This window comes from Erpetoichthys calabaricus, chromosome 2 (genome assembly GCF_900747795.2).
Source record: "Erpetoichthys calabaricus chromosome 2, fErpCal1.3, whole genome shotgun sequence".
In the NCBI taxonomy this organism is placed as follows: Eukaryota; Metazoa; Chordata; class Cladistia; order Polypteriformes; family Polypteridae; genus Erpetoichthys; species Erpetoichthys calabaricus.
Window position 1 is genome coordinate 40,486,793 of NC_041395.2, and position 57,613 is coordinate 40,544,405.

The window sequence follows — 57,613 nt, forward strand, 5'->3', positions numbered from 1 at the left end:
ATAATCAAAGGGAATACACAAATCCAAAACAATATTTACAGTGAAAGCAACAATGTACTGTGTATATATGTAGTTTTTTTTTTTATATATTTTTTTGTGTAACAGCTAACTTCTAGACAAATCAAGTCAAATAGTATTGTCAAGTTTAAAATGATTGTCAAAATCAAAACAAAATGCAAAAATTGATAGTCAGATATACACAGTAAAAATGTCTTTACCAAACTAGGAATTCCAATGACCTAACCAAAAAGGTTTTGAAAGGAAAAGACAAGATTTTTAATATTTAGCCCAAAATGAGTATACCAGGTAATGCACATTGCCATCTTTTATAGAGACAGAGCAGTGACATTTTGTATTAATCTAGAAATGGGGTTATTTCTTTAAATTCCATCTAATCCATGCATGCACATAATGGTGGTGTGCCAATATTAAAAGAAATAAACAGCAAAACAACTTAGGTTCATTACAACTAGTGCTTCAATTTTAAGTATGTTCTCTTGTTATTTGTTTACTACTAATAACTCAGATTGTAAGAATTAGTGTTTGCTGGGATAAAGACATCTGCTAAACATGATGATATTTTACAACAATTTGTACACATGGCATAACATTCAGGTGTGTTTGTTGACTAACTGAACTGATATGAAAGTTGGAGCATTTCTCAGTTTTTAAATACTTCACCTGAAAGTCACTTATTACAGTTTTGTTCATTAAGTATTTTTGTAGCAATGAGTCACATTCAAAAATAACAATGAAGACAGAATGCAATTACATATGTTAGTAGACTACATTAGGGTGGCATGGTGGCACAGTGGGTAGCACTGCTGCCTCGCAGTTAAGAGACCTGGGTTCGCTTCCTGGGTCCTCCCTGTGTGGAGTTTACATGTTCTCGCCGTGTCTGCGTGGGTTTCCTCCGGGTGCTCCGATTTCCTCCCACAGTCCAAAGACATGCAGGTTAGGTGCATTGGCAATCCTAAATTGTCCCTAGTGTGTGCTTGGTGTGTGTGTGTGTGCATGCCCTGCGGTGGGCTGGCGGCCTGCCCAAGTTTGTTCCTGCCTTGCGCCCTGTGTTGGCTGGGATTGGCTCCAGCAGACCCCCGTGACCCTGTAGTTAGGATATAGTAGGTTGGATAATGGATGGATGGATGGATAGACTACATTAAATATGGGCTTCTTAACAGTACTTTACAATGGCGTTAAAAATGGAGCACAAAGTAGGCTTGTGGTGGCTCAGTAACTTTTATCAACAGCAGAATTGAATTCAGATGATCTAAAGATGACACTGATTAATGTGTGTTGGTGTTGGAGGGTGTTGTGATTAATTGTTGTTCAATTTTTTTAAACTTACAATTTTTGAAATTATACCCAATAGAGCAGTATACAAAAATTAGCAATTGAAAAATAACTATAAACACAAAATGACCAATACTAACATAAAATCAGTGTCAATATTGCCTGTAGAAAAGAGAAAAGCAACTGAAGTAAGTTTCTCATCTAGCTATTAATATTAAATAAAATCCAGTAATTCATTAAAATTTCATAAATACGAAAGAACTTGGAAAGAAACTGATTTATTGTATAACGGAAATACCAAAGGTGACAATTATCTTAAAGATTTGCTTTCCAGTTTGAAGATACACAGAAGAAAAGTGGCCCTTTGGGCACTGATAAACCATAATGTCAGTTTAGTCAGTTATATGTTAAACCAGGGGTAGGCAACGTCGGTCCTGGAGTGCCACAGTATGTGCAGGTTTTTGTTCCAACCCAGTTCCTTAACGAGAACTCAATTATTGCTGATGAAGCACATATTGCTTAAGTGACATTTTAATGCTTCATTTTAGTGGTCTCGCTTGTTAAGGTTCTCCAACCTTAATTGCTTATTTCAATCTTAAACTGCTGCATTCAGTGTTTTAATTGCTCCTTATTAGCAATAAGATGTAAAAGACAAAGCAGCCAGCAGTTCTCCAGCTAGCTTTTTTCCAATTACATCTGTGTGTGTTCATCATGCATGGTTTGATTTAATAAAACACTTAATAGAAAAATGTGACAGACTGAAAATGATCTGTTTTAGGCTTCAAATCATTTGGATGATATCCTTGATAAGGAAAAAAATCTACGATATAAAAGCCTTACATTGCACAGACTAACAAGCCATAAAATTAAATAAGGTCTGAGATTGGCAATGATTGGTTTCTAATTAAGCAATTGGGTTGGAATGAAAACCTGTAGCCACTGCGGCTCACCAGGACCGACATTGCCTACCCCTGTTTTACATCTTATTGCTAATAAGGAGCAATTAAAACACTGAATGCAGCAGTTTAAGATTGAAATAAGCAATTAAGGTTGGAGAACCTTAACAAGCGAGACCACTAAAATGAAGCATTAAAATGTCACTTAAGCAATATGTGCTTCATCAGCAATAATTGAGTTCTCGTTAAGGAACTGGGTTGGAACAAAAACCTGCACATACTGTGGCACTCCAGGACCGACGTTGCCTACCCCTGTGTTAAACCACTAAGTGACTCTTTCAGCATGCATTAACTGTAATCCTGCCCTGTGTTTACTTTTTGCTGCACAATCAGCCTGCTCGTTCAGAGTAGAAATTGTGTAACACAGTGCAGACCTTATTGTATTTCTGATATTCTGACTTCAGAACAACTACAGTTTCCTTTCTAATACAATGCTATGTTTATATCTCTTAGAGGAGCTGCACCTTTATTGTGTAATTAATTAGTTCAAACACAGTTTAGCCACAGATTAATAACACCAATTCATTATAATGATAATGTAGCACTGGGGGCCTGTATGTAGTGCAGGGTGGCATTGGACTCCAATGTTGCAGCAAAAGCCTGCAGACTTTAAACAGGACATTTTACATTGTTCTATTGTGACTATAAGTAGCAGAAGTAGTTGATATGTCAATATTGGTCGTATTGACTTCTGATCAATTTATGCTGTAAATGTTTAATAAAGATTGGGGTGCCCACCATCACGCATGTGCCCATGTGAAATTAGTTATAGTGCTGTTCTGAAATAACCATCCAGGAAAATATTCATGAATAAGTGCTACTTATTCTTCAAGCGAGAGTACCTTATGCTACAGTAATCTCCAGATAATATTACTTTAGTCATGTCAGTAGTATATAGGCTTACTTAATTGCTTTCCACTTTGATTTGTTTCTAAACATGATTTTTTTTGTACTCTTACGGTAAACTCACCTAAAGCAGCAAGAGGAAGGGTGCTGCTGTATGAGCTGCTGGTATATGCACATCCTTTCTTTGTTGCTAAATTGGTGATACTGGCTGTTGAAAGATGAGTAAAATATAGTAAAGTCTGATTAAATATATGAATTCAACATGAGAAATGCTGTAGGATTCAACCACATTGATTCATGTGAGCAAACAAAAGTTATATTTTGTTACCTAGTGTAACTAGCAAGCAAAGACCAGAAAATACAGAAACATTTCAGGAAAATGTAAAAGGAAGAGCAGGGGATTGAAGCCAAAGTATCAAACAAAAAACAGAGCTTACATCAAAAACAAAAAACAAAAATAACAGTTTAGAAATCATTTCAAATTGTTCTAATTCTAGCTAATGACTGCGGTGGGTTGTCACCCTACCCAGGATTGTTTCCTGCCTTGTGCCCTGTGTTGGCTGGTATTGGCTCCAGCAGACCCCCGTGACCCTGCGTTCGGATTCAGTGGGTTGGAAAATGGATGGACGGATGGATGTAGCTAATGATCCTTTATCTAACTACCAAACCAAATGAGAGTTTATACTGTTTTTGATTTTATTTGTCTTAGTCTTCTGTGTAGGTCTGCTCAGTCACCACCCTTGCAAGGTACACATTTCTGCATCATCTACAAATGTTGATGACTATGATGTTTCCTTGACTGCCAATGCCATCCCAACCTTCAATAGGGATACTATCCACACATAGACTTCATCTAACATGACTGTGCCCATTGCTTTCCCCAAACATAGTCATCTATATCCAAGGCTGCTGTCTCTCAAATCTACACATTAGCACCTCACAGGGGTTGACCTTCTGTCAACATTCAGGTATACAAGCATTCATAGGGTGTGACATCAGGGCCGAATAATCCATTAGATGACATAGGTGGCCACCTTGGGCATCTTCATCTGAGGGGTGCTATTTATGAAAGTTTAAGGGGTGTGTGCACCGGACACCTAGGGAGACCCTGGGGGAGTTGTAGAAGAATGATAACAACATCTGCAGTATCTACACAAAGTGATGTTGTTTGGGTTTCTGAAGGTATGTGTGTTGTAGACACTGAGGGGACCCCATCCTCAATCATAGAACTCTGATGATACTGACTTTATGAAAGTAAAAGTGCACACGATCAGTACACCAAGGAGTGTGCACCCCTTACAAGTCCACAGTACATGCATAAAGTAGTGCTGTTTGTGCTATTGAAGGGGTATGCACTCTGGACAGAGGGGACCCCCCACCCACCAAGGTTATTGTAGTTTATTAATACTGACTACCCACTAAGAACAATGAGGGGCAACCCACCTGAAGCTCCAAATGGGCTTCAACTGGCACTGGTGACATCTACCAAATGTTCTTTGCCGATTGGTCAAGAACACCTGGCAACAGTACTGAGATATTACTTAACACTTAACTGCTTACAAACATGTATTCTTTCAGATGAAAGAAACACAATAATAAATTATTTTATTTGTTTCCCTACAAAAGACCCTCTTAATATTGTAAGGAAATGAGCCGAATCAAAAGGTCAAATCAAAGAATTGAGTACCAGCTCCGAGCTAATTAGAATTAAAAACATGTGTCTAACAAAATTTCCTACAGTCTAAAATTATTCATTAATTTATCTTTATATGTATTTTATATCAGAAAGACAAATGGCAACACAGTTTAATAGCAAATGTTAAAATGGTACAGTATTATTTCATATTGCTCCTTTTTAGAAGTACATTAACTGTTTTACACAATTGAGATTTTATCCATCCATCCATCCATTTTCCAACCCGCTGAATCCGAACACAGGGTCACGGGGTATGCTGGAGCCAATCCAAGCCAACACAGGGCACAAGGCAGGAATCAATCCCGGGCAGGGTGCCAACCCACCGCAGGACACACACAAACACACCCACACACCAAGCACACACTAGGGCCAATTTAGAATCGCCAATCCACCTAACCTGCATGTCTTTGGACTGTGGGAGGAAACCGGAGCGCCCGGAGGAAACCCACGCAGACACGGGGAGAACATGCAAACTCCACGCAGGGAGGACCCGGGAAGCGAACCCAGGTCCCCAGATCTTCCAACTGCGAGGCAGCAGCGCTACCCACTGTGCCACCGTGCCGCCCTGAGATTTTATTCTTCTATTAATTTTTAACTCAGTTTTTCCGTTACCAACTTCACAGAGAGCCAAAACCTTTCCCAGCAGCAAGGGCTAGAAGACATGAACCGCTATGTCGATATACCCACTCACTAAATTGGATGAATTATAAAATTATAACTGAATGAATTTAAGTATTTTTTTATTTCGGTTGGAAGATGCAAGAGAAAAGTTTATAATAGCAAAAAAAGGAACACAAACTAGATTACTGATATATGTCAGACTACAGATCAAAACCCAGTATATATGTGTGTCATAATGGCAGATTCTCCGAAGCCTCAATGGACTTTAAGGGTGCCCACTCATTTCATATATTCGATCAATTTGAGGAACCTTTGGTCTCAGCCTTGAGATCTAACATAAAAGATCAATAATGTCAATGGTGGGCAGCATTTTGGTGCAGTAGTTAGAGCTGCCTTGGCACTCTCAGCTCCTTGCACATTCTCCCATTACACGCATAAGTTTTTTCTACACTCATATGAAAGCTGTGCTTGTCAGGTTTATAAAAAATTTCTTATGGCCCCTTGAGTAAGTGAATGTGAGTGTGTTGTCACTGCAGTGGACTGGCACCCAAGTTCAGGGTTAGTACTTCTCTTCTGGCAGATGCTTCTGGGATGGGCTCTGTTCCTTTCAACCATGAGCAGGATTAAATGGATTTAAGAATAGGTGGATGGATGGAATGCCAAAAACTTTCAGAAATCATCACAACCAACTGTTTTAAATCATCCTTATTTATATGATGTTACACTGTCAACTAAACATCTTTGTCCTTTTTTGTTTTCTCCTTATACAATTTCTTGTACAGGAATTTGTTAGTTTTCACATACCCCTTGGGGTCAGAGCACAGGGTCAGCCATTGTACAGCGCCCCTGGAGCAATTACAGGTTAAGGGTCTTGCTCAAGGGCCCAGCAGAGTAGGATCTCTTTTAGGCAGAGACGGGGATTCGAACCAGCAACCTCCTGGATACCAGCACAGATCCTTAGCCTTAGAGCCACCACTCTGCCTGTCAACTGAAAACTAAACATCTTTGTCCTTAAAGCTGTCTTTATGCTCTTCGTTTCAATGGTGCTGCTGCAATCTTTTTTGCTGAGATTTTAAGTGCTTCATCATATCTGGATCAGATCCTTTAATTAAAATCGTTATTTTTGATGCCTTTGTAAGGTGAGCTGTATAGTGCTTTTCATATATTAATTCATCAGTTTCACTTTTATTTAATAACAGCATATTACACAATTAACACAACTGCTATCCGTTTTCTGAAACTCACTTTTTCACTGCTGAATCTTTGAAAGTCACAATCCATCCTGGTTGCAAAGCATACAATGCAGGATGTCTGCATGCAAGCCCTTCCATTGCAAGGCACAATCAGCCTTTATTTTGTTTCAAAATGAACCACTACAAAAAAAATCAATTTACAATATAAAATTACAAGGATGGTAATAAAGCAAACACATTATAAATCAAAATAATAAGAATGAAGGAAAAATTATTAAGAATTCTACAGTACTTGGTAAATTAATACAGTCAGTTCAACTTAGTACTGAATAAAAGGAGAGTGACAGGCAGAAGGGACTTTTAGTTGAAATGTGTAATAGCTAATAAATATTGGGACAGAAAAGCTGTGTTTTTAAATCTTAATTTAACATAACCTAACACCTTCAAGTCATTTTAATCCAATTGCAGTCAATATACAGAAGAATGTGTAAAGAATAAGGAGCTCACTTCAAACATCAGCATAAAACCAACAAACCTTAAGTATTGAAATATATGTTTTGCTAGACAAATAATATAAAATGAACAGATATATAAATAGATCGTCCCTAATGTGAAATTAGGATTTTCGTGAGTGTGATGTGAGAACTACTGATAAGTAGTCCTTAAGATGACTTGGAAAATGTAGGAAATATCCAACAATTGTGGCACCCTTTGTAGGTTCGGAGAAAGGGGAACAGGTGCTATATGACCAAACACCGCAGTCTAGCATGAGAGTTGAGCTCCTTTGGTAAGTCCACACATGCAGATCCCTGGGACTAAACTTGCACTTTACTAACAAACAGTAAGTGAAGAAATTCAGAAGGCAATTTACATGTAACAGCCTGGACAGGAGCACCAGTTGTTTCAGATCAGGATTATCTTCCCATGCCAACTAATACATTAAGTGCGTTTACAGACGGTACAGGGGCAGCACGGTGGCACAGTGGGTAGCGCTGCTGCCTCGCAGTTGGGGGACCTGGGTTCGCTTCCCGGGTCCTCCCTACGTGGAGTTTGCATGTTCTCCCCGTATCTGCGTGGGTTTCCTCTCACAGTCCAAAGACATGCAGGTTAGGTGGATTGGCGATTCTAAATTGGCCTTGGTGTTTGTGTGTGTCCTGCGGTGGGTTGGTTCCTGCCTTGCTGGCTGGGATTGGCTCCAGCAGACCCCCGTGACCCTGTGTTCAGATTCAGCGGGTGGGATAATGGATGGACATACGGTACATAACCTGCATAGGCGAGCAACTTGGTTAAGGCAGAAATCTGGTTTGTTAAAAATTCGCGTTTATCTTCTGGAGTTCTTCTTTGGCAAAACGCTCCAATGAGATTAAACGGCCCAAAAGAAATTAAACATCATTATTGCCCTCTGTGAAAGCGAAAACGAGCAAGAAATCTGTGATCATTTTCATGTTTTCATACATAATGTTATTCCTTCATGTGCAGTGAAGTAAATTAACGTCTATCCCATTATACGTCATTGACCGGAACCCCCGAAGATTCGCGGTATGGCTGCAGTGTCACCCGATCACACGGTTTCAACATACGGTATGTGTAAGCAAATAACTGGATTAAAACGAATTTGATACTTTATTAATATGTTTCTGTTATCTGATTACACGCATCACACTGCGCTTGGCTGTGCGATTGACCTCTGCAAAGAAGCGTCATAGCGGTAAGTGTGCTTCTTGCCTTACCCAGTGCTGCTGCGAGAATAATACCGCAAGTATTTTTACTACAATAAAATAAGTATTGCGTTCAGCTACTATTAACTTTATAAAGTAATCGGACTGCTTAACGCACGTTACTTGTAACGTGTTGCCCATTTACAATGCTGCTGAGCATACCACACTGTACAATCAGTTCATCAACATAAATTTTGAGATTTCTGTAATGTTTAGACAAATTGTTTCAACCAGCAAAAAGAATAATGCGATCGCCTCAGCATTTGTCTGAGGAAACGTATGTTGTGGACGCTTTCATCAGGCGTGTGCGAACCTAAGCAGGAGAACAGAGTACAACGAGCAAGGGAAGACTACAAAATTCCTTAACTGCCCCTCGACTAAGGGTTTACATGGCCAAACAATCGGGTTACTCGCAGAGAAGTCTACGTTTGTTAACCAAGTGTCCATCCATCCATCCATTTTCCAACCCGCTGAATCCGAACACAGGGTCACGGGGGTCTGCTGGAGCCAATCCCAGCCAACACAGGGCACAAGGCAGGAACCAATCCTGGGCAGGGTGCCAACCCACTGCAGGACACACACAAACACACCCACACACCAAGCACACACTAGGGCCAATTTAGAATCGCCAATCCACCTAACCGGCATGTCTTTGGACTGTGGGAGGAAACCGGAGCGCCCGGAGGAAACCCACGCAGACACGGGGAGAACATGCAAACTCCACGCAGGGAGGACCGGGGAAGTGAACCCAGGTCCCCAGATCTCCCAACTGCGAGGCAGCAGCGCTACCCACTGCGCCACCGTGCCGCCCTAACCAAGTGTCTCAGAGACAAATAACCCGATTTGTCTAACCGGAATAAGGTTTACGTGACATTTGAATAACGGCACGAAAACACTTTCCTGTGTGGGAATTATCTCACCTCTGTATTCCTGTTTTGGACACCCGTTTGTGATTTTCTTTTTTAGACAGATTGTTTCATCAGCCGTAGGTTGATTCCTATAACACAGTGTCCGATTTTATTAATAGTAGGGTAGGGGCAGCTGTGACTGTAATGTCATTTGCTGAGTGAAATGTAAATGTCTATGAAACTGTCAGGATATTAACGTTAAATGAAGGAGGTTGTATAATATTTCACTGTCATTGGAGGGGAAGAAAAACAGGTGGTTTCACAGGATACAGGGGCGTGGAAATGCAAATAGATATTTGTAGTCTTTACAAATCGCGGACAATTTCAAGAAAAACAGGCCAAAATGAACAGTCACACTCAAATAATTTTTTCATGCATGGCTGATTATTAAAATAGCCCAGATATGCGTGAAGCTGCCCGATCTGGCAAGTATGGTACCATTCATCTTTTTATTGGCTACTGGCAAAACAACTGAAAAGGTGCAGTAACACCACCTACTGAACTGGAGTGAAAAATGGCTCCAGAGAGAGAACGTAATATCTACTATATATATATATATATATATATATATATATATATATATATATATATATATATATATAAACACTACCAGTACAATTATTTAAATAAACTACTGATCATCAGTTTTCAAAACCCGCTATATACCGAGCAGGGTGGCAGGCATCCGAGCAACCATTGAAACTTAAATTGCATTATACAACCCAATAGGTTTTAGGTATTTAACTATTTTTTTACTGTTCTCTTGCGATCCTTGCCCATACCCAAGCAAACTATCCAAGCAAAGATAAGGTAAAGAGGTTCAATAAAAATCGCGCTTATTCACTGTGGCAGCCAGGTATTGTGGAATAGGGATCCAGGAGTCGGCTAAAGCACTTTGAAAGGGAGGGGCAGCAAAAGGGAAAAGAAACACTAACCGGGATCAGTCTTAGGCATATTGGCATGCACAGACATTGTGCGGAGATCATTTCAAGTAAAGGGAAACATTCGGCTCCGCCCCAGAGGACAGTCTCTGTCGTTTCGATAAGCTTACATAAAATGTTACAACAGCACACTTCGTTTTTTACCAGGCAACTGATGACATGTTACGTAGTTAGTGCGGGAGGGACGTGCCTTCAGTTTTTAACAATGCATCAGCTCTCCCACTAATTCTAGATTTTATCTTAACTTAAATAGGAGTTTTGTGTGATGCTTTATTAAAATATTTAAACGTGTACATATTTATATTTTCATGTTTCTGTGAAAAGGGCCTGCGAATTGGGAGTAGGCGGGTCAAGGAAGTGGTGGTGGTTGGTCAGTGCGTGGCACTTGGCAATCACCCGAACCTCCCAGCCCCAAATTTGAGGCAGATCTGTTTCAGTGCGTTTGGAGACACTGAATACAGAATTTAAGTTTCCTTAAATGTGAATTTCATGAGAAGCACTTTATTAAGCGTCTCCTGGCCACTGGACCATATTGGGCTATGATCATGGCTGCCAGCCTGCCTCACATAGACCCTTCCTTGTCTTGGATCAGCTTGTGGAAGTGGGGGTTAGTACTGTATAGCAGTCAGATTGCCAGTTACACTGGATGATTAGAGTGAGATGGAGTTGGGTGATGCATGGGTGTGCAGGCTGAGGGAATGGAGCAGCAGGGAGTGCATGTCACAGTAGAAGATCTGGTGGTGCAGTGGATGCTACATTGAAGAAACCAACAATTCTTTTCAGAGCCACACCAGCAGCCTGGTATAAGGTGGCTGGATCCATTGCTCCATCTTTAGTGCCCCCTGCGTCGTTAAAAGTGCGATAGAACTGACTGATGATCCTGATACAGGGGATTAGTTTAACACTAATGTTGGTGAAATTCTTGACTGCACTCACAGCGTTCCGCTTCAGGTTGGACAGACTGGTTTACTTTGGACCACTTCAGTGTCCTGCTGGATGAACTCTGTGTTACGCTTGAGAGCAGGGCAGAGTAGTGGCCATGGATCCAGACCCGAGATGGACATATTTTCCATGAAGCCACAGACTGCAGTGGGGCTGGGGATGCCAGAAGAAACCAGCTTTACAAGCAGTCCATGAACAGTGTGAACGAAGGGATTGCAGATCCGAAACTATGAGTAGCACTTTATTACATTTCTCCTGATTGCTGAGGTGAATTGGCCTGTGAGTGTGGTCGATGGTGACCCATGGACAGACCCTGGCCTTGGGTCAGCACGTGGAACCTGGGGAAAGGGTGGCAGCTAGTTTGCCTCTGACTCCAAGTGAGTATGGTTCAGATACCTGGTGACGTGCTGGAGGCAACACTGAAGAAACCAATGGTGCTTTTCAGGCCCATACCAGTGACCAGGCATAAGATGACTGAATCCATTCCTCCGTTTCTCGTACCTCTGAGTTGTTACGATATGTTAATTCTTAATTACAGGGGCAAGGCGGTTTGTACTACTACCTCACAGCTCCATAAATACCTTCCTTGATGAAGACTATACAGTATAGCCAAAATACCTTTGTGAGGTTTACATGTTCTCCTAGGAATAAAGTGGATAATCCAATTTTTCACAACCACATCTCAAGGACTTCTTTGGTTAATTAGCAAGTCCAGCTTAGCCCCATTTAAGTCATTTCAGATTGTTGCGTGTGTGTATTTGGCATGTCATGGGATGAGCTGGCACTCTGCCCATGTGTTATGAACTAGACAGTCCCAAAGCTATAAAGTCCCAAATAATAACTCAAAATACCCACAAAATCAGCCAACCATGGCTAGTCAAACAAAAGGGGCAACAAACAATCTTTATAAATAAATTTTTTTTTTCAAAATCACAGTAGGGAATGCCTGAAAAAGCAAATAAGTCCCAATCACAAATCTAGAACACAAATTCAAAAGTGGAGCATAAGGTCAAAAGCCCAATAATTCACAAAAAAATCATAAGCAATAAACACAGGAGATCTCACCACCAGAAGCACATTCAATGAACCCCATGGGACTGTGGGTTTTCCTGAGCCTCTGCTGTATTGATAGGCGGGTAGCCCCACCTCTTGGGAAACCACTCACAAAATACTTTGAACGTAACAGAACACACTTCACTGTAAAACTAAATAATCCAAACTGACAACATAAAAATGAGCAACTTTGGGAAAAATGAGACAATTGCATCCCTGCAGAAACACATCATCAGGGTTGTTTCATGCTGCTGGAATAGGTACCTACTCCTTGTGACCCTACACCCAACTTGCCACAGGCTGGATGGTTTTAATTAAACGAGGTGATTTTCTTCAACACTTAAAGAATTCTTTTAATGGAAGTGGAGGACTATCATCACGCCATGGCAAACTATGTCACAATAATCTCTATGCGTCCGTACACCATTCTAATGTATATTTGGGCACAGACGAGGCCACGAATCTCCGCAGACCCAGCGCCCTCTGTTGGAGTCTCACGTCTGGATGTGGGCTGTGAGGACAGTTTGTACGTCATTTTTTTCTTTTACAGCCCTTATTCTTTGAATGTTGGGTTACTTTGCGATTCCAAATTGTAGCGTGTGTCAGCCAGACCTGTGTTTTCTAAACGGTGCACAGGGCTGCCGAGATGGGTCTGATCCCCGCCACACGATGCTGGATTAAGTGGATTTAAAAACGTCACATCGTAACTTGCGCAGCGTCTGGCGGTTCCCACACTAGGCCCGCCGAGCTTCCTCCTTCCGTGCAGATGTCGTCCCACCCGTCATCTGGGAGGGGAGATGAAGTTACGTCGCCACTGCCAGCCCGAGGCGTCACTTCAAGGAAGAAACAAACAATCATCTCCTAATGCGGAAATATCGCTGGAGTGGAGCTTGCCAGTCGCGGACCGGCCTACTCAGTATTGTGTTTGTTTTTTAAGTAATTTGTCCTGAATAAAACAATCTGAGACGCTGCGGCAGCGATCGGACAGCCTGCGTGACCTGACAGGACGGCGGAGTGACCCGATAACTCCTGGATGAGCAGTGTGGGTGTCACTGGCCCCGATTCGCCGCCTCTTTGTCGTCTGCGAACCCCACGAAGAATGTTTCAGAGAGGCAGACAGTTTGGGGAAAGCGTGTGAGACGCGCGCCACCGATGTCACGGCTCGCTGAAGGCGCGTGAACTGCGGACAGGAAGAACAACAGGTTGGCAGACGCGTCCCGACATGTTGCTCGGAAAGTGAACGGCTGCTGAAGTCGGCGCCTCAAGTTCCCAGGGGAGTGTGAACAGGGCCGGGGCCATGGCGTCCGGAGCCCCACCGTTCGCCGTCGTCATGTTTTTCACGTTTTTGTCGCAGCAAGAAGGTGAGTAGGAGCCGCAGTCACGGGGAGGATGGGAGGTACACCTGCCGTCAGAAGTATGCACAGGAAAGAATGAAGGAATCGAAACCAGCGGCCTTCTCTGAAACCCAAAGAAGGCGCACAGGGGTTAGGCGACAACACAGTGTTACTTCTTCAGGTGCAGACGTCTGATTTTTGTCGGGAACTTTTTCTTTGAGGTCGACATCCGCCATGGAATGAAGTTGTTATGAATGTGTGCCCGCCACTTTTGTCTGTGAGACATTTTCTCATTTGCTGCCAAACCTTGCATGTTTGGACAGCACATCTGGAAATGCCTGATGCAGTATCAACACTTTATCTTGTTGCAATGCTGACTTTTGCTGTGATGTAAGATTTGCAGGTTAAACAATTAGATGTGATCTAACCTCACCTGTTTAAACATGGTTGACCCTTGCCCAGTTTTATTACCTCTTCCCAGCTGTTTCTGTTTCAGTTAGTTGCTTGGTTCACACTACACGTGATGTCATTGATCATTAACACTTGTTTGTGATATTTGCTCTATCAAGCACTGGGCTATATAGTTACCAGAAAATCACATTTTTAAATTGAGAAAGTGGTCTGTTACTATGTTGGTTTCTTTCTTTTTTTAAGACATTCAAATATCTCATTGTGTTCCTTCACTTTTTGCAGCACTAGGGTGTTGTATCTTGTTAGGCATTATGGATGTAGTGAGACGTGAAGCAAAATTACAATTTTGTTGGCTAACTAGAAAGATTACAATATGCAAGGTTTTGAGGCAAATCAGGCCCCTTCTTCAGGCAAAATGAAGGGGCCTGAGTTGCATCAAAAGCTTGCATATTGTAATCTTTCTAGTTAGCCAATAAAAGGTGTCATTATTCTGAACTTTCCACTACATTCACTTTTTGCAAAAGGAATGTTGCCAACTCTAAAATAAACTGTTTTATATTGATACACTAATCCAAAAGACATTAAGTCAAATATGTTTGTGAACCATCTAAAAGCCCTAAGACTTTTGCACTTTTGTATATTTAGGTTTTTGTTAAAAACAAAAGTAGCACACAGAAGCAAATGTATAATTTGCATGAAAACCATTATTTATCAGAAGAAAAAGAAGTTGTGTATTTCATCCATGACTATCACTAGTAGGCTGTTCAACAGCCTCAAAATAATCGGGCCATAGTCTGACAGGGTCTTATAATGATGACCTCAAGACACTGCAGCATACTAAAAGTGCCTTGATCAGGTTGTCTTCAAGTACATTATTAGTTGAAAAGGCCCATATTTTTGTGTTGTTTTGTCAGAACATGTGGCCAGCTTGATGTTTTATGGACCATTTATATAAGTGAATTGATGTTTGTGAAAGTGGTAATAGGAAAGCTCTCATGTCATGTGGGAAAGGTAGGGGAATCTATTAGGAACAATACAATAGACGTACTGATTGATGTAGTGTCTGGTCATTATAGTACTTATGTCAACTGTTTCCAAAATCTATAGTGTTGACACCTACCATGAATTGCCCAGTAGCATGTTAAATTACGGGGCTGTATGCTTTCAGAGTTTGGGCTGTACTTATGGTGCCAATGTAGGCTGTGTCGGGATTGCTGTGGATTGTAGTAGGGGTGGGCGGTATGACCAAAATTCTATATCACGGTATTTTTCTAAATTATCCCGGTTTCACGGTATTCTACGGTATTTTTTTCCCATGCATGAGTGGATGTTAACCACATTTTCCACTGCAATTACTGGCTAAGAATAACCTATTCCACTGTCAAGAGCATTGTACATTGTACAAAAAAAAACTTTAAATGTGCACACAAGTATTAATACAGGTTTGCATGGCCCCATTAAGTGATAGTTTTCAAGGGGGTGGCACTAATGAAGAGTAGGAATCACATTGCATGACAGATGCAGTCAAAATATAGAACCTTTTTATTGAACAAATTTTGCAAAAACTTAAACTATAATTTTGACAACATATTTTCAACCATACAAAGAGGCATTTAGACTTATAAAATATCCAGAAGTGCTTGTCAAAAGTTGTATTGCACTGAACATGTCTTAGAAAAGGAATAAATAGTAAATATTTTTTTGTAAACCAACTACACTTTTTTAATGTTAACGATCTCTGTCCACTGACAAGTTAAAGTGACTTTTTAAACAACTTTACCATAATTAAACTGCATAATATTTAAACTAATAAATAATAACAATAAAATAAATAATAGTATTATTACTGATAGTTGCACTATTACTTCAAGGCTTCAAGCCCAGGTGCATTACACAGTAGTCACCAAATTAAAATAAAACAAAACAAGTGCAACTTGGTGATGACATCTTTACCAACTGAACCATCATTTAGGCAAACTGCAGTAATATGGACCTCGCTTCAAGCTAAGCTATATACATAAATAATAAAACTAACTTGCATTTATAATGCTATTTGTGGTATAGCCCTACGGAATCGTATTAGGGCCACAGTGAAGAAAACAAATACGGACACAGGGAAGAAAAAAACAAACTATGTGTCGAGAATAAAGTTGACATTTCCACTTTATTCTCATAGTTTATTTTATAATTAAAGTAGAATGTTGTAAACTAAACTTCATCCTAAAATCAATGTTTAATTTACTAGATTTTCTCAAACCCCGTCATAAGTTAATGCAGCACATTAAATGCTTTGTGTTAAGTGTTCCCCGACACAGTTGTTATTCATTACACTTCTTAAACTGACTTCCTCCGCACTAAGAGGAGACGGCGATCACCGCACAGAATCCATTCATTTCATGATATTCCAGCTCTCTGCAAATTTATAATGCTAAAATAAATACTTGATATCATTTTCATGATGAAATGCATTAAAGCAGATATTAAACATGCATGGTGGTGAGGCGGTAGTGCTGCTCCCTCACAGTAAGGGGTCCCCAGGTGTATGTTCAGTGTAGAGAACTTTATGGCAGGTGTGACGAGGCTCCAAAAAACTGGATGTATGAATGGGTATCGCACAGGTTTAAACTTAAATATTTTGTAAATGTTGGGTTTGTGATCTGATGGTCGGAGACACGAACACAGAATTCAATGGATGTTCTTCTGAGCGGGCTTTTATTTCACGCGTGCTGTCTCTATCTGACGTACCAAACCCCCAGTTCCTATCCTTCCTTTTTCTTTCTCCACATAACCAATCACCACACGATAAATGTCTTTGTGAAATTAAAACTAGTTATAAACTTGGACTATAACCCATGGAGTGTTCAGAACTTTAAAAATATCTTCGTTATACATGTTTAATTATGCCATCCATTCAGGGTTGCGCCTATCCCTGAGCGAGTCGCCAGCACATCGCAGGGTGAATACAAGCAAAACATACACTAGCAGGGTCAATATAGCATAACAAAACCCCACATCCTACATGACTTTGAAAGGAAACTGAAGCGCCGAGTAAACCCACCAGAAAAACATGCAAATGCAAGGCAGGGTACACCCGAGATACCCTTGTTGCGAGGCAGCAGTGCAACCTCCATGCCGCCGTGCCCCCACATGATTAATACATGCTTTAATGCATTTCATCATGAAAATTATATCAAGTATTTATCTTAGCATTCTAAATGTTCAGAGAGCAGGAATATCATGAAGTGAATGTATTCTGTGCGGCTATCGCTGCCAGCGCCTCCTCAGTACAAGAGGAAGTCAGTACAAGAGGAAGTCAGTTTAAGAAGCACGTACCGATTTAACATGGCTCGGGGAACACTTAACACAAAGCATGTAATGTGCTATATAACTTATGACGGGGTTTGAGAAAATCTAGTAAATTAAATATTCAGTTTATGATGAAATTTAGTTTACGATGTTCTACTTTAATGACAAATTACCAGAATAAAGTCAACATGTCGACTTTAATCTTGACATAAACGGTGAGAATAAAGTAGAAATGTCGAGAATAAAGTCAACATGTCGAATTTATTCTTGTCATAAATGTTGAGATTAAGTTGGAAATGTCGAGAATAAAGTCAACATGTCATCACACTATTACACTTTACCCAGGTATCTTACACAGTATTGAAAACAAATAAAACAAGTACAACTTGGTTTGCAGTATTACCCAGTAGTATAGAAACAGTATTTACACATTTGAACATAATGGTCCACATCCGACTTTTTAAAACCAAAGTATCTCCAGGCAACAGACGTGACTCCTTTATTTCGGCAAAAGTTCTTCTGTGTCATCATGTTCAACTTTATCGTCAGCTACAGCTTCAGTTTCGGAATGTTCTCTGTCAATTTTCACCGTGCAATTCCTACACTACCACTACCTATTTAGCAGTGTAGCAGTGAAAAAGAGCCCCTGCGCAACATCTCTGTGTTTAGCGGTGTAGCAGTGAAAAAGGTCCCCACTTGAACAGTTTCCCGCAGCGCCACGTTCCAAACATCGTTTAGGCAATTTAAACCGGTGTTGCGGTATAAGAAAAATCCATAACATAACAAAAATAAAAAACAGTTTTTGGTATGAACCGGTATACCGCCCAGCACTAGATTGTAGTCAAAGTATCATCAGAAATAAGTTCTGCTCTTACCTTGTGGCTGATGACAACAGGATTCACACATGGAGGCGAGGTAGAAAGTGGTGCAAGTAAGCCAACATTCATCAGTGACACATCAGCAGTTGTAGTGGTATAGGGCACAATTTTGCTATGATAGCCAATAACTTCTGTTTCTTTGAGAGTCATTTTTATTGTCTTACAGTATATAAAGTATGTCCTGTCACCCATTTTGTGGAAGTCAAACTAGTACCATTCTTCAACATGACAGTAGATGGTCATACACAGCTCTTGTCTCATTGGATTTACCAATTCTATGGTAAATCATGAGGAGCATCAAGAAAGGCCAACTGTAGTTCTCAATACAGATTTTGCAAACCATTGTCTTTCTGAAGGAGTAGTTGCGCTGCACTTAGTTCTTAGCTGGGTGTGTCACAGGGCACAATTCACCTTCAGTGTAACTTAATAGCACCATCCACAGCCCTTGGATTCATCAGCTGTGCCTGTTTATAATAGTTCTCCTACACAGCCCAGTTTTGCATCAATAAATAATCCCTTTATTCCAAGTTTGTCAGTATTTTTTGCACGTTGCACCACTGTTTATGGGTCCAACTTTTTTCGCATATGCATTTCTTTTAAGGTTTTAGAGTTGCTGAAAGATATATTTTTATTGCCTGTACTCCTCTTATAACAGCTATTATCTTATTTTAACTTCTAGGTGAAAGAGATAGTAAACGAGCTGCTTCTTTGCAATTTTGACTGCTTAAAAAATTTGATAGAAATGACAAGTTCCTAAACAAAATTATAAGTTTACAGGTACTGCCTTAAGCATCATAAACAAAAGAACACAAAAGTAAAGAGAATGAAGTGATTTATTTAGTGGTGAAATTTGTGAATGCTTCAGAATCGTCATGAATTTTTAAAACTTATTTATGTCCAGAATATGCTGGTAGCGTAGGGTACAAGGCAGAAACCAGCCCCAGATGAGTGCCATTGGTTTATCATGATGCACATTGTCTCTCTTACACACAGAAATACCACCATCACATTAAGTTGTACTGGGACAGTTTAAAGTCATCAGTTAGCTTAACACAACTATCTTTTGAATGTGTGAAGTATTCGGAGTATCTTTTTGTATCCTTACAGACCAGACAGTTGGTGGTGGGTGACTTGGCTGGGAATAATTTGTTCGGGTGTGGCTGCACAGTAGAATTGTGCACCACCACTCCAGAGTCTGCTAAATCTTCCTGAAAAATGTTTTTTATTATTTGCCTTTCTAGCAATCCAATGAGCAATTCTTTCAGAAAGTTTTCTTGGTCTTCTGGTCCTCAACTTGACCTCCATTGTTCCTGTTAACTGCCATTTTTAAAATAACATTACAAACTGAGTAAATGGCTACCTGAAAACACTTTGCTGTCTTCTTGCAGCCTTCTCTTGCTTTATGAGCATCAATTGTTTTATTTTTTTTCAGAGTGCTAGGTAGTTGCTTAGAGGAGCCCATGGCTGCTGATTGTTGGGACAAGTTTTGAGGAGTCAGAGAATTTATACAGCTTTGCAACTTGCATCACCTGGGGTTTCCTAACAATGACTGTGAACTATCATAGCCCTTATGAGAAATTGGTGTGCCCACATCTTTGCAAGGTGCTCCTTTCCTTTTTTCACTGTACAGTTGTACAAAACAAAAACAATACACTAATGTTGCATAAAATGCTCAAAAGAAATGTGTCATCTTTAACTTTATGCCTTTTGGTGATCAGTTCATCTTCTTCTTCTTCTCACTTAACTATTCACAGTAACAGACATTTTAAGCAAGAGTGCCCAGACTTTTGCTTGCCACTGTATGCCTGCTAATTGCGATACATTGCACTGTAATGTCATTTGTAAAGTTTTATTATAAAATAAATTGCCGATTATTAGATACAAGTGGAATCAACTGTCCAATTAAACAGGTTCTTCTAGTGTAAGTAACTCAACTCTGTTGTCAACTGGCCTTATTTCAATTATAATATTAGTGGTGTTTATAGTGTCACATAGTTTTATGTTGACATTACTTCTGTTTTTATGTGTATTTAGTTTAAATTGTCTGTTTAGTGGGTTATAATGTTTACTTTTAATTTAACTAAACATATACTTACTAGTTATAGGTATGCATCAGTGCTCTAATCCTGTACTCGGTGAATTGAATAGAAATCCTTAAAATAAAAACTATACAAACAGAAACTGAGACATATGGTGGGTTCCATGACCAAGCTCCAAAACCCTGTAGTACTGATGTCTTAGTGCATAATAGATGGAAGTCAAATTATGATTAGTTTTAGTGACCATTTTACAATGAATATGTCTGTGGAAATAGACCGCATTGGTGTCTGTCACAGAGCACTCGGACTCCAGTTAAATTTTTGTCCAAGAGTGTTGCTGTGTGAAGTTGGCAGTGCTTCCTCATTGGATTCTGGTATCTTTCCAAATTTGAAAGACATGCTGTTAGTTTGATTGTTAACTATAAACTGGCACAGTGTGAGGGAAAGACGGTGCTCTGTTATGGTCGACATCTCATTCAAGACTGATATGTGGAATCCATTATTGCTTGAGCAGATGCTGGCTACCCATAACCCTTGAGCGTATGAAGGTCTGCACAGAAAAATGATTAAAGCATGGGTTTTTAGGATTTTGATGCTGGTTTTATAAATGCAGAGAAAACCATCTTTAGCCCTTTCATCTTAGTTGTGAGTATCCGTCTGGAAAGATGATGCCTACTCTTCATTTTGTTTAAATCATCTGTCTGAATATTTTTAAACTTACAACTAAGAGCAATCCCTAAATGATAAAAATATGAAATGAATAAATAAAAATGCTTTATCAATTCGAGTACAGTATAAGTTACCCACAATAGCAGCAATACAAGTCAACCTGTTTCATAGGCAGAGCAAACCGAATGAATTCTGAATAAAATTAGAAAGGTAAACAAAATTTTTCTCCTTGGCTGGTTTTTGGTTCTGTAGTTTTGTGCTAACCTACAATAGACCAAGCAAAATTTATTGTGCTTGTAGCAGAGTTATATAAATACTTATCACAGGACTACCACAAACACTTGCCAAGATGGCTTTGTTCTAGGGGAAAGCAGATATAAGTTTGAAAGAAAAGAAGTGGCACAATACTGCTTACAGTCATGCCAGATTCTTCATTGTTCTTTGATCAGTGAAATATATTCACCTTCAGGTACTGTACTTATGTAAAAAAAATGACAGGAGTTTGATTACACGTTTTAGAAGTTTGTCTTGACCCTGTCTTTTTTTCTTTTTTAAAGGTAACATTGTTTGCTAAAAGGTGTTTCTTTATTTTTGAAAGGCATGTCTGTGGTGTTTATTGGCTACTGCCATGTTACAGTTGCTGTTCTAGCAAAGGTTTGCTATGTTTTTGTGTGCATATTACAGAATATAACATTCCCACCTTTAATGTAGTAGTTAGTTGTTGATGTTTAGGGTGGGGCACACTTTTAAGATATTGCTGTTCTCTAGAGTTTCCTTTTTGGCAAAGGCAATTTGCTCTCATCTTTTTCAGATGTAACAAGTATAAGAAATAAACTTTTCATTTTACTATTATAGTTAAAAGACCTGAATAGATTAAAAATCTGTATAGTAATGATTCTTTTTGACATTTTTGCTGTACTGCAGTTATTTTACATGAAAGTAATTGTTTCTTCATGAATTGGCATTACTGTTAAGTTCAATGGTCCTTCCTTCTCAACACCCATTTTCTAATCGACTTATCCAGTCAGGACTAGTGATAGCTGATGGCCAAATGCAAGACTCACTTACTCGACCGTACAAACACATGCACACACTAATTCAATTTCTTTTGTTAATCAAAAATATACATTATTAAAGGGTCTGATAGCGGGTAAATATCTTTTGTTTGCTTTGTCAAATAGTTTCACCTAATTTATTCTGCAGTGCTTTATTTTTATTGTCTAGTTAACTAGGAATGAAAATGCTCCATAGCTGTACATTATCATAAAGGTAGAATATCTAATTTCACTCAAAAATGAAAAAAAAAACAAAACATTTATTCATTCTTAACAGTCATGATACATGAATGGCACTACAAGTAATATATTATCAGTAATATTAAATTAGCCATGCCAGCAGTGTTGATTTAATTTGATGTGTTGAGAGTGCAGATCATTGTGTTAATGACATCTTTGATCTACCATAAGAGCCATAACATTATGCTTTTAATTGTTTACAGTAGTAGCAAGGCTGCTGACATAACCTCTTTGCATTTTATTAAAGCTTTCCTTTGATAGCCTTCCTTTTTAAGTACCATAGTTAAAGATGCCTTTCTTCTTGACATTGTTTGACCTTCTTGCCTTAGTCTTAGTTTTTTAACCATTTTTAAGTTCTTTTCCAGGATGCTTACACAGTCTGTTTAATTGATATTTTTACTTTTGTCCTTCAGTACACAGTTTTATGACTACGAAGCTGACATATGACTTTGGTAAGTTTTACTTTGCTGAGTTTCGATTTCCTTTTTACTCTGTCAGTATCTTTCTAAACCTGTTAGATTTTCTTCTAAGCATTCGTTTAGTAAGTGCCGAATATTGGTCAGTTCCATATTGTTTGTGTTTTTGTTTTTTTTACTTTCTCCCTCAATGTTTCATCCCACATGTGTGCTACTTTGCATTTACTCTAGCACAAAGTTGAACTGCAGTATCTCCCTCCATCAGTACTACTCCATATCATTTCAGCACTGATGGCTGTACTTTCACAGAAGATAACTATGTTATCTGTTGGAGTTAAAAATACATTTTTGTTTTACATTTTGGTTGGATTGGTCACTGTAGTGATGCCACTGTGAGTGTGAGGGCCAAACTTTGATCTCTGAAAGAGGATAAATTGCCTTTGGCATGGGAAAGCTTCTGTGCTTTTGGACTGGACAGTTTAGGGAACACTGGATGTCAGTCCTCAAATTTTTTTTTGCACAAATGAATGTACTTTTCTTTCTTTACTGTGTGTTTTCTTATTATACTGTACATCATTGACTTTCACTGCAAAAACTTTGAAGAGTGATGTATAGCATGCTGCTTTTAACTGCCACCATAAGCGTGAAAGGGAAGCAGTGAGGATGCCCCCCATTTTTCTTGAATGCCATGTTTTGTTACATGCTCTTAAAACAGGTTGTCATTAACAGTCTCACACTTGAGCAAATATCTTCCTGAGAACAAACAACCTATTTTGTAAAGCACTCTTATCAAAAGCAATATTATGGTCCCCCTGCAAGCCACAACATGCTTATGAACCTTATCTTGGTTATGAAAATTTTAATTATTATAGAAAAAGGTGAAATATTATCTCATTGTTTACCTAACTTAGTTAAAAAGGCAGTGGTCTGACCATGTGAATCTTAGTTGTCTTTCCCAAGTTGTAAGTTTATCAGCTTCCTGGTTAATAACCTAAGACTTCTTTATATAAAAGTTTCATTTCCAACAAGACTGTCAAAAACAGAGTAGTGGATACTATGGAATACTATCTGATGTCTCCACTTTCAATTTAGAGCATCTTGAATGATTGTTAATTTGCTTGCTTTATAAGAATAGTTACTAAAGTAGAATATTAACAATTGCTTATGCTGTATTTTTAATAACCTACCATTTTCAGTTTTGCAAGTTTACAACAATCTGTAGTTGCAGATTCACCCATATACCAAAAAGAAATCCATAATTTAAAAAGGCAGAGTATAAGTGGGATAGCCCACGTAATAAGGTAGAATTAGGCCAGGATCTACTTTGTTTTAGCTGGGGCCCCTTTTATCTACTTCTGGGGCTGTGAAACATTTTAGGATGGGATGCATTCTCTAAATATTCCTTACATGAAATGTGCAATATTATTGTCAGGTGTGTTTTTTTAATTTGTATGTTTTTCGTCAAGTTAATATTCCAAACTCTAAACCAGAGGTCCGCATTTCAGTAGCACCTGTCAGAAAGATAGGCAGCCCAGCTCAGAGAAGCATGGTCTCCAAAACTAGCTGTGGAACCATAGCGGTTGCATGTTTTCATTTGAATTAAACAGAGGCCTTTTGTCCTCTGAGTAGATTTTTTTATGTCTTAATTGGACTCATGTACACCCCCAATTCCAATGAAGTTGGGATGTTGTGTAAAACGTAAATAAAAACAGAATACAATGATTTGCAAATCCTTTTCAACCTATATTCAATTGAATACACTACAAAGACAAGATATCGAATGTTCAAACTGATAAACTTTATTGTTGTTTTGCAAATCTTCATTCATTTTGAATTTGATGCCTGCAAAGCGTTCCAAAAAAGCTGGGACAGGGGCATGTTTACCACTGTGTTATATCACCTTTCCTTTTAACAACACTCAATAAGCGTTTTGAACTGAGGACACTAATTGTTGAAGCTGTGTAGGTGGAATTCTTTCCCATTCTTGCTTGATGTACAACTACAGTTGCTCAACAGTCCGGGGTCTCCGTTGTTGTGTTTTGTGCTTCATAATGTGCCACACATTTTCAATGGGAGACAGGTCTGGACTGCAGGGCAGGCCAGTCTAGTACCCGCACTCTTTTACTACAAAGCCACGCTGTTGTAACACATGCAGAAGGTGGCTTTGCATTGTCCTGCTGAAATAAGCAGGAACGTCCCTGAAAAAGACGTTGCTTGGATGCCAGCATATGTTGCTCCAAAACCTGTATGTACCTTTCAGCATTAATGGTGCCTTCACAGATGTGCAAGTTACCCATGCCATGGGCACTAACACACCCCCATACCATCACAGATGCTGGCTTTTGAACTTTGCGCTGATAACAATCCGGATGGTCCTTTTCCTCTTTGGCCCGGAGGACACGACGTCCATGATTTCCAAAAACAGTTTGAAATGTGGACTCATCAGACCACAGCACACTTTTCCACTTTGCATCAGTCCATCTCAGATGAGCTCGGGCCCAGAGAAGCTGGCGGCGTTTCTGGGTGTTGTTGATACAGTATATGGCTTTCACTTTGCATGGTAGAATTTTAACTTGCACTTGTAGATGTAGCGACGAACTGTGTTAACTGTCAATGGTTTTCTGAAGTATTCCTGAGCCCACGTGGTAATATCCTTTACAGAATAATGTTGGTTTTTAATAAAGTGCCGCCTGAGGGATCGAAGGTCACGGGCATCCAGTGTTGGTATTCGGCCTTGCCACTTACATGCAGAGATTTCTGCAGATTCTCTGAATCTTTTGATGATATTATGGACAGTAGATGATGAAATCCCTAGATTCCTTCCAATTGTACGTTGAGAAACGTTGTTCTTAAACTGCTGGACTATTTGCTCACGCAGTTGTTTACAAAGGGGTGAACTTCGCCCCATCCTTGCTTGTGAACGACTGAGCCTATTGGGGATGCTCCTTTTATACCCAATCATGACAAACACCTGCTTCCAATTAACCTGTTCACCTGTGGAATGTTCAAAACAGGTGTTTTTTGAACATTCCTCAACTTTCCCAGTCTTTTGCTGCCCTTGTCCCAGCTTTTTTGGAACGTGTTGCAGGCATCAAATTCAAAATGAGTGAAGATTTGCAAAACAACAATAAAGTTTATCAGTTTGAACATTCGATATCTTGTCTTCGTAGTGTATTCAATTGAATATAGGTTGGAAAGGATTTGCAAATCATTGTATTCTGTTTTTATTTACTTTTTACACAACGTCCCAACTTTATTGGAATTGGAGTTGTAAGAACATAAAGAGGTCTGACAAATGAGATTGTTCAGTCCATCACCCACCTCTTTCTCAGTGTCCACATTCTTTAATGTGAATGCAAATTAATTTTCTATATAAAAATGTTTCCCTTAAAATTACATTTAAAAATTTGATGATTTACCAATAAAATAGCACTGGCGTGCCCACATATTTATATTGTAGGGCAACATTATGGTCTTCTCTACCTGTTCAGTAGAATAAATCCATCCATCCGTCTTCCTAATGTGCTTATCCTGGGCAGAGTTTTGGGGGAGCTGGAGCCAGTCCCAGCAAGTATTCGGAGTAAGGCAGGAGCAATATAATCTTTGTTTTAAAAATCTATTTAAGCTGAAAGAGAAACTTTAACAAGCTTGTAGATAATGCTTAATAATGCAACGTGATGTTGTACTGTTGTTTAAATGTTTCTGGAAAAGTTTAAAACATGCTGCATTGTTATTACAGAATCCACCAGGACAGTGAATCCTTCCCTCCATTTTCTTCATTAGTTGTTCCTAGTAAGGTAATAGGAGCCTATCCTATACCAGGGAGAAAGAATTCATATGTGGGAGATCAATTCTTAAGGAAATGCAGTGTAAAATAAAAAAGAGGTTCAATAAAAGAAAGAAATATGCAGCCCCTGTATTTGTTCAGGACTGAGTCCAGAGCCCCTTTTTCTACAGGGTCTCTCCAGTTACTGGTTAAGTTTAGGTCTGTTGGGAAAAATATCCCTTCCCGCTCCGTGCCAATAAAGTGACATGAAATTCCAGTAGGAATTTAGAAGTAACACCTGAACCTAATACCTAATAGAAGTGTTTACCCCTTTGTGTCTTTCTTGCTCCCTTGGTAATGAGAAATGTGGACAAATGATTTTAATACTTTACTAAAGTTGATATTACTGAGTAAACTGTTTGGGTAAACCATTTACCTTGCATTGGGTAGATCAGTGTTTTGTTTTGTATAGTTGTATTTCTAATTGTATTTTGCTTCTTTGTTAATTGAATGCCTATATGTTTGAAACATCACACCCAGAAACTAAAGTGCTATGTGTGCTTAGCATTGCATGGCATGATTACTCTGATTCAAATATGTGCTTTTGTTATGCTACTCGGTTTCTCTGCTTGCTTACATTATGCCATATTACATCTATACTCCAGGGATGCTTTCATAGACAAGAAAATTGTAACAGATACAATTTTTTTTACACTATTAGTCAATTTTGACTAAACACTATTTTAGTCATGTAGTATATACAGTAACAGTATGTATTTTATTAAGTGAAAAATTACACTATCTTTGTAGTAGTAACAATAGCACTTGTTTTTGAAGAGTTTTGCTTAACCTCTGACTCTCATATTGTGCACACTGCAAAGTTTTCTTGCATTTTTTCACAGGCTCACATTTCCAGGACATCCTAGGTATTTTTTTACATTAATAAATGTTTTAAAATAACATGCATGGTATACTAACATGCTGCACTCTTTTAGAAATTTGCATGTAATGCTCTTTTTATATTTTAACTTTGCCTTGTTTTAATTTTTAATGCTTATACATTTTAATACACTCATCTATTCATTTGTAGCAAAAACCTTATGTTAGACTGATTTTTATGACAGATTTACCAAATAAGCTACTTCGAATATTTGAAGTTTATTTCTCTTTTCCATTAGAGTACCTGTGGTATTGTCAGATATTTATTGCTTATGACATTTTTGAATTACAAGGTATCTATTGCTTTATTGTAAACTCTATATGTGTGATTTCATTTCAGGTCCATGTTGGGGAATTCCAAAGGTTCTAACTTCTCGTCAAGGAGAAATAAAGTTCTCCTTCTTCCCAAAATGGTATTCACATGAACAGAATTGCACTTGGCTGATTGAAGCACCTGTGGGACAAATAGTTACTGTCAGGTGAGAGGAGATGTTGAAGGACATTTTAGAATGAGAACAAGTGCAGCTAGTGGTTATTATTTTGGGTAGTACTAAAAAAATAGCAGTACAATGAACAAACTAGGCAGTTGTTTCCAATATTGGCAAATTATGTTTTGTTACTATTTTTGGATATTTTTGTTTTACTTGATAATAAGTAAATGCTATTTACTTTCATTGCAGGCAACGTTTATTCTAAATCGACAGCTTTCCCTGTGATTGCTTTACTCAGAACTGAGACATTTTTACATTATCAGGCTTTGGTTTCATTTGACTTCTTCAGAAATCAACAATTATTCCTTTTCCACTAGGTGAAGCACTGCATAGGAATTTAGTGCCTCTTATATTGTCACTGTAGTTTCTGCTTGTATCTATATATTTCATGCCTTGTACTTATATACTGCTCAAAAAAATTAAAGGAACACTTTTTAATGAGAGTACAGCATCAAGTCAGTGACACTTGTGGGCTATTGATCTGGTCGGTTAACTAGCAGAGGGGGTTGTTAATCAGTTTCAGCTGCTTTGGTGTTAATGAAATTAACAACAGGTGCGTTAGAGGGGCAACAATGAGACGACCCCCAAAACAGGGATGGTTTAACAGGTGGAGACCACTGACATTTTTCCCTCCTCATCTGTTTTTTCACTAGTTTTGCATTTGGCTATGGTCAGTGTCACTACTGGTGGCATGAGACGATACCTGGACCCTACAGAGGTTGCACAGGTAGTCCAACTTCTCCAGGATGGCACATCAATATGTGCCATTGCCAGACGGTTTGCTGTGTCTCCCAGCACAGTCTCAGGGGCATGGAGGAGTTTCCAGGAGACAGGCAGTTACTGTAGGAGAGCTGGACAGGGCTGCAAAAGGTCCTTAGCCCATCAGCAGGACTGGTATCTGCTCATTTGGGCAAGGAGGAACAGGATGAGCACTGCCAGAGCCTACAAAATGACCTCCAGCAGGCCACTGGTGTGAATGTCTCTGACCAAACAATCAGAAACAGACTTCATGAGGGTGGCCTGAGGACCTGATGTCCTCTAGTGGGCCCTGTGCTCACTGCCCGGCACCGTGGAGCTCGATTGGCATTTCCCATAGAATACCGGATTTGACAGGTCCACCACTGGTGCCCTGTGCTTTTCACAGATGAGAGCAGATTTACTTTGAGCACATGTGACAGTCTAGAGAAGGCTATGCTGCCTGTAGCATCGTTCCGCATGACCGGTTTGGTGGTGGGTCAGTGATGGTCTGGGGAGGCATATCATGGAGGAACGCACAGACCTCTACATGCTAGACAATGGCACCTTGACTGCCATTAGGTATCGGGATGAAGTCCTTGGACTCATTGTCAGACCCTATGCTGGTGCAGTGTGTCCTGGGTCCCTCCTGGTGTACAACAATGCCCGGCCTCTTGTGGCGAGAGTATGCAGGCAGTTACTGGAGGATGAAGGAATTGATACCATTGACTGGCCCCCACGCTCGCCTGACCTTAATCCAATAGAACATCTCTGGGACATTATGTTTTGGTCCATCTGGTGCCGCCAGGTTGCACCTCAGACTGTCCAGGAGCTCAGTGATGCCCTGGTCCAGATCTGGGAGGAGATCTCCCAGGATACCATCCGTCGTCTCATCAGGAGCATGCCCTGACATTGTCAGGCATGCATACAAGCACGTGGGGGCCATACGAACTATTGAGTACGATTTTGAATTGCTGCAATGAAATTTTGGCAAAATGGACTAGCCTGCCGCATCATTTTTTCACTTTGATTTTCAGGGTGTCTTTGAATTCAGCCCTCTGTAGGTTGATAATTTTCATTTCCATCAAACAATGTGGAATCCTTTCCTTCCTAACACATTAGCCAGTCCATATCAGTAGAGATATCCAGCAGGATTTTTTTCCCATTGAGATCTGATGTGCTTTCAAAGTGTTCCTTTAATTTTTTTGTGCAGTTTATTTCATTTGTTTTATTTTCTCACTCGCTTTCATTGCAGTATTTATCACCTTTCTCTAATTTGCTATTATTAACTGGCTGATTTCTTATTTTTAGCATATGCTGTCAGTTAAAAAAAATAGCTGTGGTGTTTTTTTGCACAAACTATTTAGCAGCTGGGATAATCATTTGTCCCAAGGTTCACTGAGGCTGTTAAACTGTCAGGATAGAAAAAGTTTAGAGTTTAATCTCAGTGACACCTAGAGACCGTGAACTGCAGTGTAACCGCTCAAAGGTGATGGAGTCATCTGTCTGAGAAAGATAAAACTGGACAGAGCAGACAAGATAAAGCAAATGACATAGATTGGCTGTCATTCCACCAGCAAGGGGTGCTCCTAGTAGGAGTGCTGAATTGTAAACTTTACATGTTTAAAGATACATAAAGGTGTTTTGTGGCTTGCGTAAGTACTGTAAATTTCAGACACAGCTGTTCTGAGTCTGTGTTTTCAGTTTCAAGGTTGCAAAGAGCCAGATCCTGTCCCTGCAGCAAATCTGACACCAGACTTGGAAGTGATGGCATTCCATCACAGGATACACTTGAGCATACTTCCACCCATATTAATACCAAGTCAGTTTGAGTGTGAGAAGAAACTGGACATCTTTGAGAAAACCCATGTAAATACAGGGAGAATACAACATTGCCAGTTATCAGGATAGGAACTGAATCTAATTAACTGAAGTTGTGAGAATGCACTGCTAAGCATTGTATGACATTTCCCTCTTTAATAAAATATTATGATTTGGGAATGATCCATCCATCCATTTTCCAACCCGCTGAATCTGAACACAGGGTCATGGGGGTCTGCTGGAGCCAATCCCAGCCAACACAGGGCACAAGGCAGGAACCAATCCCAGGCAGGGTGCCAACCCACCGCAGGATTTGGGAATGATATACTGTAAATACGTCGTTAATTTATTGATTTTTTTTTTTAAAGTTTTGCTGTTTATGGCTGTAAGCATCTGTTAATTCACAGGAGTAGTAGGTCATTAACATTGTGGAAGCTTTTTATTTGGTCACCAGGCTCCTCAGTTAGTAGCATTAGCATCTCCCTTCTACACTCAGGCACTGTGCAGACCAGTTGTCTTTAGCATTTGCCGGGATTTTCAACCAATATCTGGATATGTGCATTGTTTCTTTCTGCTTCAAGAAAAAAAAAATCAAAAAGTCACAGGTCTGAATGACTACAGACCAGTAACTTAAACGTCTGCGGTAATGAAGACTTTTGAACACCTTATTATGAATTACCTCAAGAATGCTAAAAAAGACTTCCTGGACCCATTTCAGTTTGCATCCAGAGCCAACACGTCTATGGATGATGCAGTAAATTAGTCTCTGAGCATTATTTACCTTAATAAGCCAGGGGCGTATGTAAGGATCATGTTTGTAGACTTTAGCTCTGCTTTCAATAATTAATCCCAGAGCTCCTAGATAAGAAACTTGCCCAGTTCAATCTGCCACTGTATTGCAAACTTTCTTACAGAAGGAAAACAGTATGGGCGGCTGGGCACACATATCTGGCCCATTAACATGAAGTACTGTTGCACCACAAAGATGTGTCCTTTCCCCATGACTCTTTTCACTTTATACAAATGACTATACCTCTGGCAATTTGCCTGTCAAACTTCTAAAATTTGCTGATGACTCACACTAATAGGCCTCATTTCAAACAATGATGAGTCTATATACAAGAAGTGAAAAATCTTATATTGTGGTGCAGCCATAATAATTTGGTCCTTACCATTCAAAAAACTCAGGAGATGATCACATATTTTTTGGGAACAGTTACCTGCTCACCTATCACTTGCCTTAAGTGGCTCAGCCATTGAGATATCAGAGTAATTTAAGTTCCTGGGCAATGTGGTATCACAAGTCCTTAAGTGGGACAATACCATCACATTAAGAAAGCCCATCAGAGAATGTTCTTTTTGTGTTAGCTGAGAAAATACAGTTTCACTCAAGCAGTATAGGTACAGCTCTACACAACTATCATCGAGTCCATTCTGACATCATCTATAACTGTCCGGTTTGGTGCTGCCTCTGTTCAGGCTAAGGACAATCTGCAGCGCATCATCAGAGGCTATGAAAGGATTATAGGCTGTACCTTACCACATATTGTCCTATAAGAGTCCAGTGTAAGGAAGAGGCCCACAAAAGTCATTACTGATCCAACTCATCCAGGGCATCGCCTTTTCCAAAGACTTCCCTCCTGCAAACGTCTTTGTGCAAGGAGAGCTAAAACAGCACGTCATCTAAACAGTATTTGTCCATGTGCAGTTATTCTGACTAATCCCATCTGAGCTTCTACTCAGCATCTATGTATACCTGCTATACACTAGAAAGCCAGGACATTTGTAAACCTACTATCACTTTATTTTTTGCGTTGCCCTTGTGTGCTGCATCATATTTTACTATTTTATGTTTTGTCCTCTTGTATTTATCTTTTGTATTCTGTGTTATCCTTGTATGTTACACCAATACTATCAAGACAAATTCCTACATTAGTGTTCCTGGCCAATAAAGTATATTCTGATTCTAAACAAACTGGTAAACATGAAGGGGAGGCTAGTGTCTATACCGTTTTGTACCACAACACTCTCTACCTTAATAGTAAAATTACTGATTAGAAATGTTACTTTAATATTATTTTTGACCCTCTCATTACGAGAGTTTTCTGCTTTCGTTTCTAATTGCATCTCATTCTTCTTCCAGTTTTTCAAGCTTCAATGTATCCTGTTCTTTGGAATGGCTATCTGTGGAAACCCCACTGTTAAAGCCTATCACTCTTTGTGGCTCGGTATTGCCAGAACCTCTTGAGCTCCTTGGAGGAAATGTTTCTATAACCTACCACTCAGGACTACTGCATGGTTCTGGATTTCGTTTGACATATATTAAAGGTATACCCATTTATTTTAAGTTAGATAAGTGACAGATCCTGCTGAGTCATTCATTTATATGTAATAAATGTGCTGTCTCATTATGATCAATGTGTGAACACATTAGACAGATGCAGCGGCACACATTTTTAAATTTTGTAGTACAACAGCCACAGCTTTTGTTGGGAATGATCTTTTTTATGAACAGTTGAAATTTTGTTTTCTTGTAGGTTATCTGGACTCAGAAAAGTGCATGCAGGATGAATTTCTTTGTGCAAATCGGAAATGTGTGCCAAATGATTGGCATTGCAACCAACAAGATGAATGTAAAGACAATTCTGATGAATCTGACTGTCCTCTGTCTTACAGCCCTCCAACTAGTCCCTTCTTACAAAGAAAGACTTGTCCCCTCTCAACCATTCCCTGTGACAAATACACAAAACTAGAACAAACCCATTGCATATTTGTCAGTCAGATATGTGATGGATTCGCTGACTGTCCAGGAAACACTGATGAAAATAACTGTCCCCCAGTTCAAGAGGGCCCCTGTGGAGGAAGGCTGACAGAATTTTATGGAGTCTTTTCGTCACCACGTTTTGCTATTCCCACAAACTATCATCAAAATAGGGCCCAGGAGTGCATATGGGAGATTGATCCAGGGGATACAAGAAAGTTGATTCTTAATCTGGTTTCAATTGATCTTGAAGCCAGCGACAGCATTGAAGTTTATGACATGGGAGACTTGAAGGAAGATCATCTACTTCGCATGGTTAGAAATTTTTTGTTCCATTGTTGCAGTGGTTTGATGTTTGTGGTAAATACAGTGCATCCGGAAAGTATTCACAGCGCATCACTTTTTCCACATTTTGTAATGTTACAGCCTTATTCCAAAATGGATTAAATTCATTTTTTTCCTCAGAATTCTACACACAACACCCCATAATGACAACGTGAAAAAAGTTTACTTGAGGTTTTTGCAAATTTATTAAAAATAAATTCTGAGGGGAAAAAAATGAATTTAATCCATTTTGGAATAAGGCTGTAACATAACAAAATGTTGAAAAAGTGATGCGCTGTGAATACTTTCTGGATGCACTGTATATATATATATCCAAATTGTTTTTTTTTAAGAATGTATTTTGTTGTTTTATTTTTGGTATTAGAAAATATTAATTTTATTGATAAGTAAGTACTAGGAAATGCATGGTTTTAATAGTGGATATTCATGGTCATAACTTGTATATGCAGACATTATAGATTAGAAAAAGTTTGTCACAAATTGGCCATTTAGCGCAACAAAGCTCTTCAATTCTGCTCACCTAGTTTCTCCAAAATAAAATCGTTTGTTTTGAATGTTTCTAAAGTTCTACTGTCAACACACTGCCTGGCAATATTTCCATGTGTCTGTGGTTCTCTGTGTGATATGCAGATAGTCATCTGCTCAAGAAGATTAGTTTACCGTATGTCCTTCAGGAAGAGTGATTTGTTATGTGGTGGATTACCCTGCTGGAAGTGTCAAATTAAAATGGAGTAGGCTCTAGCTATAAAGAGATGTACATGGTCTTTAATGATGCTTATGTATGCACACTGCTGATACTAAGAGACTCAATCTGCGACAAGAAAACATTACCAACACTATTACATTATTGCCACCAGTTTGTACTTATGATTTCGAGCCTAGTCATCAGCATGTCACAAATAAATCAAACTTCGTTATACCAGGAGGCACCTTTTCCAATCTTTAGCCTAAGCTTACTGTTCTTAGCTGACATGAGTGGAACCTTGTGTAGTATTTTGTTACTGTAAGATGTCATTCTAGTCCCAAGCTGATTGGAACGATTCCATCATTAAAGTTTTGGCTAAAATTTTAAAGGTGGATGCACTTCCTGACACTTTTCCTCTCTATTTATTCAGGCTTGGGACCGACGTCAAGTTGGACTGGTTTGCACCAGAACCCTGATGGCTAGATTATATGAGGTTTAATGATGATCAGGAGATAACCCTTAGAGTACAGTGTGGGTGGAACAACTAGAGTATTGTGTGATCAAACAATTAAGGTGAAGGATAAAACAGGATTTTAAAACAGTCGTAAAACCAGCAATAATATATGGAGCTGAGACATGGCCAGTAAAGGGAGCACAGGAGAAAAGTTAGATGTGGCAGAAATGAGCATATTGAGATGGATATGTGGAATTACTTAAAAAGGATGAAATAAGAAATGGGACAATGAGAGGTACAACAAAAGTGGGAGAGATGTCTACGTAATTACTGGAAAGTAGGTTGAAGTGGTATGGACATCTGATTAATATGTGGACAAAAGAGTGACAGGAATGGAACTACAGGGAAAGAGGAAGAGAGGGAGACCAGAGCAGAGGTGGATGGATAAAGGAAAAAGGCTTGACTGGTGAGGAGGTTCAGGACCAAGCTGTTTGGAGAAGGTTGATCAAGCACATCAACCCCACAAGAAGAAGAAGGTGGCATTGCAGTCAGTTGGCTAATACCGTCTTTTTCCGAAAATAAGACACTGTCTTACTTTCTTTTTTGGTCCAAAATACGCACTAGGGCTTATTTTCGGGGGAGGACAAAAATAAAAGTATATTTATATATTTTTATTTAATATTTATTTATTTTACACAGAATACAGAAATTAAAATTTATTCAATTACAGTCATGTCATCTTCTTCTGGAACATCGTCATAAATCAAGATTTACACCCCTGGAGTCTTCCACAATTCCCTTTTTGTACTCGACGGAATAGCTCTTTCGTTTTGTACTCATTTTAACTGCGGTTAAAAATTATTCACTTTATAAAAAATAAAATTACGTATGAGGAAATAATCAGACTTACAAGACTGAAATGAACAAACATTGTATCTGCACTGTCGCTCAATGTAGACTGCTGCCTTAACGAACAATTATTTATAGTGTGCGCCAACGACGCGTTCCGTCGCATTCTGCATATGCATGCCCCCCTCCACCCCCTCCCCACCTCATTCGACCATACTCTGCGATACGCGCGACGCAGTACAACACAGCAGAGCAGAGCGGACACAATATTTATGTATTCATGCTGCCTTATTTTGTATTTTTAAGATAAATTCCAAGAATTAATTTGAAACGAACTGTAGAGGTAAACAATGAATTTCTCGGAATATTTTATTTCAAACATTTCTCTGAAATACGAGTATTAGGGAAGCTAAACATACTTAATACATCAACAGCATTTTTTAACGAATTCTTTTTTTCACATTATTTTAACTAGGGCTTATTTTCGGGGGAGGGCTTATATTACAAAAAGTTCCGAAAATCTTGATAGGGCTTATTTTCGGGGGATGTCTTATTTTCGGAAAAAGACGGTATTAACATAAAATCATTACAAGTCTGCTATTCATAACCTGATTGCATATGAATGAAATTGTTCAGTTACAATCACTGCGCAGTCTGTTGGTGAATCTGTAGTCTTAATTACTGCAGTTATTTAATTCAAATTTTTGTTGAAACTAATGCATGTCACTTTTTACTTTCAGATAAGTGACTTAAGCAACAACAAACGAGTGACAGTAGAGTCAACTTCTGGCCATATGTCAGTGGTCTATCGTTCTGAAGCTGGCAGTTCTACTCGTGGATTTAATGCAACTTATCAAGTGTCCGGCTATTGCTTGCCATGGCAATTGCCTTGTGGAGGTGGTAGCCTGGATTGCTATTCACACCAGGAACGCTGTGATGGCATCTGGAACTGTGTGGAGACAGGCAAAGATGAAGAGGGCTGCGGAAATTGTGGTCCTGGCATGTTTCCTTGTGGGGGTATTCGACAGAGTCACCCAGGAGGTGTGACAGGAACCTGCTTCTCAGCAGCTGAGCGCTGCAATTCTCAGTCCTACTGTATTGATGGCACAGATGAGAGAAATTGCCACAGTTGTCAGCCAGGCACATTTCACTGTGATGCAGAAAGGTATGAAGCCTTGTTAAATTTTTTTAAATTCACCACTGTGGCCCACCACCCATAATACTCTGCATAATTAAGTGCAGATTGTTTCACACTTTTGTGGCGTAATGGTGGACATTTTAATGATGTAACTTTTTATGTAACATTTTGCTTTTCTTAACAAAAGTGATATGTGCTGGAGACTAGATAGTTGCACACTAAAACTGGCAAAGGTATGAGAACTCTTTCTGTTAAGAGGTTATGTTCTGTATGTGTGTGTGTACAGTGTACTGACACCTTAATGACAGGTAATGTACTCTTTTTGCAATGCTTTTAAAGTTTTTAAAATCAATAAAATAAAGGAAAGAGTATTTGTAGTACTGTACCATTTCTGATCTTCATAAAAAATGAATGATCTTTAATGTAATGTATTTCTTATTAATAACACTAGACCAATTGTCAGCTGAAACATGAAGATTAATATTGTAATAAAGGTTATATTATCAAAATGTATCAGATACTGTAAACATATTATTCCAAGTAGAAAAACGAAAATGTAACTGTTTACTTTAGAAGCTAAACCAGTCTAATTTTATTATCGCTACTCATAGGAAAAAATCCATCCACTTGCCAGACCGCTTAATTTGTCAAAATTTATTTAGCTCTTGTTTAAATCCTAAATGCCTTGTATTTCCTTGTTCTCAGATGTGTTTTTGAGACTTGGCGTTGTGATGGTCAACCAGACTGTAAGGATGGCACTGATGAGATGAATTGTTCATTTACTGTGCCACGGAAGGTCATCACAGCAGCGACAGTGGGCAGTCTCATCTGTGGTCTTTTACTTGTCATTGCCATGGGCTGTACATGTAAGCTGTACTCCCTGCGTGCCCGTGAATACAGGTTAGTCTGCTGTATATCCTTTTCTTGTGGGTGGTTATGTAAGTAAACACTGCTTGAGTTAATATCAGTTTAGTCTTTCAGGGAATTTCTTATTTTAACTGATGTAATGTAATTTCCAAGTTTTCTTTGTAGTGTTGTTTTTACAATATTTGTTGTTTAAGTCACTATAAACGGTAGTTAGGATGCACTGATTTTTCACTAGGGAGTGTGGACTGTGCCAGGTGACACCTAAATGACTGTCTGTAAAATTCTGTGTAGTGTTTCAGGCTGAAATCAACAATAGGGAACCCCTGCGAGATGAATCAATCAAATTGAGTTACTTTTGGGACCCCAATAGTACCTGTTAATATGCTGCATTAAACAGCCAGGTGTCCATTTTTCTGCATTGTTTAAAGTATGATCAGCTCTCTGTTAAGGCGCTGTATCCATCGAGGCACCCAGGTGCTTTTGGGGGGTCTTAATCCAGCCCTGGATACTGAACTGGGTGATACCACTGCTAAGACAAATAACTTGTTTTATTTGTAAGTTTTTATGTTTTATATATGTTTGGCAAGGACTGAAGCAAATGCAAGTTGTAAAGATAATGTAAATATGGCACATTGGTGATAAATGGGAATTCAAATGAGAAATTATCACTGGTACAGAAGAAATAAAACACAAGGTATACTACAGTATGTTTATGATCTATGGTCATTTTTGGAGTTAACCACGTGTGGTGTCACATAGTCATATTTTCTATAACTTGTTTTCCTGCTTCATCTGCACAAATGCATTACTTTAAATATATCTTCTATGATTGCTCACAGTTGACACTTAAGATTTCACAAATTTGAACCTTTGCAAGTATCCCCAGGCCATGTATAGCATAAAGGTAAGCAACATCTAAGAATGAGTGGAAATAATAAGGAAGCATCAGAAAGTCCAATTTTTACAACCCACATAAAAAATAAAGATTTTAAGGCTGATGCAGATACGTGTTTATAATCTAGTACTTTATTAATTTTCGTGCTATATTTTGGCTTTCAAGCATGTGTGCCATGCCCTCCATTCCCATCGTTTAGCAAATTTGAGATATTTCAGTATTTGTTTGTCAGTGCTAGTTTTCATACATAGCCAAGCATACATTACTTACTGTAGAGCAGGGCTGAGCAATCTTTTTTGGTGGCTGGCCGAGTTGTCAATAATGACTCATGCAGTGGGCCATATATAACATCTAGCTGTGACTATGAACCCATGTAGTCTAGCACATATTCAGATAGCTAAAATTAACTTCAAAAATATTTTTTCAAGAAATGATTTGATTATAAAAGTTTTTTATTGAAGGGTGTTAAGAGCAGTTCTCAAATACCAATAAGAGAGCAATTTTTAAGTAAAATGATTTTGCTATCACTTTGTTCTAGTCATGAACACGAAACTTCCTGCTTCTGTACAAACTGTTGCTAGAAACCAAGATGTTTAGACATCTCTACAATTTATGTCCGTGCATTGCTATATTTGCTTTTACTAATTTACATTTGTGAAAAGATCTCTTGTAATTGTGCTACCAAATATAATGCACACAGCAAACTTGAAAAGCCTTGGAAACAAATTCAAAATAATATACAGCTGGTAGAACTTTATCAACAATTGTAAAATCACTCTTGCAGCCTAAAGTTCCTGTAAGTGAGATTACCAAAGTCACCACAAAGGAAGGCAATTGTAGCTGTACAGTATACCTGGTGCAGTCCAGTCTTCTGTTTAAACTCTGTTTACTGAAATTGGAAAAATGGGTTTTACCTGTTGCAGCTCACTCAGATTGTTGTAAAGTTTGAAAAATGAGCAAAGATAAATGATCAACTCCATACCAAAGTTGAAATGAGCTCACCTGGGAACCGTAACTACCTCCTTCAAGTGATGAAGAGCTTGAAAAACACATTGTCCAAAGTCATGTGATGCCACTGTGCATTTTACTGTTTGCCTCACCAAACACACACGTTGAAGTACAGGAATAATATGGCTTGGTCAATCTGAAAAACCCCTCTCTCCTTTTAATCTCCTTCTTTCACAGTTGTAAACTGCTCTTTTTATACCAATTTTTACACAGCTCTGGAGTCACACCCCAGCTTCTGCTGTAAATAAAATCCATTGCTGACAAAATGCGTAAACTTAGGTTCTTTAAAGACACACGTGTAAGACAAACTGCAAGCTGCTGAAGACATGTACACTTACCCCTTTACTTAGTCTCTACCTGTACTAGAGATTGTCCCTGTATGGTGAAAGCTCATTTGTTTAATTTTTTTTTTTTTTTGATTGACACCACATGGCAACTACGCATACACATCATCTTGTTAAGAGCACCTCACAACGGCCATAATATTATGGATTACTACAAGCAGCCTATGGCTGCTTACACCCATGTCCCATTTGTCCAGCAATAGTTTGCCTACCTCTTGTCTAAAGAAACATTAAGAGCAAATGCTAAAGTAAGAGTTCTTGACACAGTAAAGCAGATAAAAAATGATTTCCAATGAAGAAAGTTGTTCAAAATGTTTTGTACAAGGAAGTATTTTATGCTTAAATAGGTTATTTACTTCAGTAAGGAGTTATGTTAGCATACAAATATATATCCAGCAAACATTTAAGCATACAAGTTACATGTATACATAGAGGTATGTAAGTGTACAACTTATCCATTTTCTCATCCTCCTTTTGCACTTATTGCCATTAGCACTGTGTATCTGCCTACCTTCTTTCCAAGGACGGCAGGACATGTTACAGCTAATTTCTATTTTTCAATGAAAATAAAAAGCATGGGAAATCCCTTAGGTGATTATTACATTGTTGCAGATAACATGTATCCACTAAATGTCATTTTCCGCTAATCTGATTAGTGTTTATTATATATATAATGAAATGAGATGAGAGGTCAACATTACATCACAGCCCATCCAGTTCAGGTGACAGGATTTTCTTCTGAATTAACCCACTGGGAGCTATCACTTGCAAGTTAGTTCACATAATATTTCCCACTGGGAAGCTTGTCTTTTCAATAGCACATGAATACAGCCTTAGTGCCCATGTAGTACTCATGAAATCATTACTGCTGAATTAATGATGTCCAATTAAGTGACATATTTCTCTCTTTTCTCTCAATCAGTTTTTGAATAGCAATGTCTCCTTGCTATATACATGCAGTGCACAATTCTTCGATTTGTTTTGCTTAGTGTGTTTCTAAAAAGCCTTGTACAGGATGAAATTGCATGTCAGTTATAAATTTTACCATGCTTGACAGAAAATCAAGGATTCACGTTATTACTTATGACCACAAATGCTCCAAATAATATCAACAATACTTGGTGTTTTTTTGTGTGTAATACAGTATGACTGCCATTAATTTGGCATTAGTGCTGTCATTAAATTCAAAGTTTATAATACTAGTTTTTAGCCAGTGTTTAGCAGGCAGGCATTGTCATGTTTCTGGTTCTTGCATAGTTACCCTTTCTTTATGGTCAGAGCAATTTATCCAGAAAAATTAAAGTAATAACCATTAACTGGCAGAGCTGAATGGTGTAATAGAGTATTTCCATGGCCCCTTGTAGCTGACTGCTCTCGTTGTAAACAGACAACAAGGTTTGCTCCATTGGTATTGTCTTAATGGGCACATGACATCACACCCTGCTAGTTGTGCAGTAGCACTGGTTAAGAGATACTTCTTCAGCAGTTTCCGAATTGTCATAAGTATGCTGGCACAGACCTTAAGCTAACCTGTCATTTTGTGAAATGTGCACAAGACTTTCCACATTCTTTGATTTTATTCAATGCTACGTCTATGTTCAATTTTCTAGATGTATTTTTAGTTTGTGCTCCCAACTGCCATTATTGTACACACTGGGGAAAAATATGCAATAAGCTGTGGGTTGCTGCTAAGAAAAGGTGTTAATATGAAAATATTGGTATTTGTCTACCATCTGTTTTATGCCTGCTTTATTTAGAGCAGGGCGGTGGCAGTTTTGTTTTGAGCTTTATAGTACCAATGCCAAGTTTTGACTATACCACTGTAAATTCATTAGTTTTCAGGAGGTTCATGAAAATTCATATGCCGTGAAATTATGCCATTTGATGCAGAACCAATTACAGTATTCAGGGCAAACTGTTGCCTAACAAGAATACATATAAATTGTGCCCAATCTGAGATGAGTTTCTGAGCCAGACCCCCAGCTGAAACAGAGATGCTGGAACCCTGGGTGTCTATCTCATCACCTTCTTGACCGCCAGTGAAGTTGGGGTATAGGCAATCACTTAGTCATATTGAAAACGAGATTCTCTTTAAAGTGCTGTCATGGCGTGTGTTTTTGCTTTTCTGTTCAATTTTCCAGGTCAAGTGTATAAGCTGGTGTATTAAATTTATCCTGCATTTATCTGAGGGCAATTGAGTAAAAGTTGCAGACTTTATTATCTATGTGGTTATGCTGAATATTGACTCTTGTAGGAATGTTTAAAATCTTTTGGGGTAAGTTACTAGTACAATCAGGTTGCCATGTTCATTGCTTAGGTGCCATATAGACCTTAATCTTGGGGATTATACTTTTGATGAATAGATGTGTTTATTTTTAGCTATTTTGTCAATTCAAAATGTTAATTTACTGTATTTTCATCATACATAAAACACAACAAAATTACTTGCATTATTTGAAAGGACAGTGGTGAAGGGAAAACATTTTTACCCCTAATCCCAAACATATTTGGGAAACATTTTTACCCCTCATCCCAAACATATTCTAATCATTTTCATGACACCAATTTCCCACCTGTTTGACATATTAAATTATTATTATGGGGAAAATTTGACTTAAGAGCTTCTGCCATGGTTTTAGTTTTAGGGGTTTTTGATTGTGCTGTTAGGAGGTGAATGTGGGAAATAAATTATTGAAACACTATTTCTGTGTGCTATAGCTGATATACAAGGAAAAAAGCATTTCATTGTAAAGCAGTGATGTCCTCCAACTTACAATTTAAAATTATACATTTGAATTTAACTTTTAAATTACTTTAGCATAAACTTGTACAATTTACAAAAGACTTAAATGCTACATTCTACATTGAATACAACTGATAATATTTAAAGTCCATTCTAAAGAATGTTTTCATAGGTGTAAAAAAAAAATTGTATTTATGTTTTTACAGTTTTTTTGCCCCTATCTCTGCACGAGAGGCTGAATTTATTCAGCAGCAAGCCCCACCATCTTATGGGCAGTTGATTGCCCAGGGCCTTATTCCTCCAGTTGATGACTTTCCCACAGAGAACCCCAATGACGTAAGTACTTGGTATTAGTATTTTGTTGAAAGATTTATGTGTTGTATTCATGATGTAAGTAGGGTGTCAGATTAGAAAATATGGGACAATACTTAACTGCTTCAGTGAGATACAACAGAAAGATTGGTTGACAAGACAACATTGTATTTGTGTAAGTAGGTCAGAGCTTGGTTTATATAAGAGTCTAGGTGGGGATTGTGAAACTAGTACTTTAAATGTTCTCCCTCTTATTGTATTGTTTTTGTTTTTTTCCTATCCCATATCCATAGACCTCAGTTTTAGGGAACATTAGAGGAATTATTCAACTCTTGAGACAGGAACGCCCCCATAATCGCAGAAGACGACGCAACCGGTATGTGAGACGAGCTATCAGAAGACTGAGGAGATGGGGTTTGCTGCCAAGAGCTACATCAGCTTCCTCTTCTGGACGAAACGGTGCTGCGCCTCAGGTTGCTACCGTATCTTCAGCTGCGGCTTCTTCAAACACAGATGGAACTGAACAAGCAAATGGAGGCGATGCTCATCTACTGGTGGAGGGTGGAGCTACAGGGGTGAGCAATCTACCCCCAGCAGATGATGATGATGATAATCAGTCTGAAGATAATGCTCCTCCTTTGCCTCAAAAAATGAATTTTAATTTTGAACCTCGCTGGCAGCCACAGTCCACAGCCCAAAGAGATACTGTGCCACAGGCAGATGGCCCAAGTACAGCCTCATACTCTGCTAATAGTGAATCACCAGCTGCAGCTCAAGCTCCCTTGTTAACACTTGATGAGATTCCTGTGAACAGAAGCACCTCTTTGTTGTCGTCTGTGTTTTCTGCACTTAGAGGTCGCTTGTCATACTTTGGCAGGCTACTTCCTCAATCTGCAAGCTCTGAAACACAGTTTCCAGTTCATGCTCATGCAGTTGATAATGACGATGATGTTCTGCTGTTGCCCCTGACTGACAGCCCTAATCTGTCTCAGGCCCGCTTAACAACATTTGGCCTGCTGAATGATGATGATGATGATGATGAAATCCTCCCCTAAAGTTTACTTAGTCAATCTTGCCCTAGTGCCTTACTGTCACAGCTGATATTCACAGCACTAAGAATGGCATTAGACATAAAAAATGAATATCTAGACAGGGCATCATAGATTACTTTGACTCTCAGGTTTATGTTCATCAGAAATATTGAATTCAAGCTACTTTGATTCATTGTTCATCCCAAACTCTTACCTACTAGTTCAGTTGGGAAGTCTAAATTGGTATAGTATGAGTGAATGTGGTTGTGTGCATTAGCATGATCCATGATGAACTGGGATCTGTTTAGGTGTTGGTTCTTAAAAGAAAAAAGTGACCCTAAAAAACAGCACAGAAAGAGGAAGGATGGATGAAAAAATTTTTTAAACATAGTCTTGGGGTACATTCTTATTGCGTGTAAAAGTGAAAATCATGTTTTATTACTAAAGCCAGGTGTTTGTAGGTGTTGGCCGCAAGGTGGTTAGCCATAGTGTGTTTGATCACTGCTAACTAAATTGCTTTTTGCTGAAGACAACCTAGGATGCTGTACCTAGGAATTTGACATGAAAAGTGAGAAATCCTAGAATCACATGATGCAAATAATAACTTAATGTAATAACTGATAATGCATCAACAAAAACTTGAAGGCAACCAAACCTTGTGGTCTGGAAAGGAAACCCAGTGCATTAGAGAAGTAGTGCCCAAGCAGTTTTTGTTTTTTCCTTATAAAAATTGATTGATGTGCCCTGATGATTTTCATCATTATGTTGCTCCATGGTGCTGCTATTTTGTCAGCTTACTGATTTTAATAACCCTTATAAGGACAATGCTCTATGTCACTTTTAAAACCCTGAGACTACACACATGCTTGTTGGTTGTCCATGTTCTGCCCTGATAAAACTACAAACTACAGCAATGCCAAGTGCCTTGATTTGTAAAGCCTGTAATTGCATTGAAGTGTCTGAAAGAACAGTGGCAGTGCCACTTGCGCCAAATTCACTAATTGAGGAAGCTGTTAAACTGGCTTTATGAACTACCACTAGGCTGTATCCTAGAGGAACACAAAATGAGTATGATCCCACCTGTTCATATTGATGTTTCTTATGCACTTTGCTCCTTGGTCATTGAAGAGAAATATTGATTTACAAGGTTCGCTGTTTCAATTGTAAAATGTAAGTCTATGGTTTCACAGGTTTTGAATTAATTTCAAAGTTTCTAGGGCTGCTTTTTGCACGGTTTGTTTTAAATTTTTTTTGTCTTGTGTATATTGTTTAAAAGTGCTTGCTTGCCATGTACAGACAAGGCATTTTAGCTTGTGAGTTTATTTGAAATTTGAGTTATTCATCTGTTGCTTTTTCAGATAGTAGGGAGTGATGTATAAATGCTGTGCTGTATTTAAACTTTTATCTTTTTATGCCGTTGTTTTTAATTCCGGTTACGGGACCTGAAATAGGCACAAAAAGTAATTTAAAGAAAATGCGTAATCTGTACTCTGTTGTTTGTATAAAACTACTGCTTTAGGAAATGCCTTATTGACTGCCATTCTTATACCTGAAGTCTTACTGATGCACATTCATGGACAGTGAGGCAGTCTTCATAATCACATCAGGCTGTCTGAAAGGATTTGCTGTTTTACACCATCTGTAAAAATTTCTGCATTGCAGATTCCAAACTTTTTATATATAAAAGTTTTAATGTTTCATGGCAAATGAATGTGTTACAATGTGCAATGTACAGGAAATGCTGTAAACAAAATCTTTTTTGAGTTCAAGAATGTATCTGAATGCTTGGTGTTTATTTTTCAATAGTTAAAATGCACTCAAAATTGTTTTTTTAAGATGAAAGAAATGTAACTTGTAAATAATTTAAAATGTGATTATTAATAAACAAAAATCTGCACATTTTACTAATACATGCGGCTTGCATTTCAGTTAAACAGTTTTCAAAGAATTACATGCTCTGATCCTGTTTTTTTTTCCCCCGCTTAGAGCAATATTAAATATATAGAAGAAGAAAAGTCAGCCAATTCTGTCCTTTGGAAATGTGTGCACTATATGCTGCTTTGTTATACAAGATATTTATAGTTAAGATTGAGTTAAGATGGACCGTGTGTACGTGTCTTCTGTATTTTCTAAATTCTTTCTTCCTTTTCTTGCGTGTTGATTACTCATGTCCATTCTGATGCCAAAGTGTTTTAAATGGCACCATACTGGACTACTAAACTTGGGGAGCTGCTTTAAGAGCATATTGAACTGAACTTATCCAAGTAGAAGAGGTGTTTGTCTTCAGTCCTTACCAGTGCTTTTAGTTGGGAATATAAAACACTGTAATGTTTCCATGACTTGTACTTAACAGAAACAAAAGACTTTGAAATTGCATCATTGTATTGTTTTTTTAAATGTTAAATAATGTTTCCTAAACTTAACAAAATTCATATAAAAATATATATGCATAGTGGGTACTTAAAGTATATACTCTTAAGATGTTTCAGCTTTGTTGACAAAAAGGCTGAAATGAAGACAAATTGTTACAGACTTTTTTCATCTTTGATAAGTAATTGTAAACAACAAATAACCATTAAGGACCGATGTAAGGGTAATTTTTAGGAAGAATTATCCATCCATCCATTATCCAACCCGCTATACCCTAACTACAGGGTCACGGGGGTCTGCTGGAGCCAATCCCAACCAACACAGGGCGCAAGGCAGGAAACAAACCCCGGGCAGGGCGCCAGCCCACCGCAAAGAATTATTTAAATTAAAACACTTTCATTTTTTCATTTACATGTTGTTGTTCAGCAAATCTTACTAATGTCTGCCATAATCAGTCTTGAATTCAGTCTTTACATTAACTGAACCTGAAATTTCAATAAGGGTGTGGGGGCTTGTGAGATTCATCCTTTTATGTATTTGTGTATAATTTTGATTAATATTACTATATATATTTTAAGAAGACCAAAATGTTTGCCATTGGAAAGAAGTTTTTCTTGATATTGTTAAATGCAAGAAAATTTTAAAGAAATTCTAAAGTGGAAATGGCAGGGCCATTCAGTAACATTTATAACTGTGACTTAACTCTTGCAGCAAAAAAGTGTTCTGGCTTGTAAACAGAAATCTTGTTCTTGAAATGGACATTAGAAATAGAAGATTGAGTGGCTAGATGTGTGTGTTTAAAAGGTAAGTTTTTTTTAATTCAGAAGATTTGGGTAAATTAATGTGAATCGTTAATATATATCTCTTTTCACATCCTGATAAAAGCCAAGCAAAATGACACCTTTTATTGGCTAACTAAAAAGATTACAATATGCAAGCTTTCGAGGCAACTCAGGCCCCTTCTTCAGGCAAGATGTAAAGATCTTTCCTGAAGAAGGGGCCTGAGTTGCCTCGAAAGCTTGAATATTGTAATCTTTTTAGTTAGCCAATAAAAGGTGTCATTTTGCTTGGCTTTTCTTTACATTCATAATGGCTAACACGGTACAACACCCTAGTACTACACATCCTGATAACTATTTTATTTGTCACTGTTCTAACTAAATTATTCAATTTTCTGAAGAGCACCCATGTTAGCTTCACAATTTCTTGTTTTTCATGTAGGAAGGTAAAAGAACTTGGTAAAGGACAGGGCTTGGTAAGAGAAAATTCTTGAAAGTCATCCATAAAGGCTTTAGTCTCGATGTTCGTTGTTCACCATGGTTTTGTGTTCTGTCCAGACCTAAGTGAGTTGAAAGGAATTGCCTGAATGGTAGTGTAGTGGTTGGTGTTCTTACCTCGGGTACGCAGTCCTAAGTTCCAGTTCCATCCCTGGCTTTACCTCCATTCAGTTGTTGATTTCTGCATAGTGCTGTTAACTGAGTGCATGCATGGAGCACAGTGACAAGTTCTCTGGTAAAATGCAAGTACAAGTTGAGTATCCCTAATCTGAAATATTAAAATCCAGAATTTTTTGAGAGCTGATGTAACACCACATATGTGCCCTCTAATGTTATTTACTGCTTGTGTAGATGTGAACAACATAAGCTCAGATTCCAAGTGGATTAATTCATTTTGAGCTTGAAGGGGCAGGTTGTCCTCTGTGAAGCGCCATGAAGCTTGGACATACTAACAACAGCTGGGGTTGAGGTTTCTCATGAAGCAGTGACAGCATTAAAGCACTGTCAGTAGACTATTGGGGAGATGGTCCCCATGAGGCGCCACGATGTGGGATAGAAGATGTGGGGCGTTTTCAATATGCTACATAGGGCATTGTGGGACTGAAATGCCAACACCTACGCTGTGTATTAATGGAATGTCACTGCTTACGATTAACAAAAAAGCAACATTATTCTCTGTGCCCTTATTGGAATATGGGTGCAAGTCAGTTGCTCTGATTACATTAGGAGAACTGGACACTACTGCAAATATCTTACGTTTGCAAAACGTTACGTTTTATGTATGTATACTGCACACCATACAAAACCAAATGTAGAGTCTTGTCAGTCATTTAATGGCTTCTAACACAGCTGGCATGATAGTTGCAGCTTGGCTGACATTTTCTGAATACTATTGGTCAGTTCCCTAATACGTGACCACAGCTAGCCAATATAAACAGATGAAAAAGCCAAAAAATGTCTTTAGTACAATTATGTAGCACTGGTCCTCTTAATAGGGAAACTAAAATACAGTCTGTACTTCATATTATTTATTTTTGAGGTTTTAATATGTTTTTCGCATTAGTGCACATTATGATAAAGACTTGGTTATATAAATTATTATATGCACAATTTGTCATTTGGTTCGATTGCTGCATTTCCCTATTTTATCTAAGGTGTCCCCAAAATATTTCCTGCATATGTAAATATTCCAATATCTGACAATTTTTGAAATACTTCTTATTCCAGATATTTTGAATTATGGATTCTCAACCTCTATTCATTTTTACAAATTCCAAAGTGCAGAATTAGTACACATAAAGACAGATTTGTTCAAATACACTGATATAAAACTGATTAACATGTCCTCCACCCTGTAGGAGTTTTTCTGCAGCCCCCCCTCCTTTCTTTTTGTTTTGTTTTTTTTTTTTTTGAATGATGTGTCCAGTACGCTATTGCAACCAAGAACTGAACAGGTATTTTTGAATTGTCGTATTTTTGTAATAGCCAGTCCTCAGTCCATCTCTGAGCTCCTCTGTCTGTTCAGTATTTGCTAAGAACATCAGCAACTGGATTTTATGTTAACTTGACTGAAAGCATGAAGGGATGTTGAATGATTGATTAGCCTAATGACCATGCCCTGCTTTCAGTACATGAGTGTCCTAGAAATTTTCCAGCACTTTGTGTATTTCATGGATTGCAGGATCTGAGAAAGGCCGAACAATGGGAGAGATGCGAGATTGCGGAGGAGGTGGCAGGATTCAGACTGGTTTTCTTACTCGGAAAAAGCCATTGAAGTTTACAGAAATTCTGTAGGTAATATGTATACAAAAAAAGAGGAAAACATTTGTCGATACAACTGTAGAATAAATTATTTGCAATTTAATATAAGAGATGTTATGGACAAACCCCATAGAGTTTGTGACCCCATTCACTTGTCTTTTGTATGGTATTGTGATATTTATGCAATTTTTGCTGCCAAAAACAGCTTAGGTTTTGTCTTTATTCATAGGATCAGGCTGTGTGTGTATGAGAGCGGACAACCAAGGAATGCTTATCTGGAAGCACAATGCATAGGAAGCAGTGACCAGGAATGAGGAAGGCAGGTGTTTTAGACCTCCTAAACAGAAAAGAGGCTTATCTGTCTGATGTCTTGTGTTTTGTGTACCACAAAAGAATTGAAAAAAGGGCAGAGATTGTATCTGAACTGGCCATGCCTGATAACCCTTCATACAACCCCTAGCTCCATCAGGCAGCATGTTATTGGCTGTCACAAATGGTGGCGAGTACATCAGTGCTGGAAGATTGGCATCAGGGTTGCCAGGCCCTTAAAAAATGTATAGCCCAAGTTAAGCTTAAAAATGGCAAACTTGCCCAAAAATAGCCCAGTACCTAAGTTAGACAACATGACACACTGGAAAGTGGGAGGCCGTTTCAGAGCAAGGAGGTTAGGTACATGCCATCAAAGCCCGGCCTGGATGGTGCCCCCTCAGAGAGATTTCAGAGTGATAGAATGGGTATACTGTATACCATCATATACTGCGGATTGGTTGGGTCCCCACAGGGATTATACAACAGTAAAGAATATACAGTATACAATTGCAAATAGCAGTGGTAGGGGTGACAAAGGGGTGAAAATTTGGTAAAAATGGAGTGAAGGGGGTTTGAAAAATAGCTCAAAATACTGTGTTGCTTTTAAAGAAGTAGCTCAAAAAGCTTCAACCATTTTTTCCCATGGATAACAATCAAAAAACGACCCAATTGGGTGAGAAAACCATGGACATGGCAACACTGGTCAGCATATAGTTGTTAACGTGGTCATGGACAGCAGTTTTCAGTCATATAGTCTGGCAAAGAGATATACTGTGGTTGGCAAGTCTGATATACCCGTCTACTAGACGTTGCGTATTGTAATGGCTTTAGCTGACAGGTACGAGCAGAGGAAGGAGATTCCTGGTTACCTGTTCAAGGGTGATGTGAAGGAGGAAACACTGGATTTGTATTCTTCAACCCAGTTGATAGAGGGGAGCATATGGTCCCTGACTTGGAAGAGGGAATCGTATTGCCACTCTAGAGGGACTGGGCAACTGCGAGGCTGCAATGAAAACTTTAGCGTCACAGAGTGCAGGGACATCAGGGGCCTCTATAGGGATTTTTATCCCAAGGTCCATATGGCCAAAGATGCACATGTGACAATTGGACAAGTGGGAAAGCCACCCCATCTGATGGTCTCTGACATTTGGAGGTCTTAAAAAAAGGGGCAAGTACTCTGTGAGAGAATCTGCACTAGTGTTTCATTCTGATGTAAGCTTGTATTCAGTCAGCATTATAGCACTGTGACATTGAGAACGTGTGCATCCATTGGATTTAGTGCATTGGAAAATGCAGTGTTGTGAGCGGTGAGAGCCTATCCTGACACAATTGGAAACAAACTAGGAACTCACCGGTGGACTGGATGGCAGTTTAAGGCCAGCAGAACATCCTTTTTCTGGTGGCCATGAAGGGACTACTTGGATTTTTTCAGTTCGTTTGTTTTGTACAGTCTTTTGTTATTGCCTGTGCTTATCATGTTATCCTGTAACTATTGTTTGTACCCTCCTTTTACACCACTGACCTTTTCGAGTCAACACTTACTGTGTGAAGTTGAGATGTCCTCCTGCTGCATGTCCTTTACCTCCTGTGTGTGGCGATTTCCTCATGTTGTACGGTCTGATTTTTGAATTACAAATGTATCGTCGGCTTGTTAGTCCTGGTAGGCACCTTGGGATGGTGAATCCTCCATGGACCCCTGCATTCACGAGTCCACCACGCTTGCATATCAAAAGGGTGTTAGACGAAAGCTACATCCACACTGGGAGAACATTCAGACTTAACAGACACAATGGCAGGGCGAGGAATGAGGACATATGTACGTGCAGGAGCAGACTGGATAAACCGCTCACAGTTAGCCTATGCGATTTGTCTGCGCCAATAAATTAGGTGCGTTACCTTCTCATGTTTTTATTAAGTTATAATTTATTGACGTGTGTTTGCAACTTCGCACTGTAAAGTAAGACCCTGCACCCAGCGATGCACTTTCGCTCCGAGTTTCGGCTAATTTGAGGGGAGGAAGGGGGCCCCGGTATCTATCTATCTATCTATCTATCTATCTATCTATCTATCTATCTGTATTCCGCTCTTCACCGGGAAATGTTATCTGGTAAAATACAAATACAAACTTTACTAACCACATACTTTAGTACATAATGACACAAAGCACTTTGAAACGGGTTAAAATAAACGGCGCTCTCTGTCCACCAGGAAGTCTGTCAGGATGAAAGCGACTTTCCTGGCCGCTCCAGTCCTCCTCTGGCTCAGCACTTTGAATTTTTATTACAAGGTGTAACAATGTCCTCCGGCCCGCGCCCTCAAAAAGCGGTGTGAAATCCATTTAAAGCGCCGTATCCCAGTGGAAGTCCGGTGCGAATTGCTTCTGTGACTGCACGCTGAGGTGCGAGAAATCGCACTAGTGAGGGGTCACTTTAAAAATTGGAGGGACGAGGGGAGGGGGGTCTACATCAAAGAAAGAGAGAGAGAGACAGCAGCCCGATAATGATTAACCCGTTGTTACTGGAGACTCCTTTCTCCGTTTCTTCTTTCTTTCTTTTTTTTTTCGCTTCCTCGTAAACCAAAGTGGACAGACTCGAGGCGAAGGATCCCCGGGCCCTCGTCTGGACTAAAGACAAGAAAATCGGAAGTCGCGAACCCGGGCGCCGACAATAGAAATCGAAAAAAGGGGACGGGATAAAGTGCGAGAAGAACGGAGCCACAGTAGGCTGCTCTTATCATTTTGTGAAGATCAGAAAAAGAAAAAAAAAACATTTCACGACTCGAGATTGGCCCGATGATTGTGCCTTGAGACGGACGGGCATCCCGTCTTGAGCGCCTGCACAGACCCAGAGCTCCAGGACATTCATTTTGGTTTAAGGGGTTCTAAAGGTAGTGAAGGGTGTGTGGCATTAAAATAAAAACAATAATATTAATAATACAGGCAGTCCTATTGTGGATAATGGGAGTCAAATTAATACATGGCTGCTGTTGCATATGATGGTTCTTGTCCATATTAATTACTGTATAGCTTGATCCTCTATTTAGTTATGGTAGGGCGGAGGTAATAATAATATTCATGATACAGTAAATCACTTTGAAGAATTTTCAGAACCTACTTATTTCATTTCAGGTATCAGCCCAGGACGGGGGAGACGGCCCATCCACAATGAACCCGCCTTGTTGTTATTGAGCCCCAACTGAAGCAACTAAGGGGGTACAACTGCACTCGACTGACAGGCTTCATCAGCTGCTTGCCCAGACTGAAGGGTAAGACGCCGCCTTTCTTTTGGATTTCTTTGTGCTGTGGCTGAAACGGTGGGTTCAAGTGCAGTATCAGTCTATGATTTATGTACAGTAATGTTAAAGAATAAGCAGTAAAACGGGAGAGAAAAAAAAACAGTTCTAGTCAGAGTGGAAATAAAATAGTGTAATAATAGTGAGCAGTAAATTCTGGGGGTAAGGGACTTCTTGTAAATAATAAAATGTAATTATAAAAATATTGTTATCATCATCAGGCCCGTTTGTTTAGCTAATAGCCAAGCTGTCTCCATATCTCACCCAGATTCGTCTTAAAAGTTGTCCAGATTTCTGCTTCAACTCCATGTCTCGGTAGTTTGTTTCAGATTCCCACAACTCTTTGTGTAAAGAAGTGCTTCCTGGCTTCAGTTTTAAATTCACTTCCCTTTAATTTCTCTTTAATTTTAATATGAGATTCACCCTTAAGCTGAAAGAATTCTTCTGACCTACCTGATCAATTTCATTGAGAATTTTGAAGGCCTGGATTAGGACCCCACACATTCACCTCTACTTGGGACTACGCAGGTTTAATTCTCCGGGTCTGTCACAGTTCCACACGTCCACAAGTCCTGGGATGCGCTCAGCTGCTCTCCTCTGCACGGCTGCAAGTGCTGCTATGTCTTTCTTGTAGCGTGGTGACCAGAACTGCGCACAGTACTCCAGATGTGGCCTCACTTGTGTATTATCTAGTCTAAGCATAACGTCCCTCAATTTATATTCAAAAGGTTTTACAATATAACCTAACATTTTATTAGCATTTTAGTTGTTACTGCACATTGTTCAGATGATGTAAATGCTGTGTCAACATAAAGCCCTAAATCCTTTTCAGAGGTTGCTTCCTGTAGGACATTGTCTCCTATCTTGCATTAATATTTGATGTTTCTTTGCCCACGTGTAGCACTTTGCCCTTTTCTGTGTTAAACTGCATGTTCCAAGTGGTTGTCCAGTTCTGAAGCTTCTTGAATTCTTTTTGCTGCCTCCTCAGTGGCTGCCATTCCTCCAGTTTTAGTGTCATCTCCAGATTTCACCAGTTTCCTAACTAAACTGTAATCATTATTAGAAATCAGATAAAGTAACAGACCCCTGAGGGGCTCCACTAGTGACCCCATTCCCCTCTTATCCGTAGTCGTTGTCTCCTGCCAGCTAACCAACTAGAGGTTCAGTTTTGGAGGTTACCTCTGATGTCTACAGCTTCTAGCTTCATAATTCATCTTTGGTGTGGGACTTCATCAAAAGCTTTTTGAAAGTCGAGGTTTTCTCTATGTTGATTGCTTATGTTTTCATGGTGTCAATCACATCATCATGCAGCCATTTTCAATTGGATTTTCACTGCAGGCACTAGTATTTTATGCTTGTTTTTGAGGGCCACAGCCATATTGTGTTTTACAACGATGTCTGTTGCTACCCAGGTCATCACTGGTGTCATGATGCATGTCATCGGGGCGAGACGTCACACTTCTTAATGAAGAGGACACACGTAGTCGAAGAGGCAAGTTAAGGCCGGCACCAAAAGTCAGTCCTAGAATCGAGAGCAAGAGATCAAAATGCTGGGTAGTCAAAAGGAATAAAAGGCTTTGAAAGATCTGCGTGTAAAACTCGGATACTTTGGAGATGTTTGGAGCGACTTTTGTGCTCCAGTGGTGTCACAGGCGGCGCACAATCTGTGGAATTGAGTGACAATGCCATGACACTGAGATACACCCCAAAACAGCAGTGCCAAAGCTAACAAAGATGGCGTTGTGGCCTAATGGGGAGCAATCTTTCACTTCCTCAGTACACCCTAGAAGCAATCATGATCATTGAGTTTTAAAACCCCGAGATCAATGCATACGTTGTGAAAAGCCATCCTGGAAATCCCATAAAAATGTAATAAACGCGGAGATCACAGCAGGTGTTACTGGATGACCGTTATGAAAGATGGCATTGTGTGAGTTCTGAAACTTTTGGATATTGCAGGACACTTCTCGCGCTTTCTTGTGAAACATTTCAGCTTAGGCCGTTGCAGTTGTCTTTCTGCTTTTCACCTCAGCTTCTTTCCTCCTTTGACATTTTGGATTTCAGTAATCAGATCAGCACATTTCACCGAAGCGTAATTCGCAGTGAATTTGCTGTGTTTGTGTTCACCCTTAAATCGTTGAATTATTTACTGATGATTCGGCTGCTTTAGGAGGTTTTTGTTAATACCAGTGCCCCATAATGCTTTGCAAGGCCAGGGCAACGTCCTCCAGAGCTGTAACAGCCAACATTGCTGGGGCTGCCCCCACACCCCGGGTATATAATACTGAGGGCTTTACCCCGGGTATATAATGCTGATCATTTGCATTACAGACTGTGTGGGACGAGTTATCTCTGCTTGTGGCCAAATGTGTAAGTCGATCTTCGAGTGCCATGTCAGTATAAGAGAAGACGGCGCATGCCCTATGCAGACATAATTAGCCACGTGGCGATAAATAACAAACTTAGAAGGAGTCTGATGACCCCCCCCCCCCCACAAACACAGGAGACTCTATGAAATAATAATAATAATAATAATCACGAAAGGTTTATTACTATGTACAAGACATTTCTATCTTTGTGATAGACAGAAAAATGCAAAGCATCAACACAGTGAGCCCTTCAGTGTGACATGAAGCTTCAGTCATGACGCGCCACTTTGAATTTTCTGCCTTTAAAAGACCTATGTATTTTTTCTGACTTTTGACTATGCTTTCGGCATTTCTCCTTTGCTTTGATGAAATCTATGATTGAAGTCTCTGACTGTGTCCAGTCTTCTTTGATCCCACGGAGGCAGGGTGGTGCAGTGGTTGGCACTGCTGCTGTACAGCTCAGGTCACCTTTTTGGCCACAATAATGAAACATAAACAGCATTAATAACGAGTTATCTCTGCTTGTGAAGTTGTATTGTATTATAATAAACAGTTACGATTTTAAAATGTTAATTGTGCCAATTGCAGGTATCCAAAGTGTTTGGCTAGACCGCTGCATAGAGCAGGTCCACCTACTTTTTTAGTTGTAGCTGACGTCTTTGAATTGCCAGCCATCAGCAGGGTTTGTGAGCAACGGTGAAGCTGGTTATCAAATACTAGACAGTAAAAACTGTCTGACTGAGAAATGTTAAAAGCCATTAAGCAAATACAAATTGTCACTAGAACCAAGATGGTAAAACCATAACTTAAGCTGATAAATGAAATTCTATGAGTCGTTAGCCAGAAAGTTTATTCCAGGTTTTTCTCCAATGCGTTGGTCGATCTTCGAGTGCCATGTCAGTATAAGAGAAGGAGGCACGTGCCCTATAAATGGATAATTAGCCACGTGGAGATGAAAAACAAACCTTGAAGGAGCCTGACACCCCCCAGCCCAACACTGGAGACTCTATGAATTAATAATAATAATAACGAAAGATTTATTACTATTTACAAGACGTTTCTACCTTTTTGATAGAAGAAAAAGTGCAAAGCATCAGCACAGACAGTTTGGAGAGCCTTCAGCAAGACTTCAATCATGACACCCCACTTTGAATTTTCTGCTTTTGTTTTGATGAAATCTATAATTGTGAGTCTGATATCATGGAGGCTGCACATCTCGTTCACCTTTTTGGCCACCATAATCGTTCCAGTATAGTTGGCAGACATTTCTGTAGCCCTCGGGGACACTTTGATGACTGCCAGTCAATTCTAGTTTCAGTTAGTCCTTCCCCATTGACTTTAATGCAGTTCGGCAGGCTCAGTGAATATCATGAACATCTGTGATTTCGGGAAACTCACGGCAACGCAAACTCAGCAATGTTCGCTCATCTCTAGTGATTGGGTATTTTGGACCTTAGCATGACCTTCTGACCGGCTCCCTTTTTGTTGCTCATCTCCTAGTTAAAGACCCATTTAAAAATAAACCTTGGCTTACTTTAGCTTCTATTTTTTTAAGGAGGTCCTAACACTGAGTCCTCCAGTTTTGCTCTGTTAGGTAATTTGGCGTCAACTCTCAGTATAGGAGAAAGTATAGGAATCGTAAAAAAAAATTTGACATCGAGATTTTGATGACTCTTGACATTTTAGACCTTCCTGAGTCCAAAAATACCGTTTTTGAAATTCTGTCTGTGTGTGTAAACACGATAACTTGAAAACGCTTTGACCTCGGTCAATGAGATTTTATACATCTGCTTTATATCAAAAATAAGGAATCCTATCAACTTTTGGACCACTTCCGGCAACCAGAAGTGGTAGTTTAACTGAATACTTTTGCAAATTTTCAAGTAAACTGTGGTTCTAATTACACGTAGATGATTAAAAGCAAACAGATAATGAAATTTGAGAAAAATTACTCAGCTGGAAGTAGTAGTTTATTTAAACAACCATCCAAAGTTTTTGTATCATGGAAATGTAAATGTGTACATGATATTAAAAACTATATTCAATATAATACATATTCTTTCAATAGCTATTATTAATTTTATTTTATTTTATACATCATCAGTTTAACATTAACATGTAAACATTGAACATGCCATATAAATATAAAGATGTAATTAAAGCAATAAGCTGCTACATTCCCGTCGTGTTCCTGGTAATACATTTAATTTTATGATTTTTTAAATTTTTTTCATTTTTTTCACCATCATTATCATCATTAAATGTAGCTAAATGCAGTTTTACCCTATGTCATTTTACTGCAATAAATATTATATAATACTGATACTTTTTCTATGTTTCTAGGTGACTATAACTCTTTTTTCTTTGCACATACAGTAATCTAGTTAGTGCAAATGTAATCATGAAAACATACCACCGTATTCGACCTCCCTAAGTGCGAAAATATCATTTTAATATAAAGTTTGATCATAAACAGAGATAAATGATTGTGTATCGATATTATCAATTCGTTATGATGAAAAATGAAGAGATATGAT

General features: G+C 38.9%; 1 protein-coding gene and 1 long non-coding RNA gene across 3 annotated transcripts; one reads left to right on the forward strand and one right to left on the reverse strand.

Annotated features, from left to right (window-relative positions):
- Positions 1-12,694: 12,694 nt before the first annotated feature.
- lrp10 (low density lipoprotein receptor-related protein 10) lies at positions 12,695-45,609 on the forward strand. 2 transcript variants are annotated; one of them, XM_028793651.2, is made up of 10 exons: positions 12,695-13,528; positions 22,513-22,551; positions 27,184-27,207; positions 27,561-27,699; positions 32,411-32,595; positions 32,805-33,343; positions 36,102-36,526; positions 37,205-37,399; positions 42,563-42,692; positions 42,962-45,609. In XM_028793651.2, exons 1-10 carry the CDS (start codon positions 13,465-13,467, stop codon positions 43,721-43,723), a joined length of 2,502 nt encoding a protein of 833 aa, XP_028649484.2. In that variant the 5' UTR covers positions 12,695-13,464; the 3' UTR covers positions 43,724-45,609. The 2 variants fall into 2 exon arrangements, with proteins under 2 accessions (XP_028649484.2, XP_051778257.1); XM_051922297.1 differs by lacking the exon at positions 27,184-27,207 and having other exon boundaries at positions 12,696-13,528.
- LOC127526562 (uncharacterized) lies at positions 45,491-46,199 on the reverse strand. Its single transcript, XR_007934050.1, has 2 exons — positions 45,956-46,199; positions 45,491-45,914 (listed from the first exon to the last, which is right to left on the reverse strand). It is a non-coding gene; the product is annotated as an uncharacterized LOC127526562 (long non-coding RNA).
- Between the last annotated feature and the right edge of the window lie 11,414 nt (positions 46,200-57,613).

Excerpts from the sequence above, each read along its gene's own strand:
- lrp10 (XM_028793651.2), top strand. The coding sequence starts at position 13,465 with ATGGCGTCCGGAGCCCCACCGTTCGCCGTCGTCATGTTTTTCACGTTT. Across the intron at positions 13,529-22,512 it reads GTTTTTGTCGCAGCAAGAAG|TACACAGTTTTATGACTACG; the intron begins GTGAGTAGGAGC and ends TTTGTCCTTCAG. Across the intron at positions 33,344-36,101 it reads AAGATCATCTACTTCGCATG|ATAAGTGACTTAAGCAACAA; the intron begins GTTAGAAATTTT and ends TTTTACTTTCAG.